This window comes from Colobus angolensis, unplaced genomic scaffold (assembly GCF_000951035.1).
Source record: "Colobus angolensis palliatus isolate OR3802 unplaced genomic scaffold, Cang.pa_1.0 Scaffold24, whole genome shotgun sequence".
NCBI lineage: Eukaryota > Metazoa > Chordata > Mammalia > Primates > Cercopithecidae > Colobus > Colobus angolensis.
The window spans coordinates 7,151,913-7,224,001 of NW_012115599.1; positions in this window are offsets into that span (position 1 = coordinate 7,151,913).

Below are 72,089 nucleotides of genomic sequence, written 5' to 3' on the forward strand. Positions count from 1 at the left end.
AAACTGACTTAAGATAACAAAACTCTTGGATTTGTTTAAACACATGTACATTTGATTTTTGTAGTGAAACTGTCTTGAGACATTCAAAATTCTATTAATGTATTATTGCCCTGTTCAATTAGCATATCAAAATACAATAAAAATCTCACTAAACATACTTATCAGAAATTGGAATTTTAACATGTCTTATATAACATAGTTATTTTATATATATATATTTTTTTTTTCTTTTTTTTAAGTACCCATATGTCCTGTTAAAAATAAAAACTAGTGTTTAGGAATAGCTATTACCTGATAAAACTACCTATTGACGTCTTTGCTAGACAAATGCAGCTCGTAAATAGACACATTTCAGTCCATCTGTAAGTACAGCATATTCCACATCACAATTATAACACAGGAATCTTAACTTTAAATGAGACAAAACAAACATAAAATTAGCACTAGTGGAAACCCCCTGCCACTCAATTTGTGTTGGGTTTAACACCTTCTTATTGTATATATTCTTCCACATAAACAGTTTTATATTAGCCCTGATATGGTGCCTTCCAACAATTCAATGTTGAGCTGTTTAAAAGCACTAATTAGCAGCTTTAATGCAGAAGGGAACAGGTGTATTAGAAAATTCCTATAAACCCAGAATACCCTTTGGGCCCTGCCATTGGTGTGTGAAATAACTCAATAAAAAATGTACTATATGGTTAATCACAAGACCTTTCCGGAATATAATCAATCACAGAGGAAATATAAACTGTACTTTTATACACAAAAGGAAAAAATGATAAATCTCATTTTAGCTGAGTATAGGAATAATCATAACAAGCAAATGCATTTATAAACCAAGCACATTTCATAATAATGATAAAACTATTACACTTATATATACATCCAATTGACATATATGCATTGCATTCAATTTTAGCACAACTGGCAACACATTTACTAAATTAACACTTCATTTATTTTTTTCTATCACCTCCAACAATACCAAAGAAATGTTTACATACATACTAGCTTTAACAGAAAATAAATGATCTTGAAGTATTTTACACTATTTGGAAAATATGGAAACACATTTAATTTTCAAAGTATTCTAGGAACACATTTTTCTATTATCCAGAATGTTCATGTAACCTAATTATTTCTTTTTAGGTAACATTTAATGTAGTCAGCTATTTATAACTTCAAAAAATGTTTTTCTTTTTTCCAACTTTCCATATACCTTGATCAAATAGTTCTAGTTAATATTTCTAGTACATGCAAATAATTATATTCTTGAGTGCTTTAAAATTAGACTAATTTCTACACCATTAAGGAGCAAAAATGTTTCTAGTTTTTGATGCATTATAAGTGGGAGATATTAATTTCCAGATGAAATTATGCATAAGCAGGGGAAAAGCTTTCTACTGAGATAATATTTAAACATAAAATGTTAAGCATCTCAGGATTTACAAATGATTAAAAGCAAATAAGAAAATGCAATCATATTGTATTTGGATTGTGGGACCCTCTCCCATCCATGCAATGTTTTAGTCCCCAAATCAAAAAGCATCTTTCTATTTTAAAATTGTTTATTTGCCAAGCTAAATGGTTTGAACAGTAGCAGAGACTCGACACCAAAGAAATGGCATACTTGAGTAAATATGTCTATGCTATGTCATATAAATGAATTATAAACAGTAGTAGTCTCTTTTGTTTTTTATCCTTAATACATTGCTATTTGCACAACCTGCCACTAAGCAATGTAATCGCTAAAGCAAGTTTTGAAAACTTGAAGGAAATTAACTCATGCCAAATTATAGATATTTACTAATATAGTAATAATCAAGCTTTATGATTTGGGGATCATAGCTTTTTAAAATTACCCTGAAAGGATGGAAGGATCCCACTGCAAGTAGAAATTTCCACACAATTAGTAATTTCAATGCTTTCCAGTTTTATTCCACTATTAGAAACAGATTTAGACAAGGACCTCACATACTTGTTACGAATATGTTTTAATATATTTTCTCCAAAGGAATAAAGCAGACTGACACTTGGGTTAGTTTCTACTTTCATGTCTTGCTTTAAATGGCATTTTATGTTACAGACTAATGAGTTTCATATAGTGCACTTAATGTACTTAATGTATAGTATTTCACTAAAAACACTGAGTATTTCATTCTGGGGAGCTGCCCTGATGCTTAATGAACATTTTTATGTATGCTTGTAGTACGTTTACAGTTATACCATCTTTTAGATGAAGGTTCTCCTCTTCCTCCCCTTCTTTCTCTTCCTCCCCTTCCTCCCCTCCCCCTCCTCCTCCCTACACATCTCCTCCTCTTCCTCTTCTTTCTCCTTTCTTCTTTCTTCTTCCTTCTTCTTCTTCTTGGCAGAGTTTCACTCTGTCTCCCAGACTGGAGTACAATAGTGCAATGGCATGATCATGGCTCACTGCAACCTCCATTTCCTGGGCTCAAGCAATTCTCATGCCTCAACCTCCTGAGTAGCTAGGACTACAGGCATGAGACACCATGCCTGGCTAATTTTTGTATTTTTAGTAGAGACAGTGTTTCACCCTGTTGTCCAGGCTGGTCTCAAACTCTTGGCCTTAAGTGATCCATCTGCCTCGGCCTCCCAAAGTGCTGGGATTACAGGTGTGAGTCACGGCCCCCGGCTCCCTTTTCTTCTTTCCAATATGGGGTTTCATGTCACTATTTGTGACAGGCGCCACTGTCTCTTCATAAATATATATCTATCTATCTGCTTTGCTGGAATTGGGTTAAGATGGTAAGGAATCAGGTAAGGGAAAAAGACAATATTTCTAGTTCTTCACAGGCCTGCTATGTTGAATGATATAACTATTTTGTTCATTTCCTCCAACAATACCTAGAACTGCTGTAACAAAGTATCACACACTAGGTGGTTTAAATCAGAAATGTATTGTCACAGTGCTGGAAGCCAGAAGTCCCAAATTCAGGTGTTAGTAGGAACTTACTCCCTCTGAAATCTGTAGGGGATACTCCCTCCTTGCCTTTCCTAGCTTCTGGTGGTGGACACCAATCCCTGGCATTCCTTGGCTTGCAGCTGTGTCACTGTAATGTCTGCCTCTGTAGCCACTTGGTGTTCTCCCCGTGCACCTTCATATTGTGTTCTGATAGCAACATTGGGCAGATTGAGCTAAGGGCCCCCTTTCTTCAGTATGATCTCGTCTTTACTAAATATATCTGCAATGACCTTATTTCCAAATATAATTATTCCAAAAAATAATTTTGAAGTACTGTGGGTTAGGACTTTGGCATATCTTTTGGGGCAGGGGGACCTACTTCAACCCATAGCAGCCATTAACTAATATCAGATATAAACCTTACTTAGCATGCCTGGGCCTAAATGGCTAGCAAGGATCTTCTTGGGATCTTCCCCTCTTCAGGGGTTCCACTGCCTGGAGATGGCTTCATGGAGAATCACCTTTCTCCTATAGGAACTAGTCAGGCAAAAGAAAAAGGAGTAAAGTGGAGAGGTTAGGACTGCTAACACGCATTCATGGACCACCTTGGTATATGTACAAACATATGGTCTTTAATGAACATCCTTTCGGAGAAATTAAGGTGTACAGTAAGGCAGAAAAAGTAAGGCAAGAACCCCCTCTCTCGTCACAGTTACAAACTCTTTATCTGAAAAGGTTCCATTGGAAAGCTATTCCCTCAGTCCCAGTCCGCTGAGAGTGTCCTGCTTTCCATTAATTCTATCCTGTGGAGACCACTAGTCTCCAGAGTTATTGTCATCCTCCAATTCACCAATGAAAAAACTGCTGTTTTTTTTTTTTTTTAAAAAAAAAAAAGGAAGAAAGGGCTCAAAAACAATGTAGGGGGAGTAGATTTGCATTACCTCCCACTTCAGCCTTTGTCTTCAACGTTCTTTCTGCAGAGTATTAAATGGTGTTTGGCATTTTTTTTTTTTTTTTTTTGGAGGGGAGGAGAAGTCAGTGAGATTTTTGAAAGGGCTCAGAACAGAGAGGTTACTTTTGAACAAATGACATGTAAGGCAAGATAAATTTGCATTTTGCAGACCTCACGAAAACCAAGTCCAGCTTTGTCTGGGATTTGCTGAGAAGTCACTGAAGGTAAGCATCAGCTCCCTATTGGTCATGATGGGGTAAAAACCAGAGAAACATGAGCTAAAAAGAGTTTATATGTAACTGTAGGTTGATCATCCCCAACTTTCCACAAAGGCCTTTCATTTCCATTTTGAATGAGTATACGGTAACCTAGACAAGCCAGCCCCTGTCACCAAGCACAACACTGGACTCTTGACATTTGCCTAATTATCTTTTCTCATCATCAGTCATTTCTTGAAGTCTCAGTTTCATTCAGATGCCAGGTATTTCCGAAATTAATCATGTCATTGAAAGCGGCATCTTTTCATGTAAATGGACTTTATTATCTGGATCAGAAAGCCCCCCCTTTGAGCACCAAAAGCCCATTTGTAGGGAAAGTGTCTGAAATCTGACATGCTGCCTTCCGAAGAAAGATTCTTAGTGTTGACCTCCCAGCGAGCACCAAGCATTCGTCACTGTGAGCTTGTGTGTGTGCGTGTGTGTGCAGCTAAGAGTCTTGGGCTGGCTGCATGCTAATTTGCCCCATTGTTTCAGGGTGACTGCCTTTTCAGTATTTAGGAACAAAGCCTTTTTGCATACAGCTTTATGTACAACTATTTTATGTTTACTTCAAGGGCCATCATCTTATCTTTATTGCAGGTATATTAGGGGATGCCAGAGCTGCTTTGTCTCCTTGTCAGGTTGCAGATTACAAACAGGGTTTAGCATGCTAACTAGTATACTCCTCTTTCATTTAAAGGCATTTTACAAACTTTTAAGGAGTAAATCAACATGTGGCCCTGCTCAGTCTCTTCAGATTCAAGGATGAGAGGCAGAAGATATTTCTGAGAGCTGGGTGAAGTGCCATCAAATTTAATTTTTGAGTGTACAACATTTAGTTTATAAAGAATGGGCAAATAAGGAAGAGAGAGCAAAAAACTCCTACTTGTGAAAATATCACCAAAACTTTAACAGGGCCTCTAAAAGAGTTGCATACTCAGGCTCACAACAATATATTGGCTGGGACATATATTTAATTAGCAAGTAGGGGCTTCCTGATGAAAAATCAACTTCTAGAACACACTTGCAGTGCAAAATCCCCCCTTCTCTGTGTATAATATCACATAGGGAAAGTTTGTTCTACATCTCAATCTCACTTTTCTTTTATTCTATGCTTTAACAACTGGGTGTTAGTGATAGGGGTATTTTCCCCCTTCCCCCTGGACAGAGTGAAGAAGAGTAATATTAATAACTTATAATCTTTTTTCCTAGGTGGAAAAGAAAATTAATGCTGTGACATAAACTGACAAAAACCAGCAAATTAAAAGTTAAGGCTGAAACTCCTTTGTGGTGGTTTTTTGTCTTTTGCTCACAGTAAATGAATTTAGTGGGAATAATTGGCTGGGGGAAAGATCTAATTGTACAGCTCATCAAGAAAAAAATACATATTTCTGAAAACTTTTCACCCTCTTCAATACCAACTGGCTTTACCTGACCCCTACTTTCTTTTATCCACTTCATTCTCCTAAACCTGAAAACTTTCTTAAACCAAAGGAAAAAAAAATCATCCTTTCATAGCCTTTGAAAACGCTAAGTAATACTTTTCTCAGTTTTCAAGACAAATTAACAGACTCAAAAAACTTTGAGGGTATTCTAAATCAGAATTGGGAGAGAGTACAGATGATTTGGAATTTGGAAATACATCTTTGGAGTGTTACATTAACATCCAAAGTCTTATAAGAAAAACACATATAAAAATCAACATTTGAGGGGCCGCATTTAGGAAAGATCTTAACCCCTCCATTCTTTGTAGTGTTTGAAGATTCGCCAAAAGGGAGAAAAGGGAGTATAAATTCAAGGAATGAAGCTCTAGGCTCTAGGCCAGCAACTCTGAACATTCATCTTCCCCCCTCGCTAAAAAGAATTATTTCTGGGGAAGAAGTTTCATGAGGGCTTGCACTTTTCAGGGCTTTCCTGAATGCCAAAATGATTGTGAACTTTACCTTCCTTTATGCATCTGCCTTTGGTCATATTAATCTTGGATTCCTTTCATCTTTGGGGTTTACTGTTACAAACATAAATGACTTATTCTGGTGTATTGCCATTCTTTGTGTCTTGATAAATCATTTCCACTATCTTTTTTTTTTTTTGGGAGATGGAGTCTTGCTCTGTCACCAGGCTGGAGTGCAATGGTGTGATCTCAGCTCACTGCAACATCTGCCTCCCAGGTTCAAGCAATTCTCCTGCCTCAGCCTCCTGAGTAGCTGGGACTACAGGTGAGCACCACCACGCTCAACTAATTTTTGTATTTTTAGTAGAGATGGGGTTTCACCATGTTGGTCAGGCTGGTCTCGATCTTTTGACCTGGTGATCCTCCCGCCTCAGTCTCCCAAAGTGCTGGGATTACAGGCGCGAGCCACCATGTCCAGCCTCCACTATCTTATTTTGCAACAATACCACCACCGCCAGGGCTACTCATAATTTCCATATCTTTGTGCACATCGCTTACCAGGAAGTTGTTAAATTCCATACAGAGCTATGAACCATGAAAAACTACATTATAAGCTTCGTGAAGGAAGGCTTATTAAATACAATGACACCTCTTATAAAATCAAAAGACAGGCCTGATACATGGTCAGAGAAAGGACATCGTTCTGATTCATGAATTTTCTAATATGAAAAGAAAGCACAGAACGGTTAAAATCTGAACTATATAACAAACTCTAGGACACAAAGTCCATGCTTGCTTGCATTATCTGTAGCATGGAACCCAGTAATACTAACAATGCTTAACCTGTCCAACTGAACAGTAACCACCAATGAAAAAGCATGTGAGATGTTCACAAAAGACCATTCTTTCCCACTAAACAACCACTGGCTTTAATCTATTTCTTAGGACAACACGAACCAAAAATTTTACTCTTTCTCTCCTGTCCATACAGATGCAAATACACAGCCACAGAAGGGTCATGTCTCAATCCCTAGCAAGTGCTGAGTTAAGTCCTTTTAAAAAATTGACTCTTATTTGTTAGGCTCAAACCAAACTTGGATGGGCTACATATGTTATGTTTTTTTGGAATTCTAACACCTTGGAAGTTTAGGATTGTACCTGTCTTGGATAAAGTAATGTAGAAAGGTCTATGGCAGAAGATGGCAAATAAGCTGAATGTAATTTTTTAATATTTATGTATGTATGTATGTATTTGAGATGGAGTCTTGCTCCATCGCCCAGGCTGGAGTGCAGTGGCCGGATCTCAGCTCACTGCAAGCTCCGCCTCCCAGGTTCACGCCACTCTCCTGCCGCAGCCTCCTGAGTAGCTGGGACTACAGGCGCCCGCCACCACGCCCGGCTAATTTTTGGTATTTGTAGTAGATACGGGGTTTCACCGTGTTAGTCAGGATGGTCTTGACCTCCTGACCTCGTGATCCACCCGCCTCAGCCTCCCAAAGTGCTGGGATTACAGGCGTGAGCCACCGTGCCCGGCTGCCGCAGGTAATTTTTAAGGATGTGTTGCCTGCTAGGAAATCAAGAATGCAGGGAGCAAAGCAGAGATCTGATCTGCTCTGAGATCAGTTAGATAAGTCATTAGGATTTCAAAATTGTTCTGATTTTAGGTCTTATTCCTGGAGTGAGGTGTTATTAGTTAAGGGTTTTGTTTTGTTTTGTTTTGTTTGCAGGAGGTGAGGGTATCTGCAGACACCAGCACCCTCTCTCTCTCTCTCTCTGCTACTTTGGAAAAGCAGAAATCATTCCTACAAAATGAAGTTAAGCCATTAGAAATTGGGAGTGTAGACCCCATTCACGGTACCTGGGGTTTGAGGAACTCTCTGTGCCATAGACCTTGTCCCTGAGAGAGCTCCAAAGGATGGAATTACAAAACTTCTCAGCTCAGTGTCATCCAGGAATTCATAGTTCAGAGCTAAAAACCAATTTCATCGCTTTTGGCTTCTATTTCTTACCCATGAATTTCTCCAACTCTTTATTAAAATTAAAAACCAAACTGAATTATTATTCTTTAGAAAGGCAACAATCTTCCTACGGTATTTGGCAATAAACTGGAAGAATCTCACTGAAGAATGTACAAGATGTCTTCAAGATTGAAGTGAATGGCATCTGTCTTGATGCTCTATCATCCTAAAACCAGTGATTCTGTAGTTTCATTATCCATCTTAATTTCAAATGAATGTCAACCTCAGACCCTGGGAGGAGGCATCAGTTACTTTGCTGCTTTTCTAAATTGGAGCAGTCAAAGCAATCTCAAAAACAATTTCAACAATTCATCCCGTCTTCTCCCCAAATCTATTCAAGTTTCAGCCCTGATTGCTGCATGAGTAAATGAAATAATTTGTCTACCTCTCAATAAATATTCCATACATTACAGTTAGGACACCTACATAATGACAATGGGCCTGTTCGTGAAATACCTCATATCAAGGGAAACCTGGAAATATGCATCATTTTATAGCTTAATATTCCATACTTTCTGTCATGCATTTCCTTAAGAACTGCAGAGGAATGCATGCAATTTAGTTATTAGCATATTCTAGCTCAATGGTAATGTGTCTTGCTTTACATAATATATATGCTGCTAAAATATGTAAATCCTTTCACTTTTGGTAAACTTGGTCTTGATTTTATATTTAATTGTATGGAATTTCAGAAATTATAGCTCTTCATTTTAAATAATTTTTTAGTTGCTAAATACTTCAGAGCTAATTCAAGATATTTAATTCATTGACTATTTAAGTGTCTAATATGTGCACAGTATTGTGCTAGAGAAATTAGACAAGTGCTGGCCTTGAGAAATATATGCATCAGAGGTAGAACTATAGAATAACACAACAGACACACACATGTACTCACGTCTTTTTAATAAGAACAATTTTTCATCATAATTGCAGCTTAGCACGGTGCTTCAGGGTATGGGCTCCAGAGGCAAACAACCTGCATTCCAGGCGCTGCTCTGCCACTTACTAACTGTAGGACATCGGGCAAAGTTATCTAACATCTCTGTGCCTCATTTGCTTGGAGTATATCATAAAGACAATAGTAGAACCCACATCAAGGAGGCTCCATAAGAATTATATTTGGAGAGAACAGTGTCTAGAACTCAGTGGGTACTGCATAAACATTAGCTAATATTGCTATTTTCCTGTCTGAAAATAGGAATAATAATAGTACCTTTTACTGAGACAGTCTCTCACTCTGTCACCCACACTATAGTACATTGGTGTGATCATAGCTCACTGCAGCTTTGACCTCCCAAGAAATCCTCTCATCTCAGCCTCCCGAGTAGCCTGGACTACAGGTACACACCTCAGTGGTTGACTAATTTTTTTTTTTTTAATTTTTAGTAGCGATGAGGTCTCACTATGTTGCCCAGGCTGGTCTCAAACTCCTGAGCTGAAGCGATCCTCCCACCTCTGCCTCACAAAGTGCTGCGATTATAGATGTGAGCCACCAAGCCTGGCCAATAGTACCTTCTGTATATGGTAGATGGGAACATTAAATGAGTTAAAGCATTTAAGTTTTTGGATGCTGTCATTATCACCAGCATTAGAAATATATCATCAAAATGTATATGGAAGCACAGAGAGGGTAGAGGAGTGGGGAAATTTAAATCTAAATCTAAAGCATTGGCAAAGTTATCAGAAAGGAAGTGAAATTCAAAATGATCTGGAAAGAATGAGTAAGATTTTGATAGGCAGAGAAGACAGAGGAGAGCTTTTCTGGAATAAAAGGCTTTTCTGGAAAGTCTGAGTAATGGTCCTGAAAGATAATAATGCATTTGGGCCTGGAGTTCAAGGGTTGGATGTGGAGGTATATGGTCATAGGTATAGGAGAGATAGTTGAAAATTAATCTGGGAAAGGGTGTAAACCAGTTTACAGGATGAATACAAACAACCCTGTTAAAAAGTGAGCAAAGGACACGAACAGACACTTTTCAAAAGAAGACATATATGCACCCAACAAGCATAATGAAAAAAGCTCAATATCACTGATCATTAGAAAAATACAAATCAAAGCCACGGTGAGATATCATCTCACACCAGTCAAAACGGCTGTTACGAAAAAGTCAAAAAATAACAGATGTTGATGAGATTATGGAGAAAAAGGAATGCTTATATGCTGTTGGTGGGAGTTCAGCCATTATGGAAAACACTGTGGCAATTCCTCAAAGACCTAAAAACTGAACTATCATTCAACCTAGCAATCCCATTACTGGGTATACACTGGAAGGAACACAAATAGTTCTACCATAAAGACACATGCATGCATATGTTCACTGCAGCACTATTCACAATAGCAAAGACATGGAATTAACCTAAATGTCCATCAGTGATAGACTGGATAGAGAAAATGTGACACATACACACCATGGAATGCTATGTGGCCATAAAAAAAGAGAGATATCATGTTCTTTGCAGGGACATGGACGGAACTGGAGGCCATTATCCTTAGCAAATTAATGCAAGAACAGAAACCAAATACCACATGTTCTCACTTATAAGTGGGAGCTAAGTGATGAGAACACATGGACACAGAGAAGGGAACAACACACACTGGGGTCTTTCAGAGCGTGGAGGCTGGGAGGAGGGAGAGGACCAGAAAAAATAACTACTGGGTACTAGACTTTATACCTGGATAGTGAAATAATTTGTATAATAAATCCCATGACACAAGTTTACCTATGTAACAAACCTGCACATGTACTTAAATCAAAGTACAAAGCCCCTGAACTTAAAATCAAAGTTCAATTTTTTAAAAATCTGGAAAAGTATGCTTACCCCATATTATTGAAGGCTAACAGTACCTTGCATTAATAAATACACACGTGGTCTTCATCCTGTAGACATGTTAAAGCCGGTGAAGTATTTTAAGCATAAGAATCACATGAATTAATCCATTGTACATCATTTCAGTAGCAACATGGAAGGTAAATCAGAGAGAAAAGAGTTTGGAAGTACAAGACAGCTAGAGCAGCAGCATAGGTAAAAGATTAATAAATAAATAAATGGCAGAGAAATAAGAAAGAGATTGAGAGGGAACCTACGGACCAACAAATCACAATGTTACAACCTTATTTGGAGTCTGACTGATAAAAAGTATTTTTTAAAATTTATGACATTTGTAAGACCATTGTAAATATGAACCCTGACTACATATTTAATGAATTAAAGAGTTATTGCTATTTTTAGGGGTTATAACAGTATTGCAGTAGTTTTCTAAAAAGTTTGTATCTTGTACTGAAACATACTGAAAGATGTGTGGATACAATTACATGATGCCTGAGATTTGTCTCAAAACTGGTTGGGGATATGAATAGAGCAAGATGGATTTTGAGGGTTCAGTAATGGGGACATAAGATTTGTTAGACTTTTTTCTTCTTCTATGTCTAAATTCTCCATAATAAAAAAGGTTTAAAAAGAGAGAGAAAGTATGACAACAATGGGAAAGGAAGAGAAAAAGTGGGTTTCAGAGACACGCATAGGTAGAAATCAGAGGAGCTGGCAGCCATTTGGAAGAAGAGATAGAGAGACAGGATTCAAATTTAATCCCAGACTCCTGGCTCCCATGACCAGACACACAATAATGATTACAACCAAGACAATAATAACGGGATATCACTTGTGAAAGGTTTTTTGCAGTTTACAAAATGCTCTTGGGTTTGCTTTTATTTAATCTTCAGAATAGCTTTATGAGATAACACTCTCATTTGGCAGATAAAGAAATTGAACCTTATGAATTTTAAAAGTGCAAACAGGGAAGCAGGTTTTAGAGAGCAAGACAGTGAATGGAGGCAGGGTCATACTGTGACTTCGACGAGCCCTAGAGGCACTTTTACCTTTATGGGCCCTTCTTCCCTGAAGAAATAGTAAGTTGTATTCTATGGCAGTGTTGGATATACTACTACACACACAAACATTTTCTTTTTAAAATCATTTCTTTAAAAATTCACTTTTTGTTCTGATATTAAAAGAAGTTAATACTTTTATGAGCCCCTGACAGTATTGTGGGCTCTTGACACTACATCTAATACATAAAATTGACCCTCAGTGGAGGGTGAAAGACCTTGCAAAGTTTCACGGGAAACTTAACACTTCTTAGAGTCATCTCCATAAATAGTGTATAATCTGACAACAAACAGGCAAACTTGAGGGTCTTTCTTTTTAAAGATATCGTTTCTTTTTTTATGCTATATTGCCCAGGCTGGTCTTGAACTCAGAACCTGGGCTCAAGCAATCCTTCCATCTCTGTCTCCTGAGTCATTGGATTACAGACATGAACCTACAGACACCTGGCTTGAAGATATTCTTGACTGTTTTAAAGAGATATAGGCCTTTATGATATCAAAAATCACCTAAGAATGTGCGTAAGTGCAATTGTATTAACTATAGAGTAATTGTTCTTATTTAACAGCTTACAAGTTTAATTTTTAGATGACAAGGTGACTTTTTTTGCACTTGAATGACAGCTTCTTCAGGAATCTCTTTGTATCAGTTCCTGTCCAACCACCCAGAAACACACTGGACATCATGTAAGGGAAGCTGAAAAGAACAAGAGGGAGGATGTCAAACTCAAGCTTGCTCTTTCTTCTCTGGCAAGCTAAGGTTGGAGTATTGACATTCCATCCAGAGTCTAATTTCTCCTAAAAATCACATTCAGAAAATTCTTAAAAACCATACATAGCTAACACTATCTGAAGATTTTCCCTTACTACTACTACTGCAGAAGGAAACAAAGAAAGAATAAAAGGGGGGAAATCATATTATATTTCAGTAATGTTTGACTTCTGTATCAGTTGTTTTCTTCAAAATAATCTGGTTTGTGAAATTAAATCATTGTATCATCAAATCAGTTACTCATCAAGGTAGCCTACAGATTTTATCTTATTTAGATGTTCAGAATATCATGTTGCTGGAACTCGATGAGTGCAAAGCTTCTTATTGCCGAAAAATTTTGTATTACCATAGATTCCCTTATCCTGAAGGGAACTATTTATTCCTTTTCCTTGTGATATTTCTCATGACTCTAAGCCACTCCCTGAGGCTTCACCAACCCTCAAGCACATATATACACACACATATACTTACACTTTCTCTCGCAAACTTCTTGTTTACTTTCATTCAAAAATAAACAGCTTCAAATATCAGATAATTCTGGCATATTTAGCCAGGATTAGGGGATTCCATGAACTGCTTCTGGCTTGACAGTTTAAAATCTTATATTCTGTTCCCTTATATAAGGTAAGGTTTGCTGTGTTGCTTTTATTTCTTTTTCTTTCATTGATCAAAAGGTTTCTCCAGTTATTATTTAGTGCGTACGGGGTGAGAACCACCCACCCCTTACTTTTACATGAGCTGCGTACCATATTGTGCAGCATGATGCCCCCAGTGTGTCGACCATGACCCCTGAGACAACCAAAGTCAAGCCACAAATCTTCCTGCCTAGAGTGGCAAGAATCCAGACCTTGTTATCCAGGAGCCACTGCTCAGGGAGTGAAAGAATGAGGGCAACCAGAACAGGCCTGGCTCACTCACACTAACCGTGACTTTCCAAGAATATGCTGACATTTCCATTAGGTCAGGATTGGCAAGATCCAAGTTGGAAAACCATGAACGTATGTAGTTCATAATTTGCAGGCTTTCATAGCTTTGCTTTACAACATATTAGAAATGAGAAATGAGGGACTATCAAGACTAACAGAATATATTAATGTACATGTGTGCATGCACACACACACATGCAGACATACACATACGCACACACACAGACACACAAATTCCCAAAACTATTGCCTATATTGGGAAGTGGAAATTTATAAAAGAGAGGCAGATATAAAAGAAGAAATTGTTTATTTGTTTGTTTGCCTTTATAAAACCCATTTGGGAGAAACATCCGAATAGATACATCAGTTATCGGGCTTGTCCCAGTTATACTGATGCTAGAGATGTCCTTTGTTAGAAATTAATGTGTGTAATAAAGTTTTACATTTTTCATATGTTTTGAAGTATATGAGCTATATTTCTTTTGACTGCATAATTACTTTTTGTACACAAGAAAAATGAGGTGCTTAGCCCTAAGTAAATAACCTCAAAACAAACCAAGAATAATAGTTACATTCTTTTCATCTTCTAGGCTATATACAATAAATATTACCAGAAACTTTTTAAGTTACATTATTGTGACTTAAGAAAAAAAAACTATACTGAATCAGAACTAAGTTCAGACAAAAATGTGTTCCCCTCTCATATGGATATTTTGTTGTATGTTTCTTGAGTGTATAGACTAATTACAGCTACTAGTTTTTTTCCTAGGTTGTATTAATTTCCAAAGTGTTTCTAGACTCAGAAGGTATCTTTTACTCATAATAAATCTTTGGGGGAAAATAACACAATAGATTTAAGGCACTTTAAGTCATTTCTGTTTCTGGAGAGGTGCTTTAATAACTGCTAAGTTTTTGCTGAGGAGAATGTATTCAACAAGACTTGTATGTTGCATTGATTACAATTGCTTTTCTTTGGATAAACGGTATCTTTAAGGCTAAAGCACTTGACTGCTTCTAAACAAAGAAAGAAAACCGGTTCTGTGGTTCACATCTCAAAGAACCAATATGGATCTTTAAAAATATTTATATGGAGGCTGTAAAATCTCAAATTGGGGTGCAAGGAGACAGTACCGCAAATGCTAACAGACTTATTAAAAGATCCATAACCCTCTTTAGTAGCTGGCTCCACAATAATTACCAGCTGGTCTGTTTTCCTTCTCCAGTAATACTTATTATGACCTTGATTTTTTTTTAAAAAAAAGTATTAAATTTGGTAAAGAAGCTCTAAGTGTTGCCAAGCTTGAATAAACCAGGAAAATATTGATATTTTAATTGCTCATAATGGACTCTATATAAATAACACAGCAATGTCATATTTTCCTACATCTTGAATAATACTGACTGTAACTCAAATTTTGTCTAAAAATGCTTAGAAAAATAAAACAATTTTTATATCTCTTTGATTCCTAGATCAAAATCTGAGTATAGGAATATGTGTGTGTGTGTGTACGCCCATAGAACAAAACAGTAGATGCCATATATCCATATATTACTGATCGTTACCTCTGTAAATTTGAATTCTCTTTGATTTCATTCTCCTCTATATTTACCTGTGATTTGATTTTTTTCTGCAATAAATGATTATAATTGCATAATATGGAAAGTTATTAACTTTTTGAAGATTTTTATATGTATCTAGTAAAATCTGAGAAATGAGTTAAAGGGGGCTTTTACACCTCTGTGAAATAAAACATACTACCTTTCACTGAGAACCTTTATCTGCTTGGAGGACAGTGGAAACAGATGGGTTGATCTGATACTTTTTACAAAAAAGTAAAGATAAAAACTCAGTAGCGGCCCTTGCCATATAGTAATCTGCCTGAAAGTAGTTGGAAAAAAGAGAACTAATATAAGTAATCAGAAAGGATTGATCTGAATAAATGAAAACTATATTGAGAGAAAAGAGGCTGGTGTGAGGAATGATGGAGGGGATATTTTATTAGCTCAAGAGGCTTGTTTATTTGTTCATTTATTTGTTTGTTTAAATAATTTGCCTGTAAAGATTTATAGCACAATACCAGCAGCAAACACTGTGGGAAGTGGAGAACCTAAAAGGAGATGGTTTCAAGTTGTCAAGCACAGTGAGTTTCCAGAAGGATCGTTCTCTGCACTCATTGACAACAAGCCTTAAAATTAGCCATCACTCCTAGAGAGAGTGTAATCCTATGACTGTGCCTTGAATATAATAACCTCAGAGAGAGAGAGATGGGGAAACAGAGAGATTGACTCAGTTTCTTCCCTTGTTAGTCAGTATCTACCACTGACACAGAAATTCTTCGTCATTCTGGTGGTTTATAGATGGTCAATAGGCCATGCTTTGTTCCTTGTATCTTTGCTAAGATACATCACTGGGAACAGGGTGCTTGGATCTTGGACTTTTAATCTTGCTAGAAGCTGTCACACAACTCTCCTGTCCACATCTCACATGCTCATTTTTAAATATTGGTATAAAAGTCCTCAGTGGATTCCTATTACCACTAGAATAAATCCCAAGCCCCCCACCTAGTCTCTACCTTCAAAGCCCTCACTGCTCCCCAACACAAACCTCTCTGCCTGCAGACCGCCTTCCCTCTGCATTCAGTGTCACCTTCTCAAGAGCCATAAGTACCTGACATGCATTTCTAGCTTTTCAATTTTGCTCATCTTACCAGAGGTACTTTTTCTAGATTCATCTGCTCCCTACCTTTAAAGATTCCATGGAAGACCTACAAAATCCCACACCACACTGAACAATTCCTTCCCAAAACCTTCATAGCCTAGTGCCTAAACTCCATCTATGAACTTCACTATGTCCAGGCTTTTAGTGCAGACTTCTTATCTCTCTTCCTAGATCTGGATCTGGTCTCTTGGGAGATGAGCATTGCCAGGACAGAGAGAGAGCCGAGAGTGTGGATGGTCTACAAGGACACATAATGTGAATTACTTGGGGGTTTTCCTGCTTCCCTCTCATCCTCATATCCTGCAACCATGTAAGGGAATAAGAACACTGTTCCAGAACTGTGACCTAAGTGTTGACATCTGGCTGACCTGTCCTTCCAGCCTGCAGCTCTGCAAGCCTGGAGCATTTCAAGAAAATTAAGCTCAGGCTCTCTGCAAAAATGTTCTGTTTCCTCTTTCATTTTTCTCACCTCCTGTTCCCACCCCCATGTCCCTCTACCCTCTTCCAATTGAGATTTGAACCAGTTTGCACAGAGGATTTTTCTTATGTCCTAAAGCAATTCAAAAGCAAATAAAATAAGCACTGTCATTCTCCCTCGTAATAAAGAAATTCTTATTTCTTTTAGTAAGAAAAAACAAGTTTTACACTTTAGGTTTGTTTAGCTGGATAGAATCCAAAGACAGAGCTCTAAGTCAGAGGACAGAGTTTTAAATGATGACTTGTCTGTTTATAGATGAGTGATTGGACTTGCTGCACTGGAGCTGTGGGATGGTGACTTGCAGGTTTGATATTTATTTACATCATTCACTGAATGTAACAGATTCTGAAATATAGCTTTTAAATATTTAGAAAATATTGTTTCTAAGTACCTGCAGCATCTTCACAGTGTATCAGGCTATTTATTTTGAAACACTATCTCTTTTTATTGAGAGGTAAGGTAGATAGCTGAGCAGAGATGCATGCAGAGTAGAATATAATTAATATTGTGGGGGAGAAGGAAAACGAAATGGCTATTAGATGGCGAACAATCAGTCCTCCCTCACAGAAAAGGCTTTTTTATGCAGATGAGGATGTTGCTCCTAGATATGCATTTGAACTTTCTACATTTAGTTACCTTGATTTTATCATGTTTTAGTGGAAAATGAATCTGTACAAGATCAGGAGGTCCTTCAGGGCAAAACAATAAAGGCTTGGTGATAGATTTCAAAAGTGGTCACAAACTCTTGCATTTCCCAGGTTCATTTTCTTAAAATCAGACTTTGCTGCTCCAGCCTTTTAAAGGCGAAATCTGTTTCTCCATCATTTGAATCTAGGCTGCCATTATGGCATGCTCCAGCCAATAGATTGCATCAGAAGTTCATTGTACCTATTTTGAACATACGCCTCAAAAGGCTTTCCACTTTCTGCTCTAACTCTGAAATCCTGAGCATGTGCAATGTGGAGCTTGGTCTGGCTTGCTACATGATGAGAGACACATGACTTAGTCACCCCCATTACCACAGGTGACAGTCAGCCAACTCTGGAAGCAGAGTCACCTAGCTGACTCAGACCTGACCACAGATGCATGAATGAGCCTAGCCAAGGTGAAAAGAACCACCCAGCTTAAATCCCAGCCAAAATTGCAGACCTACAGAATCATAAGCTGAGTAAATATTGTTTCTTTGAGCCACTAAGTTTTGGGCAGTCATTTCAGCAGCAAAGGCTTAACCGGCACAGGTTTACAATGGCTCTGGGCACGCAACCACCCAGAATAGCACTTATGGGTCATAACCAATGCCCATTGCCTCCATCATGGCCATTAAGTAATCTTGCATCTACATGAAACAAGCAAGTCATTTATTCAGCCAAAGTCTATTGAGCATCTAGTCTATTTCAGGTACTATTTGTTCAAGGTTGCTGGGGACACAATAATAAACAAGACAGATCTGCCCTCCTTGAGCTTATATTCTAGTGATGAATAAAGACAATAACAAACAAGCAGTTGAATATATAATGTAATGCAAGCAAGCAAAAGTGCTATAAAAATAAAAATAAAGCTGGTAAGGTGAGTAGAGAGTAATGGGGGAGGTTATATTTGATAGGGTAGTTGTAGAGGCCTTCCCAAAAAAAAGATATGAACAGAAAATAAAGTACAGAAATGAGCCATATAGAAATCTAGACAAAGAGTATTTACTGTTTTCTGGGGCATTTTAAATTAAAATTATACTCAAGTGACTCCCTCAATCCAGGATTCCCTTTGTACCTCTTTCAAAACATATCATAATCTGGTCTAGCACTCATACCTATGTCATGATCAAATTTCATATTTTAAATTTAGTGATGAGGTCGCAGATGTTGCTGAAAAAGATTGCTGGGGGGTTGAAAATTTTCTAATGTTGATTTGTTAATGGTAGGCAAAATCATATTTCCATAATTACATAAATGTATTCCTCTCATGAAACAGAAGTTATTTCTCCAGTAATCTTTCTTTCAGTTTTTAAAAAATATGTGTAATTAACTCTCTTATCCTTAGCAAACTAACACAGGAACAGAAAACCAAATACCGCATATTCTCATCTATAAGTGGGAGCTAAGTGATGAGAACACATGGACACATAGAGGGGAACAACACACACACTGGGGCCTTTTGGAGAGTGGAGTTTGGGAGGAGGGAGAGGATCAGGAAAAATAACTAATGGGTCCTAGGCTTAATGCCTGAGTGATGAAATAATCTGTACAACAAACTCCCATGACACAAGCTTACCTATGTAACAAACCTGCACTTGTACCCCCAAACTTAAAATAAAAGTTTAAAAATATATAAAATAAATATTTTAAAAACTCCCTTCATTTAACTCCTCAGAACTACCTCTAAGGTAAGGCAGGGGTTTTTGTTGTTGCTATTGCTGTTTTTGTTTTTTTGCTTATTTTAATAAAAGTATTATGTAAGTGAGATATTGTGTAATGATGCATGTTTGCACACGTATATTTATTGCAACACTATTCACAATAGCAAAGACTTGGAACCAGTCCAAATGCCCATCAATGATAGACTGGATAAAAGAAAAAAAATGTGGCACATATACACCATGGAATACTATGCAGCCATAAAAAAGAATGAGTTCATGTCTTTTGCAGGGACATAGATGAAGCTAGAAGCCATCATTCTCAGCAAACTAACACAGGAACAGAAAACCAAATACCACATGTTCTCACTCATGAGTCAGGGCTGAAAAATGAGAACACATGGAAACAAGAAGGGGAACATCACACACTGCGGCCTGTCGGGGGTGGGAGAGTAAGAGGAGGGAGAGCATTAGGACAAATACCTAATGCAGGCTGGGCTTAAAACCTAGATGATGGGTTGATGGGTGCAGCAAACCACTGTGGCACATCTATACCTATGTAACAAACCTGCACATTCTCCACATGTATCCCAGAACTCAAAGCAAAATAAATTTTTAAAAAGATGTATATTGTCCATGGTGAGGAATAAATCAGGCAAGACAGAGAGATAAAACTTTACAGCTCTTGGTCTGTATTCGATTATTAAACAGCAATATTGAACCGTTTATTTCCTTGCAGAATTCTAAAGACATCTAGCACAGAAAAAGCAAGTATGTTAACTTTCAATAGGGATGAATACCCCCATTTAAGAATAGATAAAAATCACCCTCCACAAGGGAACTAAATCTGGATAGGAATTCACAGAATGGTTTAATAGATGGTGAGGTTATCGCATAGAGCAATGTGGCAAAGACTGCTGACAGTTCACTGAAACCGATTTTTTTTTTTTTAATTTTCTAGGCACTGAGCTAGACTCTATTTTCCAGCCTACCTTTCATTTATGTGTGGTCATGTGACTAGGTTCTAGCCAACAGAATGTGAGAAAAGTGTTCAGTGCCATGGCAAGGTGTTGTCCATAAAGTGACTACAAGCAATCATCTGTTCTCTTTCCTTTCATTTGGCCAAATAGTGGTACCACGAGTAACCCTGTAAGTCTGCATTAAAAACAGCACAACCTCCATCAGTCTGGGTCCTCGAAAAGCTGCAGGGAGCAAAGCTTCTGTATGCCCATAAAATTAGAAAATAATACACTCATTTTGTAAGCTGTTCTATTTGGCAGGGGATAGAGGATGGAGGGCTATTGTTTCTGCAGCCTAATCCATGCAGTATCTACCATTCTGCCATGCCATCCACACCAGAAAAACAAACGTACAAAATTCTCCAGTGGTAATATTAAGGCAGGCAGCCGATGAATGAAAACAACTGCAAAAGAAATGTCAACAATGAGCTTTATCAACACATATGTCTTAAAAGACCTTGTTTGTAAATAGGGATTATTTCTTCTTCATATTTTTGAATCCTGACAGGTGTAAAAGTTGTTGACTGAATAGTACACTCTCAGAAATTATTGAACGAATAAGTGAGTGATTGAATGAGGTGGAGTGTCAGAAGACTTGGCAATGTCAGGAGACATAGGGTTTAGCAAATGTTCCACTCTGACATGGCTCTATGAAGTTAGATATGTTTCTCTATCTGAGTATTAGCTTCTTTCTTGTGAAATTATGTGGTTGGTCTAAATTTCTCCAAGCTAGGACATTCTGAGCCCTGTTTCTGAAGGTAATTGATCCTTCCAATAAATATATGAGCAAGACATAGAAGGTCTGAGGCTTCCATACTATGAGAATAGAGTCGTACAGGCCTAGGGAGCAATGTCTCTTTGGATTCAAGCCACAGTGTAAGCTGCCTCTTCTGCTTCTGTGGTGTTCCAGCTTAAGTACCTTCAAAAAATCATGAAAAGGACCATTACATCTAGAAGAGGCCCCAAAGAGTATGTGGTCTGAATTCCCTCCCATCACAGATGAAGAAAATTAGAGCCTCGAAGGTTAAGCCACACAGCCACTCCTCTCAGCCGAAGTTAGAACTTAGATTTTCTAACCTGCAATCCAGGTTCTCAGTCATACTGCATATTTCCCTATGCTTAGCCTGATCCAGGCTTAAAATTATCTATATCCAGCCCTTGTAATGAGAATCTGCTGTATTTTGTTTGTTCATTTGGTTGGTTTAAAAGATTATTTTGTGTTATCAAGACCTTATCATGTATTTTCTCTTTATCAACTCCACAGCAGTCCTCTAAATCAACTCCACTTCTTGCTTTCTCCTGTAATGTGCATGCTAAATATATGTTCCATAATACACTAATTTGGAAGCTTTTCTCTACCACACTTCATCAGCTTGGTACTACCAACCCAACTTCCAAATCCCAGGACACAAATTTGTTACAAATTCTGGTTTAGTGTGACTTTAGACAAAAAAGCAAGAAATCTGAAAGAAAAAACCAACGTGAGAGATAATAGTTATTGAGAATGTCATGTCTAAGAGGAATGATATCACGAAGACAGAGTGAAGGATGCTGAACAAACAGAAAACCCATTGATGGAATCAGAAACCCGAATACAGGCAGCTGATATGGAAGAAACATAGAAGAAAAGTACCTAATCCTTTAGCTTATTCATTCACTCTATGAACTCTTACTAAATGGTGGAGACATTGCATGCCAGGAAAAGTAAGGTGGATACCCTTGAGGAGCCCACTGCTTACTGGTAGACTAATTAAGGTCACTACCAAACTGGATGTAATCCACTATCCACATACCCAGGCACACACACCCAAACTCAGCTCCCCTTGGAAATCTGGAAGCCATAAGTAGAGTGACCATTCTCTCTGTTTTGCCCTGGACAACTCACGGTATCCCTGTTTTCGTGGAGTAATTATTAATAGCAGCTTCTTTCATCTCAAAATTGTCCTGATTTGGACAATAAATTATGTGATTGTCTTACTTCCACGTGCAGTGGCAAAGGAAATTACCATAGGTTTTGGGAGACAAGAAGAGGCTATGGCCTGACTGTACTATGGAAGATAGGGAAAAGTTATTCAGAGGAAGAAGCATATAAACTGAAAGGGAGCTCACCTATACTGAAAGAAGACAAGAACTGCAAACCGATCACAGTGCTTCTCCAGTTTGCCCTGAGTAGATCCTGAGGCTTAAGTGGAATCTCCTTTTTTAAATAACCTTTATTTTTTTAGAGCAGTTTTAGGTTCACAGTAAAATTTAGCAGTAAGTACAGCAAGTTCCAATGTACCGCATTCCCCCACATATGCACAGCCTCACCCACCATCAGCAACCCCCACCAGAGTGGTACATTTGCTACAATTGAGGACCCTACACTGACACATCATAATCATCCAAAGACTAGAGTTTACACTAGGGTTCACCTTGGTGTACTTTATGCGGGGTTGGACAAATGTATAATGACATTACCGTGTAGTATTATACAGAGTATTTTTACTGCCCCAAAAGTCCTCTGTCTCTACCTATTCGTCCACGTGGAAGGCTGGAATGGGATGAAGCTATTTCACTTTCCCCAGGTAGGTTAGGCTCTGACAATAATACCTGCATAGATGAGGCTCTGGTAAAATAACTTCTGCTGAGGGAAGGCCTCCTTAAGAACAGAATGCTATGGTATATTTCAAGATGGTCGCTTTTACAGGAAGCCCAAGGGGATTACTTTTCTCTGATCCTCGCTGTGAGAACCTGCCTGATAGAGCTTTTAGAGATACAACTCACAAAAGTGTGAGGACTCCCTCAATAACTGGATCCACCTGAAATGTTTACCTCTTGAACTTGTCCACACTGAGCCTCCAGCAATTTGTCAATTATAGTTCAAGTTTTCCCACCCCAGTACTTGTTTCCATCCGGGTTCCTGCTCCTGTAAGGTGTATTTGCCTGTCGGTCCAATTATGGGGACAAGGAAGGATCTGAGAAGAGTTGTTGATTTTTTTGTTTGTACAGCTTTTTACTTATTATTAGGATGGAGTGAAAACTCCTAAGCTCCTTATGTTCTGGACCAGGGAAATTTCTTTTTAACAAAATAGCCATTATGGTCAAGAGAGAGAAAGTATAGATGAGTAGCTAGAGTTTGGTACCTGGGTTCAAAACCCAGTGTCCTCTCTTGCTTGTTACTGACGAGGGGTTAATTTGCTCCACCTGTTCGAGTCCAATTTCATCTCCTGTAAAAAATGAGATTCAATTGTAGTTTTGAGGCCTTACACACATATGCATATTCTAGTCCAAGATCTGATGAGTCATAAGTCTTCAATAATTGTTCATTCCTTTCTACTCCTTCCCCTTATCAGTTGCCACAATAAATCACTTAAGCTACGTGAGGCTATTCCTTCATCTTTCAGATGGGGATAATGATGCCTAACCTTATATAACCTCACAGGATGTTTGATAATCAAAGAGTCAATGCATGTATGGCACCTAAAAAAAAACGGATAAGCTATTCAACAAAGGCAAGCCCTGAATATTAACACCTCATAATTATTATTGTTATCATTGCAAATATTCAAGGCTGCACCTGGCTCACCTGTCTTTATGAAGTTTAACATTAAGTCATAAAAGTCTTACAGGACAATGCAGCCTGAGCTATTTTTCAAACCAAACTGGTCATTTACCTTGTTTAAACATTTTTTTCTTTGATAATCAAAGCTTTTGTCTCCAAGAATCTATAAGACATGTCAAAAGAGTTTTCAATTACCATTCCTGAATTTCATGAGCCTGCGCTACAGAGGCCTACAAACAAAAAAGCTATGGTTCTCCTCACCCTCCCATCCCCAAAGTGGAATCTTTTAGTCTTATGTTCAAAAATGCCAATACTTTGCCCACTCTCTACCGCCTACCAATTCAGATGATGTTATATCATTGAGCAGATAAGTCATCAACTCTTCAAGACTATGGACATCACAGTGAATATTCTATGCCTTGTAAAGCTAGAAGGCAGGAAAGGACCTCAGAAGTTACCCAGTGTTTTTCTTTATCACTTTCATTGCATGGGTATTTCCCACAACGCTTCCCATTTTCCAGAATATCTCACTCAATATTTTGACCCTGCCAGGCTTAAGTGACCAACCAGCTATTTCCAATATTGTAAGATTTTTTAAATGTCCTCCTCATCTTGGCTGGGCAGGGTGGCTCACGCCTGTAATCCCAGCACTTTGGGAGGCCGAGGCGGGCGGATCACGAGGTCAGGAAATCAAGACCATCCTGACTACCACGGTGAAAACCCCATCTCTACTACAAAACACAAAAAATTAGCCTTGTGTGGTGGTGGGCGCCTGTAGTCCAGCTACGCAGGAGGCTGCGGCAGGAAAATGGCGTGAACCTAGGAGGCGGAGCTTGCAGTGAGCTGAGATTGCGCCACTGCAATCCAGCCTGGGCGACAGAGCCAGACTCGGTCTCAAAAAAAAAAAGAAAAAAAAAAATCATCCTTGTCTCACTACTCGATAACTTCATACTCTGTTCTCCTGGAACTCATTCCCTTAGGCCCCACCCAGCTATGTGTTTGTCTTTGCCCGGAAGGTGAAGCCTAAAGAAGACACAACACAGCCACCTAATGTGTTCCCTTTCCCTGCATCCTTTTCTGCTACTTCAAATGAAAGGGTTCTTCCTGCACTGTCAATTGATACTAAGCATCTTGCACAATTACTTGTCACTACATTACAGCCATGAGTCTGTCTTTCTCACAAAAATACTCCTATTGCTTGAACTTGTAGAGTCAGCAGTTTTCTTTATGGCATTGTTCATTACCGTCCTTGAACTAATCCTATGCACTGTAATCCCTCCCCAGCCTGAGGTTTCCCTTCCTCTTCATATAGTTTGCTTTTCACTGTAGCTGCTGAGCAGCATAAATCAATACAATGCGCACCATAAACACCACAAGTGCTAACCCTGCCAATTGGCTCTCTTTAATTGATTTCAGCTAAAACCCTGTAAACCTATTTGAAATGAAAAGGCAGACAAATCAAAGGCAAGATGAATGACCTGGAAGGCCTTGCTGAGCCAGGGGTTGCAAGCTCCAACATGGCATTTTTCATCTCTGTCGTGGGTTTTTTTTTTTTTTTTTCCGTTTCACTCTAGATCCTTTTTACTTCCCAGGTATTATGCTTCAGCAGCCTCCACATTCATAATTAGGGAAAGGAAAGTGTAAATACTCCAGAGGACAAATGGTGCATTTTAGCGATTGTGCTAATGGAGAAAGCAACTTGAACAGAATAAATATCCCCCACAATTAGTGTGATATTGACAATTTGTCATGATTATCTTCTTTACAAGTAAACTTAAGTCCTGATGAATTGCCCCTCAGATGTCACACACAAATGGCAGATTTGCTGCACATTTTTATTTATCACCATGCTGAGCTTTAAAAACCTATGCCTTTGTCTTGTTTCAAAATATGTATATACTTTTTGATTTGCATTGCTGCAGGGAGAGCCTGTGGTTCAGATATTGAGGTTTGTTTATCCACAGTGACAACAGTGCCTCAGGACTGCAGGGGAGGCTAACTGAGGTGATTGGAGGAGGCCATTTCACCTGAGGGGTCTCGGTCAAAGGTCTCTGAGAATGGCCTCTCCACTAGACTGGTCCTGAGTTGGCCACACTCCCCTTTCTTCCCTTTGCCTTAGGTGGATGCTCTAGTCAAGCAAATTAGTTGCTAGTTCATGATCAGAGCCTCTGAGCCTGGGACCCTTTTCTAGAAGGTTCCAAATCTTGTCAAGCATGCAATGGTATTTGAAAAGGAGAGACTGTGTTCAACCAACAATAATTAAAAATGTATGCTAAAGTAGTGACAGAAAAATCCCCTGGGTGGAAACATACCAAGATTGACACTCGTAAAAGGGCTTGTCAAAGAGTAAGACATCTGTGTATACGCACGCACACACATGCAAACACACAACACTGGAGGAAAGGTTTTCATTGGATATGGACCCAGATGTGCAGGCTGTCTCACAGGCAGAGTCATCTCTTAGGCAATTGCCACATCTAAATTAGCATTTCAATAACACAACCATTTCATCACACTCTTGAAACCACTTTTATCTTCCATTCTATTTCAATAGGTGCTACAGCCAAATTTTAGGAGAGGCTGCATGCTAAGGCAGCCCCAAACACGATTCATCTTACAGCCAATTCAGTGAATACAAATGCAGTCATCTGGCATGTTCATTCAGATCTTTCTTTAGTGTCATTATATGATTCTCGTTAGCAGCCCCCCAAAAGCTACCAGCTCAGTTTTCAAAGATCAGTGTGAGGCTGAATTTCTAGCGACACCTTCAGAATGAAGCTGATGGCAAAAAGTCTATCCAGCCCAGGAATTAGATACTAGAAGACACCTACCAGGGTATTTTCAAATCTAACCAGCCAATAGGTCATCCCTCTGATCCTGGACTCAGAATAGGACACACAGAACATCTCCTCGTAACCTGTGCAAGTCAAGGTAAAGTAATGTTGTGGCAGTAAGTCCAGTGCTTCTGGTTTTGATTGATGTCATGGATCTTATCTCTCCCTGAGTTTTTGCATCCTGTGATGGTGCCCGTCCCTCCCTCCTTAACTTGCTCCTCAGGTAACACAGGAACAACTTCATTTACTGTAGGCTCTGATTTTTCCCATTTTGAAATGACTCCCCAAAACTGTTTTCAACCGAATGGATCACAAAATGTCCCATAATACTGGTATGTTATTTGTTAGAAAGTTTTTCCCAATCTATGAAGTTGCTGCTATCTAGATGTGAATGGGGACAGGTGGAGAAGCACTTGGGTCTATGATACCTGGCAATAAACAACAGAAGAGCCGGGCGCGGTGGCTCAGGCCTGTAATCCCAGCACTTTGGGAGGCTGCGACGGGCAGATCACAAGGTCAGGATATCAAGACCATCCTTGCTAACACGGTGAAACCCCATATCTACTAAAAATATAAAAAATTAGCCGGGCGTGGTGGCGGGCGCCTGTAGTCCCAGCTACTCAGGAGGCTGAGGCAGGAGAATGACGTGAGCCTGGGAGGCGGAGGTTGCAGTGAGCCAAGATTGTGTCACTGCACTCCAGCCTGGGTGACAGAGCAAGACTCCATCTCAAATAAAATAAAATAAATAAATAAATAAACAACCGAAGAATTAGAAAAATGCTTTCTTTTATAGCCTGTTTTACAAATTTACCAAGAATTTTTAAAAATCGCCTCCTCAACCCTGCTTTTCAATCAGTTGAGCCAGGGATTTCCCACAGGTGAGCTCAGCTGGATGTTCAGAGGACTATCAATTTTGTTTAGTTTGTTCATAAACACACAGAAACAGTTAGGTTTCCAAGCACAGAATTTCCTGTCTAACTTTCTCTTCCCCTAATATCCCTACTTCCACTAAATCCAAAAAACATGATTAGGCTTTGGCAAATGCATGTGATGTTGACAATCCCTATCTAATTGTAGGCTCATTTGAAGGAGGTGTTGAAAGAGAAATTCTTCTGATTTACTATTTCACTTTTTCTTTGTCTTTTTCTTTTTTCTTTCCATGGCTTATTTCATGTTTAAACTTTAAAGTGAAGACAAATCTCTACAGGAAAAGCAAAATATCTCCTAAATACAAGAGTATAGATTGCTTAACCTTTTCATAAAAATAATTTTCATTTAGCTAAATAGCTTAAACATTAATGGCCCTTGAAAAAGACTAAGTACAAGACTGCAAAAAGTGAAATGGCTGTGCCAATTTCTAGCCATAATTAAAGTTTCACCATACCAGAGTCACCATGACGTTAAATTAGTGTAACTTGTGTTGGAATGAGCTGGGGGTATGTGCTCTGAATGTGGGTCTTATTGAGAATGTCATAGTGCTGCTTTTCTTGCTAACAGATCCCATTCATGTTCACTCTTTTTATGTCTCTCCTGAATCAAAATGAGTCTGTAATAATACAGTCAGAGAACATTTCAAAGAGCCTGAAAAACCATTAATGATGGACAGTAATATAGTTTGGATGTGTGTCTCCACTCAGTTTCTCATATTGAAATGTAATCTCCAGTGTTGGAGTTGGAGCGTGGTGGGAGATGACTGCATTATCCAGAGTGGATTTCTCATGAATGGTTTAGCACCATCCCCCTTGATACTGTCAAATCAACAGAGAGTGAGTTCTACTGAGATCTGGTCATTTAAAAGTGTGTAGCACCTCCCACTGCACTCTCTCGTTCCTGCTTTTGCTATGTGATGTGCCTGCTTTCGCTTCAACCTCTCCCACGAATATAAGCTTACTAAGGCCTTCCCAGAAGCAGATGTTGCTATGCCTGCAGAACCGTGAGCCAATTAGACCTTTTTCGTTTATAAATTACCCAGTCTTGGTTATTGCTTTATAGCAATAGGAGAACAGACTAGTACATACAGCTTCCAAAAGACCACTGGAAACACCTTTTTATTTCCAAAGGTAAATGCATTCTAGCCAAGAAGCCCCTTCAGAGTTCTAGCAAGTTCTCTTTCTCCTTCTTTAACCACATGATATATTTGGGGAAAATTCATCCACCCTTCTTTCTGATTTCACCATTCTGTTCCCATCTACTCCATAAGGTCTGGATGTTGTCAAAGAGAAAGTGCCTAACCACCTTCTCTCTCCAGTCTGAGTAGTAATTCTGATCCAAAATTTCCCACCACAGTTCAGAACAACCAGCACCATCTATGTACTTTTGGGGTTTGTGTCTTTACAATTCAAATGAGTTTGGAAAGTTTTCCCACATCTCCAAACACTACTTTGCTTGTCATGGAGAGGCAAATGAAAGGGAAGACTTGATGTGGCAGTCTTATTCCAGACATCTGCCCGTTCTTGTCTCTTTTTTGAATGTCAACCAAAAATATATTTTCCATAAAAAGAGTGCAGTGAAAGTAAGATCAGCTAAAATTCTGGACGGCATTCCCCAGTGGCTTCCAAAATAAGTGCATCAACATTCTCATTTAGCACCACCTGCAAGGAAAGTCTATGATCAGCATTGAGGCTCAATAATATAAAAATAAAGATTACTACTTGGGAAATAGGTTTCAGGATCAGGTCTACAGAGGATAGCTATAAACAACAGAAAAATTCCTCTTGCAGATAGAGTCTTCAGAATGCCTTACAAACATGCTATATTTGGAATTCACGTATTAGCTTCCTTCCCTTTTGAGTCACACTCATTCTTCTAAATCAAACAGCTTTCAAATGTAAGCTCAACATCATAAATTATGGAAATCTATTCTTTAACCATTCTTCCCAAACAAGGTTTCTTGAGAGAATTAAGTCCCACAGAAAATGATTTCAGTCACTATTTTCTCAATTCTCCCAAGGGAAGTACTTAGCCAGTGCTGTTCTAGATGCAGAGGAGATAGGTTAATTTATTACATACAATGGATGTCTTCAGGCATGAGGACTTAATCCTCTAGAAAATTTTGAGAAGGGCTGCTAGATGTTTCAAAGAGCACAGAAATGCCATCACAAATTAATGTGAGTAGTACTGCAAGGCCCACCTTGTCCCCAAATATTACTAGCCTGACCACCACTACAATAAGAAGTAAAAAGAAGATTACACAAAGAATAACTTTCATATGCTGAGTGCTGACAACTGAGGAAACAATAGAGATGCTAATTAGGAAAGACCGAATTTGAACCCAGAGGCTGTCTAATTCTAAACTGCTAGGACATAGAAAAAAGAATTGATTTTCCCAAGAAAGATGGCAAGGAATGGTAGAGCTAGGGAGCTGATAGAACTGAGGGTCTCAACCTACCTGCTGGAACAAGCAGGAATGGGGAGCAGGTCAAGATGGAAGTCAGCTTTGTTAACAACAACAACCGAAAAGGTCAAGGCACAGAAGAAGAAAAAAAAAGTGCCAGGAAGAGGATTGCAATCCTAAAGCCAGGAATCGATTCAGACCAGGCACTGGGGTGCCCTGAGGAGTCTACCATGTATTGGAACCCTAGGGCAAAAGGCCAAGTGAAAATTTAAGAAGTGTTTAAAAATGGTAAGTAGATCCAATTTCCTCTTTCAAGGAAAGTACGGTCTTGTACCACATAATGATGTTTCCCTCAACAGTGGACTGCATGTACAATGGTGTTCCCATAAAGTTATAACACAGGTGCCCTATACAGGGGTACAATTTTTAAAATCTTTTATACCATATTTTTACTGTACCTCTTCTGTGTTTAAGTATGCACAAATACTTACCACTATGTTACAATTGCCTACAGTACAGTACAGTACATGTACAGTACAGTTTAGTACAGTAACATGCTGTACAGGTTTGCAGCCTAGAAGCAATAGGCTAGACCATATAACCTAGGTGTGTAGTGGACGATACCATCTAGGTTTGTGTAAGTATAATGGATGATGTTTACACGATGACAAAATCACCTGATGAAACGTTTCTCAGAATGTATCCTCATCATTAGCCAATGCATGACTGTGTAAGGATGTGAACAAATGAAAGAAATCAAAGTATGCCATCCCAAAAATACTATTCTTGCATATTGATTATTTTGAGCTGAAGGCCATTGAGAAAAAGCTGCAGGAAGGGCTCTTTGACTTCCCTTTTTCTCTAAAAGCAAGGCATAAATTTTCCATGAGAAAGTTGCTCTCTCTGTGCCAGGAAGAAGAGAACATTCTTATCACTGGAGAGAGGGAATCAAAGCGGAGATGAATTTCTACAAATCTTCAGAGATAATCTTCCATTACTCCTCTTCTGTGTTTCCCAGTAACTTTTTCATAACTTACCATCTCTAGCCCAAACTCCTTTTTCTTCTGCATTGTCACATCTCCACAAAAACTTTATCATTCTTTGCTAAAATGGTATATCAGCTCTCAGGCCTATTCATGTTTTGGGGTCTTCATTTCTTATATGTGAACCCTCTGTGTACATGTAGAAATATTAACATCAAATACAATCTGTAAGCCTTTCCCTGTTAATCTGTCTTTTGTCTGTTTAATTTTCAGGTCCAAACACAGATCTTAATGCGATAGAGGAAATGTCTTTTCTCCCCTACACAAACTTCTTCTCTCATTTTCCTTCACTGCCAATCCCAGCCTGCTTTTGATTCCCAAGGTATAGTGTCACCAATATGACTTTTCAGTCCTAGTGTACAGAGTATAAAGAAAAAAGAGGAGTATGTCAGTCAAAAAAAAGATGGAAGCAGCACAGTGTTGACTTAGAACTGACTGTCTGGATTTGAAAGCAGTGTTCAAGATAAAAGTTCATGGCTACGAACCCAGGGATTTCTCTTCACATCTGGCGTAATTTCTTGTCTTATTTTTTTTTTTTTTTTGCCCCTAGATAGGATTCTATTTCTAAAAATAAATTATAGAAATTAATTAATTTCTAAAGAGAATAAAGCAGTTGTATCCTCTTAAAGTCAAAATCAAAAGCTCTGGATAAAGACAACCATGTGAAATATCTCTTTCCCAATTTGTAAAATTATTTTGATGATAGGTTCAATTGTTTTGATGCTGAGAGGCTCTTTAAAATTCTTTTCAACGTTGAACTTAGTGGCGTCAGATATCACAGATATGGTAGTTTTCTTCCTGTACAGTATTGTATTGAATGTAAGACTCCACAGATTGTAAAGCATACCATTATTTTCTCTACTACTAACAAAAAAAGAGCCACTATTTAAACTATAACCAACCCCTAACTGTAAGAGACAACTGGTTTTAGAGATTTTAAAATGTGGGGAGGGAAGGAAGGGAGTGTATGTTTCAGAGACAATTAAAAAATGGCAACTCCTTGTCCTTTATTGCCCCTAGCTCCACAGTCCATATACCTCTGAGGGAGTTTGAGGGCTACTACATTAAATACACCTGCCTACTGCTTACAAGGACAGCCCTGCTGAGGTACTTGACACTGTCACTGCTTTTTCCTTCTTTGAATTAACCTCTCAGCCCACTGAGAAGTGAGGACTGTGGTCTGTAGGTCTTGGGCATTTACTAGAGAGCCCAGCACAGGGCCAGGCACAGAGAAAGCACTCAGTCATAAGCTTCTTCAGTTTACAAAGCACTTTTACTTCTACACTAAGGCAGCCACATGCCCTGCACTACCTGACTCATGCCACACTCATGAGATAAGTAGGACAGGGGTTACTATCCACATTTTACAGAAGAATAGAGATGCAGCCAGATTAAGTCACTTCACTCACCCAAGGTTACACCATGAGCAAATGGTGTTGCTGTTAGGAAAGCTCACAATTTTGAACTCCCAGAGCAATACTGTTTCTTTTCTGTTATCTGTCTTAGCAACCAGAATAAAGTTCCAAGTCTAAAGTTCCATGTGGTGATTTCCATCTATCTGGAGACCAGGGATTACTATAAGCACCTGAGATCAGTCCCCCAGATGTAGCTCCTATGTGGATGTCCAAGGGCATCTCAGAGCCACTTCTTCTGAGATGCCTGTTCCCAGCTCCCTGCCAACCTAGCCTTCCTCCAGGGTGGAGCTTCCTTATCTCTTAAGGTAAGAAGCAAAGGGAGTCACAGCCATGGGTTTAGGATTTAGATTCCTGGCTTCAGCATTTTCTGACACATACACACGTATATATATAAATGTGTATATATATGTATAAATGTATATGTATTTATTTATATATAAATACATACATACATTTATTATATAAACACATTTATATATAACTATATGTATAAATGTATATATGTATAAATATATGTATATATATGTATATATATTTGTTAAAGTTTTAAGAAAAACGAATCTCAAATCCTTGAATACCTGGTTTCTCCTTGTGGACTTAAAGAAGCAATGGCAACATCATAGAAAAGGTATGATTTTATGACCCCAATATGCTACTCTCTCTGAAAGAGAAAAAAAATTAAAACACATTTTCACTGCTCTTTTCTTGCTATGAAAAGGGAAGCTTCATTAGCAGAAATCAAAACATTTAACTTATAAAGAGGGAAGAGGAAAATTTCCAGGAGATAACTCTCTCTTGATTCAGATTCCTTTCACCCTCTCCCACTTTTTTGCAGAAAATGAAGAAAAGAATTCAGTTTTTTATACAAAGGGTATTAGGAAGGATTGTGACCATGATGGGTGCCTCACTGTGAGGACACACTCTCTATCCCATTAAATAATAAAATATGCTAGAGAGTCTCACAACTCCTCAGACCCGGGGGACATTAAGCCAGGCTCATCAAGCACCATCCATGTGGAAACATATGAATATATTTTTACCTGGCACATACATATTTCCTCTGCAGCTGCCCTAGAATCCTTGCTTCCTTGTGAACTGACACTCCCTGCTTCCCAAAACAGACAAGAGAGAAGGAGGATGGGGGAAAGAGAAGGAGGATCTAATACCCACAAGAAAACCCTCAGCATTAAAAGGTATGTATTATTCTGAATAATGTAGCTCCTAACTCTACATTTTTTAGAATTTTTAGGTGGTTTGCTTTTAGTTGCTGCAAGCTACGTTTGGGGTAACTTTCTGTTCTATTAATTGAAAGTAATCAGATATTTTATCTGTATTATAATTTCATTTTTCTTTCATTTTGACACAAAACTACCAAAACCTCATGTTTATGCAGGGCCTTTTGAGGCTTATATGTCGAAGCCAAGTAAAAATACAAATCACAAATTTCATTGTGACACCCACTAATTGTCAGATTTTTGTGGAACACTCTAATGAAATCCCATAGGAAAAGATCACCAAGCAGTGGAAAAAGAAAAATCAGCCATTTAAACAATTCTGCTAAGAGCTTAAAAGAGACACAGAAGAACATCCTGAAAGTTTTTGTGATTTGGTTTTTGGTCTTTTTAGGCAAGAGTAAGAAAAATCAGGAAGAGAGAAATGTTGGGATGGATAATAATATTCTAAGCATCTGAAAGGTAGCATCTATAAAAACTTTATGAGATGCGCTAAATTTATTCCAGACAAAAATCTTCATCGACTGACTGCCTATTAGGTTGTCTTTATTGTCTTTCTTTCTTTATAGAGCTGTCACAGGGAGATTCCTCATGCTCAACCAATCATGGAAGATTTCTTAAAAACCCCAGAGAAGAAAGAGATTGGTACATCAACCTAATCTATGCAGATGAAAACCCCTCCGCCAGTTCTACTGACAACAGCTGCAAAAAAAAAAAAAAAAAAAAAAGTGTCTTTTATGAGATGCTCTTTGACAGAACAAATGACAAATTCCCCTAAACGTAAAACACATTTCTCCAAAAGAAAAGCACTAAACTCAAACCACAAACCCCTCACAAAGTTTAACAAAGAAAAAAGTTCTCTTGATTGACTGAAGCAAACTATCTTTCTCCCAGATGCAAATGTGAAAAGAGACACCAACGTCATATTCTTCATGATTTACATGTGCCAAAATTAAAAAGGTGAACTCACAAGTTTCGTATTCATACCCCAGTAACACTCACAGAAGTCACAGGGCCAGGTCTCTGTCCAAGCCGTGGTCCCTTCAGACCTGATCGAAGATACTAGTCTTACATTATTCCCTACTTTTGACATAGTATTTCAAGACTGGCCAGGGATAAGACAAGATGTGACGGGAGAGCTGGTTCAAAGAACTTCCCGGACTTGGTTTCCCTTCTGCCTTATTCAAAGGCAAGAAAGCATTTCCATGTTACCTAAATTCTCCAAAGTGAGCACTATAGCATTTTTTTTTGCAAAATTACACAGGCCCTGGGGCTTCATCTTCCCTTCCCTGCAGATGAGCTTTCTGTCTGGTTATAAAGTAAACTGAGCCCTCCAGAAGTGGATGGCCTCACTTTCCAGCCCCTCCCCACCTCCTTTCTGAGACCCATTCTTCCTTCCACCGGACTTCACCTCTAGAGAAGAGCTCTCTCTTCCTGTTAGGGACTGATGTTTGCACTTGAGGTTCAGCTTCTGCAGGGACCTGACTCCAGCAACAGCATCATATCTCACGTGTGCAATGGACTTTGCCTTCTCTACTGATACTATTTTGTTCTACCTATAAACAGGTAGATCTCCTGCGCAGTAAGAACTTCAACCATTATCTTGAGGTTGTACTTCTTACCATATCTATGATCCTGTTCACCAATTCCCTTTACACCTTCTTGGAAATCAGTCTGTGTCCCACAATCTGGCTTCCATTCCTCCTCTACAAACTGGTTCTTGACTGGGTCAGTAGTGACCTTGACTTGCTACATCCACAGAACTCTTTACCTTCTTCCTTTCATCAGTTTTCTCTATGGGGTTTGACAGTGTACTCTTTCCTCCTTTTGGACTTCTCTCCTTCTCTGAATTCTGTGAGGCCTTCTGTCCGATTTCTCCCTCCATTTCCCTGGCTACTTGCTGGGTTTGTCACATTCTGCATGCTCACACATCTTCTCACTTTCGAAGTCATTTTCTGGCTCCCTCACCAATGCCAAGCCTCCAAAGGATCAATAGGATGGCAATCCCTGTCTGTAATTTTACCATTGTGTACCAGTCCCCAACATATCTTTGTTTATGCCTGAAATAACTTTCGCAGAGAAGATAAACTCCATTTCACCTGAAAGCTTAAAATTCAGATAATTCTTGGCGAACTAAAATACCAGAAATCTTTTTTTTTTCTAAGAGATCATTTTGATGGAAGAAGGGGAAGAAGAAAAGCAAGTCAAACATTCTCTCTCTCGCAATTTTTTATGTATCATGAGCGAAGTCGTAACAATTGTCCTCTCTGTATCAGCCGTCGGAGAGATGAAAGTGCCCTAAAAATTTTAAAGGCTGTGGTAATATTATTACTAACTGGAATAAATCCAACTGGTAATGCTGGGTAAGCTTCTATACCTCTATTTTCTTGCACTCTTTTCGAAGGCATAGTGCAACCATTTTGACTAGAATACCTGTCGTAATTTTCCCTATCATCTATCTTTGAAGATCTGCTGAGTCATCCTCATCTGATCCCGAATTAACTAGAAAACTGACTCACAGAAGAGGTGAAAAAGAGTGCAAGAAGGCATAAAAGAGGCAGGAAAATGGAAACTCCTAGAGTAAATATGGGCTTTTCAAAATCCATTTTAGATCCAGCAGGACTACTGGGGCAGGAAACATCTTTTATTCTTTTTCTAGCAGAGAATGTTTCTTGTGTTAACAAGAAAAGATATATATATATATGTTTGCCTAGTGTTGGTCGCTGTTCTGTCTAGGATCGAACAGCCAATACTAAACTCACATGTTTGCAGTGGAACCTTGTACACCTTCTCAGAATGTGGGATGGGAAGGAAGGCGCTGGGATATAAATTAAGAGGTTGGCTGTCATCAGGTGAGCTTCTTGTTCAAGAATCTAAAGTAACTATTTTACACCAATAAAGTTCAATAAATATGTCTGGTTCATTCACACACAGAGCCTTGGAAGTTGAGTGTATCTGTGCAACTTCCTCTGGCCAGTAAAACATGAGCAAAAGGAAAATATGGCATTTTCAGGCAGAAGTCATAAAGGTGTTTTTACAATTCATTATATTCTCTTATTTGTCTTCAGCCGTGGCAGAGGAAATGCCCATTGGCATGGGTTCTGGGGTGGGATAATGTTAAGAAACACCCCCAGCCAACCCGTAAAGAATATGAAACATGAGCAAACCAGATATTTGTAACACATGTCTGGGTCTATACTGAATTACCATCACTCTCATCATGTCTGGCATCCTAAATCCTACCTAACTAGGCCCTTCCCTAGCTCTTGTATCCTTCCCTCTCAGCATGTTCCAACATAAAACAGTTTCATGAAGAGAGGTGTGGTGGCTGAGTTGCAAACTGAGCAGTTTAAAACAATGCCATTTATTATTTCAATTTCCATGGGTCCGGAATCCAGACGTGCCCTAGCTGGGTCCTGTGCTCAGGAACTCCAATGGCTATAACCAAGGAGGCATCCAAGGCTGGGATTTTATCTGAGGATTGGAGTCCTTAGCTCCTAGAGGCTACCTTTCCCCCTGGGCAGTTCACAAAATGACTGTATAGTTTCTTCCAGGTCAGCAGGATAGTCTCTCTTATCTAAAGGCTCACCTCCTTAGGTCAAATGCACCCAGAAAAACCTCCCTTTTTATTAACTCCATGTCAGCTAATTAGGAACCCTAACTACATCTGCAAAACTCAGTTCACCTTTGCATATAATATAACATAATCTCATGAGTGACATCCCATCATATCACAAGTCCTGGTCACCCCACTCAAGGCTGTCACTGGGGGTCATCTTGGAATCCTGCCATCATAGAAGGCCATTCTGCCTTTTCACATCCATAGGCTTGCTCCAGCTCCTCTCGAGGCTGAACTGACACAATACCCCCTTAACTGCAAATCCTTTCCAGTCTCCTATGATAGTCCATGTTTTTTTCCATTCTTTATCCCAGAAACAGACTCTTTCTCCCCAAAGTCTGCCCTAAGACTGCCACCCACATGCAGAGAACACTGAGATCTCTCTACTTCTCTCTTCTCTCATAGTCCTAATCACTATATAACCTATACACAACAGGAGGTCAAGTCTTACGGCCTCAACCATAAAACACATGTATCAAGGTGATAAAGATTAAAAGTGAAGTACCAAAATTCAGTACCTATGAAACACCAACGTGAAGTGCAAGATGCAAATCTGCAAAGGAAATAACTAATGACAGGCTTCCAAAGTTAACAACCTTCTTTCCCCGCACAAGGAGAATACAAAATAATTAGGAGAGCTGGAATTATGAAAAAAAATATTTTGGTAATAGCTATTCAGCAGCCTAAAATCTCCCCTCTTGGCAATGCGGGGAGGATGTTACCTATTCACCCAAGCCTAATGAAAGGGCTGCGAGGAACAAACTGGAACTCTCATACTGTCTACAGCAGAGAGCACACAGATCCAGTCTCCTATGATAGTCCACGTTTTTTTCCATTCTTTATCCCAGAAACAGACTTTTCCTCCCCAAAGTCTGCCCTAAGACTGCCACCCATATGCAGAGAACACTGAGATCTCTCTACTTCTCTCTTCTCTCATAGTCCTAATCACTATACAACCTATACACAACAGGAGGAAGTTCAGCAGCCTGTGAGTGAATCGCACTTCCCTCCAATGACTGGTTAAATGTGGGAAATCCTGTGGGCCAGATGTCACTTGTCCCCAGGAGAATCAGACTGGGGTCATTTTTAAAAAGAATTATGTCTTACAGAGGAGACGAGGGCCCCAGCAGTAACAGGCTGGCAGAGGAAGTGGAGCTAAAGGTAGGTGCAAGAAAGGGTAAGTCAAGAAATACACAGCCCTGGTGTCAAGAGAAGGGTAGGTAGTGTCCAGCAAGCAATCTCTGCACTGCTATGAACTGTTTCCCCAGAAGAAAGTCATCTTTAATCATCTGTTATGGTTTCCAGCCCAGAGAAAGCAAAGCCACCTTACAACAGTACCAGTCATGAAAGAACGGTCCTGTTTCTCTGACTTTTCTCTCTAACCTCAGAAGGGCCTGCCATGAGTCCTTAGAGCAGGGAAGAGGTGAGCAAGAAAGGGAGAAAGGGTCACTTGGAGAAGCTGGAGAACAGAGGTAAAGACTTACCTCTGTAAGAGGATAGAAACATTGCTTTGCACTGATCCTAATGACTTTCTTCCCCTCAAAGGGGCCATTGGACTTTCATCACCTGAAAGTAAATAAAAAAGCAGCAGGACTCTGAGTTTTCATCCAGTTCAGTTATCATTGAACAGGTTTAAAGGAAGAGGTGGGGATAAAAATAAAGTTGTTTGAAGGGTTCTACTCCATGTGTCCTGTTCATTCTTGCCATAGGTTCTTATTTCCTGTCTCTTCATGTAGCTGTGAGCTCTTTGAGGAGGGGGCTACCACTAGATACCAAGTAAGTCTCCAAGAAGTACTTTTGATTTTAGAATTCAAAGTCATGGATTAATATCTGTCTTGTCAGCTGCATTGAGAACCAAGATGTGATCTTTCTTGTCTTTTCTGAGAAAAAGAACAGCATATTTCAGCTACAGTACACACGCACACACACACACACACACACACACACACACACACACACCCCTACCTCCTCTACCTCCTCAGGTCTTTTTGAAATGAAGCAGCACAATTCCTAGTACCACATGTATGGAATCATGTTGTTTCTTAAGCAGACAACCTCTTGATCTCAGATTAAAGGCTGCATGATACCTCTCTGGTTATTCAACTTGGAAACAGAGTCTAAACAAGAATTTCTGGGGAGGGACATTAAAGGGGAATTCAAAGTGGGGAGCAGAGATTTTCTGCAATTGTGCTAACTGTGACTCAAACTGTGAAAGAGCAATCTAATGGAGAAATTGCAGCTTTTTCAGACATTTAGGGAGTGAACAAAGAAAAGAAAGTGGGTGTCTTAAATACCCACTAGGTGTGTTACAGTGGGTGTGTCAGCTATAAAGAAAAAAAGCCCCACATCTCTACTGATTTGATTGAAGAAATAAATAATAAGCTCCTTCAGCACTCTCAAACAAATAATTTAGGGGCAAAAGGCAATATGTGTTTCAAAAATATCACAAAGGAAACACACAGAGCTAAGTGTGTGTGTGTGTGTGTGTGTATTCACACAGATACAAATTCACTTTTATGACCCACTCCCCCATTCCACTCCACCTCTGAAAAACAGAAAAAATCAACTAGTAAAATTAGACATTGTTTCTAAAATGTCAATTTCTTGGAGCAAGACTTGAAAAACATGAATTTCCAATTACAAATACAGCCAACTTCTCTGATCTACTTCTGTCTATTGTGTACATTCGTTTGGGGTTTGTTGTCAGTAAATCCCAACCACTTCAGCTCAGTAGATTTCTGTATTATACCATAAGAAATAAACTCAAGTGATTATTTCATTTAATGACACTCTACAAGGACATTTCCTGGTGTGGAAGCAGCAGAGGTGTCCTCTCCTGGGATGCCCTTTCCTGAGACCCGCCTGAAGTTGAAGTTCTTCTTGTGACTGCAACAGCAGCACTCACTGTTGATGAACCAAGCCTTGCACTTCAATCACATCCCACTGCACTGAGAAATCAAAGCTGAAGAAAAACTGGAAAGTGATCCTGGATACATTGGAAAACTATTAGGTCGGTGCAAAAGGAATTGCAGTTCTGACATTGAAAGTAATGCCAACAACCTCAATTACTTTCACTTTTGCACTAACCTAATAATTGGGGAACAAGGGCCAATAGCAGATTTATTTCTTTTGTGAATTATCAGCAAAGCCCCTGGAGGTACAGCTGATAAAGTAATGCAGATCAGAGTGTTATAGAAGAGGAATGAGTCTGGGATACAAAAGATATGGAAGGTTCTATTATGAACATTCATACTTCTGTTAACAAGGCCTTAAACGTGCCTTCCTTGTACTGAAGCCTCAGAGGAGCCTATGTCTTAACTTGAACAGCCCCTGTTGAATCATAATCTTCTAAAAGCTGTTGAATTGCTCCTTCTGGGAAAAGAAATTCCAAAGTGGACATTTCCCAGGAATAGGGATTTAGAGGTTAAAAAATAATAATAATTAAATAAATGTTTTAAAAGTCTTGATCCAGGAGGAAACTCTGTCTAAATAATTTGTCATTTACTGAAGCATAATTAAAACATTAGCCACAGATTGAGGATAGGAAGTCAAGAAACTAATAATGCCAGATCCATGTGTGCATGTGTTAGTTCACTGAGCAACTGTGTCGTGGTACATGCTGTCCCTAGGTCATGTGTTGAATTTGTAGGGTGGGAATGGAAATACATAAAGGAGCAGCACACAAAGAGGACATTGTCAGAAGAGACTTACATGTATTACCTCATTTAACCTCCCCCCACCACTATAAGGTAGGGTTTTTTCATTATCCGCATTTCACACATGAGGAAACCAAGACTCAGCAAGGATAAAGAACTCACTTAAGCTCAAGCAGATATTCATCGGTGGGGCCAAAAACGGTGTATTTTACCTCAACTCCAAGGTCCATACTTTCAATCACAACAGCATTCTGAATTTATGAGACCTCAGGTTGCAGTGTAACTGGAGTGGTAGCCTTGAAAGTGAAGGGGTCACAGGACTAGATAAAAAATTGGTATGAAAAAAGGAGAGTGAAACCATAACATATGACGTAAGCATCATGCCTGCCATTGGGCAGGCAGATTCCCCTGCTAGAACGCTCTTCCTCTTTTCTTCCTCCTAACTCTTGCCTTCACCTTGCAAGTGGGCGCTCCGTTGTCTTCATCTCCCTGCCACGCCCTCCTGTGGGTGTCTGTCATCTTGTACGTACTGTATATTTGTTACACTGTGTTGTATTACAAAGTGTGCTTTACATATGCCTTTGTCACTTGATCAAGAACATCTCAAGGGCAGAACCAACATATAAATTAATCTCAATTGCCCCTGCTCTTAGCACAATGCTAGTGCATAAAAGGCATCTTTAAAATAAACAAATTAATGAATGACTATACAAATATGGAAAGTGAATATCGTTTTCCTCTTTTAATGAGAAAACTAATTTGGGCCAGGAAAGTAACATGAGGAGAAAGGACCAAAAATGGCACTTGAGGTCAAACTATGGAGGTCATTCATTAAGTCCGAGTTAAGGTCCATGGGTTTTATATGTTATGGGCAATGGGGAGACTATGTAGGCTTTAGGTCCAGGAAATGCCATGCTTTTGGGGGTTTAGTGGGTTTAGACAGACCTTGGCCACAGCATGGTTGGGAAGCAGAAAACCAGTAGGGAGCTCATTGATAAAGGAGAGAGAGAGTAGGTGTCCCTAGCACTAAACTTTAATCAACTTTACCCTTTTCTTCCAATTTACAAATAATGAGCATGGGCTTGGGCATAACTCAACCCTATGTTCAAATACTGGACATATCCACTTAAATAAGATAGATAGATAGATAGATAAATAGATAGATAGATAGCTTTCTATGAGCCAGACACTCTTATTTGTTACATATATTGAACTTTACAGCAACTTTATAAAAGAGACCCTGTCTCTTTTAACAACTTTATTAAAAAGCTGTGTTTTTAACCCTGTCTCTTTATAACAAAAACTTTATAAAAGAGACCTTGTTGTTATTCTTATTCTACAGAGACCTTAAATGACTGGCCTATGATCCCTAGCTCAGATGGAGGGTTCCAGGGATAAAGTCCAGCCTCTACTATTTACCAGCAGATGCCATTTACCTAGGACGTATTCAAATTTGGGGGACATATCCAAACCATAGCACCTACTTTCAAAATACATGTACAATCTGTCCATTCCTTGCATCTTCATTACCTCCACCCTGGTCTAAGGCACCATCCATGCCCACCTGGACAAAAACAACTGCCTCTGGACCAGTATCTCAATTTCTTGCCCTGCACAATCTGTTCTTTACATAGCGGCCAAGGTAATCTTGTAGAAATTGTAATGAGTCACATCACCGCTTGCTGAAAACATTGCAGTTGCATCTCTTACTTTTCTCTATCCTGACCTGTAGCACTTGGTCTTCTTACTCCCTAGAATATTCTTCTTTACGTAACTGGGTCCAGTCTCAGCTACTGTTACCTCCTTCAAGATATCTTCCATGATCACAGTGTCAAAAGAAGTCTCTCTGCCAGGTACTTACTATCATATCACACAGCTTTATTAAAAACATTCATCTCTCCCTGAAAGTGTTCTCTGTATTTGTCTGCTTACTTTTATATGTCTGGATCTCACAACTAGAATTAAATTCCTTAGGAGCAGTGGCCTTTCTTTTTTGTCATCTTCTTTTTTTTTTTTCTTTACCTCTTTACACCCAATTAATAGAACACTATTTGGCATATAGTAGGTGAATTTGTTGAATGAACAAAACCCCGACTCTGTTCCTTATTTTGTGTTTAATGTTGAGTAAATGATTTGACTCCCTAAGGTCTACCCTATGGGATGGTCATGGGATTGACATTATATAAAGCATGTGAAGTACGTAACACGGTACATTACACATGTCAAAAGTTCAATCTTTTCTGTCCCTCTTTCAAATACACAGAATGCATATCCATGTGTTACCCCATTTTCTATAATTATTCATTCCACTGCTTGTTTCTGTTGCTGATAAGCATCCTTCTGCTCTACCAACACTTCCCCTATGTGATGCTCCATTATGTTTCTTTTTTTATTGTCTGAAACAGCACTGGGAAAAGAGGTGTTCCTGGAGTGGGTCACGTGATCACAAAAGCAGATTTCACTAGTCAAAAGTGTCCAATAAAAATGGGAAGTTGCTTCCTAAATGTCTCTGGAAGTCTGTGGTTTAGTTCACAATATCTTAACAGATTAAGTTAATGCAAATAGCAGATGTATTTTGTAGCAACAAGACAAATGTTCAGCAGAATTAAAGTTATTCGTGTGTAGTCACACTGGGAATATTTGCATGATATTTTGCTAATTGCTCCAAAATCTGACTTGTAGAAAATAAACAAATGGGAAAAAAAATAAACCAGCAGAAATTATCCCTAGGCCTCTCTGGTTTCTCTTTCAAGCTCCCAATGTCTTTCTTTAACCACTCAACTTGTTCTGAAAGGTTGACAGCACTTCCCAATCTCCCAAGCACTTTGTTGAACACAATACTTTTGTGGAGATGCTTATGGTTTTCCCCTAATAATGGGATGTCTTTCAAAAGCACTTGACATATTTTCTCATCCTGAGTCCTTTTGTCAAGTTTTCTTCAACTATTTCTGGTGACTTTTTGTCGACATCAACTAGGTATATTATTTTCTTAGCACTGCAATAACAAAGTACCACAAGTTGGGTGGCTTACAACAACAGAAATTTATTGTCTCAAAGTTCTGGAGTCTAGAAGTCTGAAACCAAGGCGGCAGCAAGGCTGGTTCCTTCTGCTTTGAGTGATAGCCTGTTCAATGCATCTGTCCTCACTTCTGTGGATGGCGGGCAATCCTTGTGTATTAGCCCACTCTCACACTGTTAAAAAGAACTACTTGAGACTGGGTAATTTATAAAGAAAAGAGGTTTAATTGACTCACAGTTCCCCAGGCTGTACAGGAAGCATGGCTGGGAGACCTCAGGAAACTTACAATCATGATGGACAGGCAAAGGGGAAGCAAGCACATCTTCACATGGCAGCCAGAGAGACCAAGAGTGAAGAGGGAAGTGCAACACACTTTAAAACAACCAGAACATGTGAGAACTTACTCACTATCATGAGAACAGCAAGAGGAAAATCTGCCCCCATGACCTAATCGTCTCCCCCCAGGTCCCTCCCCCAACAGTGGGGATTACAATTCAACATGAGATCTGGGTGGGAACGCAAAGTCAAACCATATCACCACGGTACTCCTTGACTTGTAGATATCCAACCTCTTTCTCTATCTGCACGGGACATTTTCCCTGTTTCTCTGGGTCTTCATATGACTGTTGTTTTGTTTTAATATGAATGCCAGTTATATTGGGAATAGGACCTATCTTACTCCAATGTGACTTCATCTTATTAAATCTGCATGTGAACTAATTAAATCAGAATGTGACTTCCAAACAAGGTCACATTCTGAGATACTGAGGGTTAAAGCCTTCAACACATTATTTTGGGGGGAAAACAATTCAACTCATAACACTAGAGGTATCCAAACTTTTATGAACATACACACCAAAACTTAAAATATATTGTGCACTCACCTCATTATGTCTGTGTGGTTATGTGACATATATATACACACACATATATTACATGTTTTATATATATGTAATACACTAACTTACCAATATGTCACATCCATTATAAAGCAAACACAAAACTGGAAATTAAAAATAAGAAAAATGAGATTGAAGTGAAAATACTCAGTTCCCTCCACGCTAGTGGATCATCTTGTCCTCTCTTTCTTCAGTGAACGCTGTGCTTCTTGAATAACTGTGAAGGGGGTGCATGCAATGGTGTGAGGCAGAAAAAAATCACTAAAAAGAGGAAAGGAAAATGACTGAAACGGAAAGATCTGGTTTTGACAAAATTGAAGAGTTTGGAGTTAAATGTACATACAAAGTTTAAGATCATCATCATTAAAATAACCCGCCATTTAATTTGAAGTGAGAATGTTGTTCTTAAAGAATCAGCATCAGTGCATTCCACCCATTCTATTACAATTCAGAAAGAGTAAGTAGGAAAATCTCATTCCCAGTGGCAGCAGTCCTTGCTTTTCCTCTGTTTCCCTTGTTTTCCTCCAGGAAAATGGATTATTCACCAGCATTGTTTAATCATCACAAAAGATAGGAATCCCAATGTAAAACCAAAAGTCCTGGGAGAACTTAGTTGTGCCTAGCCCAGAGAACTTGAGAACACGACATCTTCTCTCAAGGCCCCAGCTTCCACATCTCGGAAATGGCTAGGAATACTTGCCTTATCTTACCCAGGGTTCCAATGGACCAAACATGGCTCTAGACCAGAAAACACTTTGAAGAGCAAAATGTGCCGCACAAAGACCACACTGTAGCTCCCTTCAGGCAAGCCAGTTAATTTGCTGACTGAGGAACTTACTAATCAGGATCTTAGGGCAGATCACACAACCACATCAAACCTCCTCAGTTTCTCTATCTGTAAATTGGGGATAATGAAACCCATTCCGACAATTTCAGAAGACTTTTGTAAGAATAAAATAGGAACATGTACAAATAAATACAAATAATCGATAAAAGCGCACTTTGCTGCAACACAATAAGATTTTATTATTAGTGAACTGAGAATGTAAATGAAGCTTTCTAATTTATTAATATACTACAAGAAGGCAAAAATCACTCTTCAGCCTTGAGAGACCAAAGAGGAACTTTATTAGTGTGTCACTCCAGATCTAATTCAGAAACATTAACAAGAAACAAACTACAAGAGCAGTACAGCTCAGTGTCTGGAAGTATTAATACTTTCAGCTCTGAGGGATAAACCCATATCTAAACTAAAACATCCAAGTAAAACCTACAGTCCTAAATGTTCATGTTGTCACTACCTAGCAAAATTTTAGAGAAAACTAGAGGAAAGCCTATCTTGTCATTATTGCTCATTATCTGAGTTCATGGTCTTGCTCCCCGTTCTCTATACCTCTCACTCATCTCATTTGATCTTTTTTCTTCTGAGGTTTATGTTTTGTTTTATGAATTTAGGATGAAGAGGGGTTGAAACAGACCCGGCCCCTCCCCAGCCATCACTGTGAAAACAGGGGCTTCCTGTGTTAAATATCTAGACAAGGTCAGGCCTCAGTCTGGAGGACTGTTCCTTCTGAGAGACCTGCTCACCCGGCTTCCCCAGCTCAACGCATACCTTTCTCTTGATCTCAAGCACCTCTTTGATTCCCCTTCTCTTCACCTCACATCCATCTCCAAACTCTCTCCAAAGCAGCTCCTCTGGAATCATCTTGCCTATCCTCTATTCTCCCAATCCCCAGAATCCCATTTCAACAGCCTCTCTCCCAATGTTTCAACATTTTTGGAAATTTCCATTTTTCCCATCCACCATTCTGTAATCAAAGAAACATCTGGCGAGTTTTCTTTAGCCAATACAGGTACAGTCATGCATCACTAAACAATGGGATGAGTTCTAAGAAATGCACTGCTTGGCAATTTCATCTTTGTGTGAACATCAGAGTGACTTACCCACACCTAGATGGTATAGCCTGCTACACACCTAGACTATGTGGCATAGCCTATTGCTCCTAGGCTACAAACCTGTAGATCATGGTACTATACTAAATACTGTATGGAAATTGTAATACAATGATAAGTATTTGTGTATTTAAACATAGTAAAGGTACAGTAAAAATACAGTACCAAAGATTAAACACCTGAATATGACACTTACCATGAATGGAGCTTGCAGGACTGGAAGTTGCTCTGGGTGAGTCTGTGAGTGACTAGTGAGTGAATGTGAAAGCCCAAGACATTACTGTGTACTACTGTAGAGTTTATAAACACTATACACTTAAAATTCACTAAATTCATAAAAATTGCTTTTCTTTCTTCAAAATTAAGTTAATCTTAACTTATTGTAACTTTTTTGCCTTATAAACTTAAATTTTAACTATTTTGACTCTTTTTAAAAAGCACTTAGTTTAAAACACAAACACCATGCACAGCTGTACAAAATATTTTTTTCATATCCTTTTCTGTATGTTTTTTCTAGTTTCAAAATATTTTATTTTATTTTTTACTTTAAAATTTTCTTAGTTGAAAGCTAGAACATAAACATACAAATTAGCCTAGGCCTACACAAGGTCAGGATCATCAATATCACTGTCTTCCACCTCCACATCTTGTTCCGTTGGAAGGTCTTCAGGAGCAATAACATGCATGGAGCATTTTCTCCTATAACAGTGCCTTTCTCTAGAATACCTCCTGAAGGAAATTCCTGAGTCTGTCTTACAGTTAATTTAGATTTTTTTTAATCAGGAGAAGGACTTGACTCCAAAATAACAATAAAAAGTATAAATACCATATAACAGTGATAGAATTGTTGATTATTATTATTATGTACTATATATAATTGTATGTGCTATGTTTCTTGTTCTCCCTAAACAGTTTAATAAATGCTTTATGAATGCTCATTTAAAATGAAGAAAATTCTTTCAGAGCCTTTTCTTAACATTAATTTATTCTTTTACATTTTGTTTTCATAGAATGCCAAGCTTACAGAAAACTCACAAGAATAATACAAGGAATTCCTATATGTTCCTTATCTAGATTTATGAATCCATTTTATTTATTTTTTTATTTTCTTGTTTTCTTTTATTTTTATTGCTACATAATCGATGTACAACGTTTTAGAGTACATGTGATGATTTAATATATTCATATAATTTGTAAATATCAAATTAGTGTATTTGACATATCTGTCACTTTCAAATTTTATTTTTTATTTATTCTAGAAACATTTTAATTATTCTTGTCTAGCTATTTTGAAATGTACAATAGATTATTGTAAACTACAGTCACCCTACTGATCTATCTAATATTAACTCTTATTTCTTCAGTCAAACTACATATTTGTACTCATAATCAATTTCTCTTCAAGTCCCCTCTCTACCACCCTTCCTGGCTTCTGGTAACCATCAATCTACTTTTTATCTTCATGAGATCCACTTTTTTAGCTCTCACATATGAGTGAGAACATGTGATATTTGTCTTTCCATGCCTGGCTTATTTCACTTAATATAATGACCTCCAGTTCCATCCATGTTGCCACAAATGACAAGATTTTATTCTTTTTTACGGCTGAATAATATTTCATTCTATATATGTATGTATCACATTTTCTTTATCCATTCATCCATTGATAGGCACTTAGGATGATTTTATATTTTGGCTATTGTGAAAAGTGTTGCAATAAACACAGGAGTACAGATAATCTTTCTGATATATTGATTTCCTTTCTTTTGGACATATACTCAATAGTGGAATTGTTGAGTCATATGGTAACTCTATTTTCAGTTTTTTGAGGAACCTCGCTACTGTTGTCCATAGTGGCTGTAGTAATTCACAACCCCATCAACAGTGTACAAGGTTCTCCCTTTCTCCATATCATCTCCAGCATCTGTTATTAGCTATCTTTTTGATAAAAGCCATGTTAACTGGCTTGAGATGATATCTCATTGCAGTTTTGATTTGTATTTCTCTTATCATTAACGGTGCTGAACATTTTTTCTTTTTTTAATTTTCTTTTTTTACTTTAAGTTCCACATACATGTGCAGAACGTGCAGGTTTGTTACATAGGTATGTGTATGCCATGGTGGTTTGCCGCATCTATCAACCCATCACCTAGGTTTTAAGCCCTGTATACATGAGCTTTTGTCCTGATGCTCTCCCTCCCCTCACCCCGACCCCCAATAGACTCCAGTGTGTGTTGTTGCCCTCCCTTTGTCAATGTGTTCTCATTGTTCAACTCCCACTTGTGAGTGAGAACATGTGGTATTTGGTTTTCTGTTCCTGTGTTTTTTTGCTGAGGATGATGGCTTCCAGCTTCATCCATGTCCCTGCAAAGGACATGGTCTCATTCCTTTTCATGGCTGCACAATATTTCATGGTGTATATGTACAACATTTTCTTTATCCAGTCTATCGTTGATGGAAATTTGGGTTGTTTCCATGTTTTTGCTATTGCGAATAGTGCGGTAATAAACATATGTGTGCATGTATCTTGGTAATAGAATGATTTATATTCCTTTGTGTTTATACCCAGTAATGGGATTGCTGACTCAAATGGTATTTCTGATTCTAGTTTCTTGAGGAATTGCCACGCTGTCTTCCACAATGGCTGAATTAATTTACATTCCCACCAACAGTATAAAAGCATTCCTATTTCTCCATAGCCTCGCCAGAATATTTTTTCCTTGACTTTTTAATAATTGCCATTCTGACTGGAGTGAGATGGTATCTCATTGTGGTTTTCATTTGCATTTCTATAATGATCAGTGATGTTGAGCTTTTTTAAATATGTTTGTTGGCCACATCAATGTCTTCATTTGAGAAGTGTTTGTTCACATCCTTTTCTCACTTTTTGATGGGGTTGTTTGTTTTTTTCTTTTAAATTTGTTTATGGTCCTTGTAAATTCTGGATATTAGACCTTTGTCAGATAGGTAGACTGCACAAATCTTCTCCCATTCTGAAGGTTGCCTGTTCACTCTGATGATAGTTTCTTCTGCTGTGCAGAAGTTCTTCAATTAGATCTCATTTATCAATTTTAGCTTTTGTTGCAATTGCCTTTGGCAATTTCATCATAAAGTCTTTGCCCATGCCTATACCCTGAATAGTATTGCCTAGGTTTTCTTCTAGGGTTTTTATGGTTTTAGATTTTACATTTAAGTCTTTAATCGATCTCAAGTTAATTTTTGTATAAGGTGTAAGGAAGGGGTCCAGTTTCAGTTTGCTGCATATGACTAGTTTTCCCAGCATCATTTATTCAATAGGGAACCCTTCCCCATTGCTTGTTTGTCAGGTTTGTTGATGCTCAAATAGTTGTAAATGTGTGGTCTTATTTATGAGGTCTATATTCTGTTCCATTGGTCTGTATGTCTGTTTTGGTACCAGTACCATACTGTTTTGGTTATTGTAGCATTGTAGTATAGTTTGAAGTCAGGTAGCATACTTCCAGTTTTGTTCTTTTTGCTTAGGATTGTCTGAGCTATACGGGCTCTTTTCTGGTTTCATATGAATTTTAAAGTAGTTTTTCTAATTCTGTGAAGAATGTCAATGTTCATTTGGTGGTAATAGCATTGAATCTATAAATTACTTTCAGCAGTATGGCCATTTTCACGATACTGATTCTTCCTATCCATGAGGATGGAATGTTTTTCCATTTGTTTGTGTCCTCTCTCATGTCTTTGAGCAGTGGTTTGTACTTTGATGTTGAGAATTTTTGCCGTCTATACTTTTATGTGAGTGGCAGCACAGTGGGATTTTTTACAACAGCATCACCAAGAACACATGAGTAATGCACTGCACTGTGACATTAACACAGCTACAACATCACTAGGCAATAGAAATTTTTTCGGCCACATTATAATCTTATAGGACCACCATTGTATATACAGTCCATCCCTGACTGAAACATTGTTATTTGGTGCATGACTGTACAGGTTACAGCTACCCCCCTCCAATCTAATCCTTTACTCTCCCGGTTCTTTATTTATCATGCCTAGCTTCAATTTGCATCTGAATCAAGCTACTGCTGCCTGTTCCTATCTTAGCTTAATATTCACTCTGCTGTTTATACGTCCCTCCACACACTCATCTATGAGAAACTGCTCTCCATCTTAGAAGGCAGCTTAGAGGCTGGCAAATACAGTGACTACTCAGTTTTATTTCAGAGTAAGGAAGGGTCCAGGGCCTTGAATATAATAGTTGAGACTGAAATCCTAACCTTTTGATTAAAAGCTCTATGTTTGAGGGCAAGCTATATCCTTCTCTGAGGTTCTGTTTGCTCATCAGTAGAATGAGGACAACAATATCCACCTTGTGGGGTTTTTGCAAAGATTAAATCCAGTGAGATAACATGCAAATCTCCAGCCACAATGACAACATTCAGTCAGTTATTCCCACCCTACCACTGGAGATAGCACTGAATGCTGATCTATAGGCAGCGAGCTTTTCTGATGACAAAGATGGCATTAGCAAGACTTTAGGTTAGAGGTTCACAACACTGGCTGCACAATTAATTCACCAGGAAAGATTTAAATAGTCCAGTGCCCAAGCTACATCCCACATAGTTAAGTCAGCCTCTCTCTCTCACATGGGACCCAAAGGAGAGAAGCTGAGAGGCCCTCAGCTTGCTGATCTGGAGGAGGAGGAAGGAAAAACCTGGCTCCAGAAGTGTTTATTTTAATACAATTGCACTCTCAAAAAATACAAATTCCTTGTCCAAACACATTCCTTTCCCTGCAGGTGGTAAATGTCTAAATGACCTGTTTTCAGTCACCATATTTTATTGAATAAAGCTATCCATGGCCAACAGTGGACCTCAAGACAGTTCTTCTTTGTAAGACCTCATTGAAAGCAAGCAGAAGTGTGAGTAGACACATTGCCCAATGCCAGCTCACCCACCTCCCAAAAAATACACACACCTGGAAATCTAGAATGCAGTATGTGTTAATGTTTTATTTTTCCTATAACCTGGATACTGAAAAATCTCCCAAAATAAAAGCTTCTACTAACCCAAATAGGCAAGGCCCAACATGGTATTTCAGAAGTAAAATCATGAAACCAAACACAGCACAACTTACTTTTACTCTCCAAACAAAACAAAACAAGCCCAAAATAGTACTCTTGTATGAAGCATAAATTGTATTTGCTAGAAGTAATAGTGATCTCTTTAGAAATATCCCCTAGGACTCACGTCAGTCTATTTTCTTAAGTGCTGGGTTTTTAAAGCTCTCTTCCATACCCCCCCCCCTTAGACATATGGAATGGAACAGTCTAAATTCTGAGCACTTAGGATACAAGCTTGGTTGAAGATGTACCCCTAAAATGAGTCTCTTTTTCAGTCACTATTGCTATCAAATTCCCTGGAGAAAGAAATTATTCACAAATCCACTGGTCTTAATTTAGAATTTCCCATGTTGTTGTACTTCCTGGTAAATTAATTATTTCTCAATATATTTATTTCTGACCCTCTGTCTCTACAGGATAAATATATTTCTCTGACCTTAATTCAACTATGTAACTTGCTTTGCCTGTGGGGTGTTAGCAGGTGTGATATAAACAATGGCTTAAAATGTGCCTGCCTCTGTGCCTGTAGTATCAACATGAGAAGAGCTTACACCCAGAATGAAAGAACACATATGGAGTAGACATGAACCCAACATGGAATAAGAACTTGGACTTAGCCAGACCTGCAATTTAAAGCAGAGCCAACGAGCCAAGTCCAGCCTAGATCAGCCAACTTTTATACAACCCACAATTGTGTGGGTGAGAATAAATGACTTTTATTTCAAGTCACTGTGTGTTTGGTATGGTTTGTTTTTCAGCAATGGCTGACTGGTACACACTGCAAGACTTGGTATTCAATAAAAGAAAATAATAAACAAAACAAATAAAAAATAAAGTAAAACTTGTTTTGAGATCTACATCTTACGGCCAATTAAAAGTATATTTTTGAAGACAGTTACTAAGGCAAAAGATTCATTTTATGCCACAAAATAATCATGCTGTTGCAACTATCATTGAATGTCTGTTGATGGTACATGAAAGTAAAGCAAATAATTATTTCTTTGAATAACTGTTTCAGATGGTGCAAAATTCATATCTATGGAGCTGAATGGAAAAGCTGGCTACAGGTTCACTGTGGTATAAATATCAATTTTGATTCTGGTTGTAAAATAGTAATCATTATAGCAATCATTCACTGAGCACTCACTACATATACTTTACTGATACCAGCTCAAAACTCTACACTAAGATAGTTGTGACTATATATGTCCCTTTTAGAGATGAGAACACTGAGGCTTAGAATGTTGAAGCAATTTGCCCAGAGGTACCCAGCTAGAAAGCAACAAAGCTGGGATCTGTTCCACATGTGTCTGGCTCAAGAACTGAACTCTCACTACTGCCCCTCAGAGTTAAATGTGTAAGAGGAATGATGCAAAAAGAATAAGGTCATTAACAAGGTTCTTCCCCAATGAAGGATAAGTTATAACATAAATCTCTATGACAAAATGTGGCGCTTCTGGTTCTTCTCGTCTAGCGACCCACTTGAGTTACTGTCTCAGATGTAAATATTCAATGCAATTGAACAACTATTGTCTTGGCCCTAATAGGTACTAGGCCTTATGCTCAGGTTCAGAATTACAGTTGAGTATAGGATGCAGTTCCTTCTTTTCAGGATCTTTCAGTCTAGTAAATAATTGATGTTTAAAAGATCCTAACCAAAAATCCCAGTGTGAGCTCTATCATGTTCTAAATGCAGGGTGAACAGATGTTCTGACTAATGATTGCTGGGGTGGGAAGAGGGTGAGGGTTGAGGAGTTAGTTACATTTACTCACTGAGAATGCTCATTCCTTTCTGAAGGCAGCCAGCAGCCAAAAAACAAGAAAAATTCTAAATTAAAGGGGAGATCAAGCTGTGCAAGACTGCTGATCAGAGTGAGAGTTGAAAGATAACGGCTGCACAAAACACAGAGCTCCAGTCCGAGGTGCATGAACTAGAGGAATAGCACACCCAGGCCTGGTGGCTTCCATCAGAGTGTTGTCAGCCAATAAGCAATAAATTAAAGCGGGAGAAAGGACCATGGTTTTCTTGAGTTTTATTAAACTTTCTTGGATATAAGAGGATTTAAAGTTTATTAAATCTAGATATTTTGCTTAAGTGAAATAACAGAATTTTAATAGTGTTGTTATGATGCTACTATCCAGACAGGTCACATTTTTTGAATGCCCCAAGATTTTAGAGATCAAATCATAGCAGATCCAAACATAGGACTCTCTTTCACCAAATAAGTTGACATTTTCCAGTCCCTCTTTTTTTCTATCCAGCCAAAAGGCAGGCTTCATCTGAGCTGCCCTCTACTCCACACCACTTAAGGAAGTAGAAAAAAGGGGTTTGCCAAAGCCATTTCACAAGTGGGACACTAAATGTCAAAAGTGTTTTATCAAGGAGAGAAAGCAACCAGTGATACATAATTTTCCTTCACCAATTAAAAATAAACTGTTTCAATCCTAATTGTTTCATACACAATTACTATCAGGGTATATTGATGTAATCTTGCAAAGAAATACCAGTCATAGTTATCAAATTCCATATATAATCAAATACTGTATCTTTTCAGGAGAAAGTCAAATGTGTACTAAAATTCATTTTGTGCATAATTTTAATTCTACTATTTCAAATGTGGCATCACCAGCAATATTGCTTGTTACCTTTTGCAAGTTATTTAACTAATGTGCACTTCAGCTTTCTTAACTAAAATAGGAATAGGAACCCTACTGAAAAAATTACTGTAAGGGTCAGAGATATGACACATAAGGTACTTTGCAAGATATAGAGGAGAAAATCAGTAAGTGATAGCTATTATCTTTGTTATTATTGACACTGCTATTTAAAATTCTGTTATTGCTTCTATATCTTAATTATTTTTGTCAAATGCTTTGATAAGATAAGTCTCCTTCTAAACATAAAAGTTAGAGCAAAATGACTCTAATTATATATCGCCTTGCTGTGGGTCATACCTCCTTTCAATTTCAAATGGGGCTGCCCTTACCTCTGATGCTATGTGTAAAGGTAACTGGATTTTACAACCTTAACACCTTCTACCTCCCAGGCTTTGGGGGGCCGTGCCAGAGCCAAGGCACTTAGTATCTGACTTGCTCAGATTTTGGATTTACTGCTCATATAAACTTCATGCCAACTTCAAACTCTAATGAAGAGATAGAATTTAAACAAGGCTTCTGCCAATGATAGGACCCAGAGAAACCTTAGCAGCCAGCCATTCCCCTGGGTTATAGAGCAGTTTTCAATTTTTTTGTGACTGGAGATCTAGTTTCTGTCCCAGTGGTTTACAATTAACTAGGAAGGGGACATGAATGTGCTCATTAACATTCAAGCCACTAGTACCCATGGGTCCAACCCAGCATTGGGGTTGGGGCATACTCCTACCCTGGACCAGGTCATTGCCATCTTCACATCTTAGCACAAATTAACTTCTTTGATTGGCTATTAGCTGAGCCTAGAAAACCTCAGCCAAAAGGAATGTCAGCATAGTTTAAAAAAATATAATCCAACTCCATTATTTGCTCATGATGGATTATGTTAAAAATACATTTAAAAAAATCAAACTTCCATTTGTCTTCTTTGGGAACCAACAATGGCTTTCAGCCTTTCCACCTAAGAAAGACCTTAGTGAGTCAAGGTGTTCGAAGTCTGTTGTTTCCAACCTGACACCCATGCCCTCCTTTCTTTTGGAAACAGCATCTAGATTCTTTCTGGGACCATGTGCAGTCTCACTGGGACCATCATTCAGGATGTCCTGCTCTCCAACAATGGATTCATCCGTTCTCCTATTAATGGACATTTCAGTGTTTCTAGTCTTTTTTTTTTTTTTTTTTTTGCTATTGTGAACAGAATTGCTATAAATAATCTTCTTAGATAGCCAAAGTGGTTTTCTGTTGCTTACAACTATGAAGTACTAACTGATAGGAATACAGAAAACCCTCACTTGTCACATATCTTTATTGATATAGTTCAATATTCCTTATTACATACAGATTAATACAAAATTATAGAATTTTTTAGAAATTCTATGGACACGCTAGCGCCCTATTCTGCTATCATAAGGAGAAGAAATTGTACTCATTTTAGCTTTCGGTCGTCTATCATCTACCAGTTTTGAACCTAATTACAAGACTTCAATCAACTGACTTCTCTTTCTCTTCTAATGAAAGCTGAATAGATAGTTACCTTGCTAATTAAAAAAAAAAAAAAGTCAGGGGTGACATAAATTGCTAATAAATATTTGCCAAGATGCTTAAACTCATTAGCAATCATGGAGATGCAGATTAGGACCACAATGTGATACCATTTATATACTAGATTAGCATAAGTTAAGACATGATATCAAAGATTGGAAGGTATGGATTTATAGGAATTTTTATTCATATACATTGATGGTAAGAAAGCAAACTGGCACAACTACTTTTGAAGAAAATGTGACATTACAGTGTAAAATTGAATGTTCATACACAGTACAACCCAGAGTAATACTCCAGAAAAACTTCTGCCCATGTACCCCAGGAGACATGAATAAGAACAATCATAGAAGTTCTGTTCACAGCAGCAGAAAACCAGGAAACAACTCCTCAAATGCCCACTAACAGGAGAATGGATGAACAAACTGTAGTATGGTCCCACAATGGAAAATTATAGAGCAGGAAAAATAACTGGACTAGAAGCCCACAAACAACATGGGTGAATCTTAGAAACAGAATATTGAGTAAGAACAGCGAGTCTCAGTAGACAACAAAAGGTATACCATATTTAAAAAGCTGAAAAAATGTAAAACAAAGCAATACATGATGTGGAGGTGTGAGTGTATGTGTATATGTAAATGGTTTTAATAAAGCAAGAAATCTTAAACACAAATTCGTCCTCAGGCTGGGAGGCAGGATGTGGAATATGAGAGGATTATAGAAGCAATTGCAGTAATGTTTGCAGTTCTAAAATGGGGTGGTGACTTCACAGCTGTTTATTGTATTATTCTGCTTCATTACTTACATGAATGTTACATATATTCTCACACCAAAGACTGTAATAAAGGAAAATTATCCAGAAATAATAGATTCATCCAAGGCCATGAAAAGAAGAAATTCTTGTGTGAATCTCACAAGGAATACTGCAGATATTTGGGGTATTTTCTGAATTTCCACTTACCCAATAATGTCTCTTGCTCTGATTCTTTTTTTGTTTATTTGTTTTGTTTTTATTATCTAACTCATTGTATGTCTTTCATGGGCCTCTTCTTATTGGAGCAGTCTGCAGCATTCTAACCATTTACTAGTCCTATAAACTAAGATAAGTATAGTGAGATGGTAGCCGATCTCTTATGATTTTGCTAGTCACACATGTTTAACGTGTGCATTTTCTTTGTAATGGAAGAGGCCATTTCTATCAGAACCACGGGGTTAATATATTTCCTTCCTTTCCAATCTCCTAGTCCCTTACACTAACCAACCCCTCTGGGAAAAAAGCTTTTATCTTATCAGAGACCTATACTTTGGGGATAATGCAGCAATATTTTATTATTGCTGCTAATATGTGCATGTGGCTATAGATGGAACAATAGGCAAAGAACATCACTTTGTTCTACGCAGGCACAAACCTACACTGACCAGTTAAGTGGCTTCTTTTCTCCAGCAGCTGCCTTCTCAGAGGTCTGGAAGTGCCTAGTCCTGACAGAAAGCTGTTGGAAGAGATTGCTGCCCACTAAACAGAAGAGAAAAGAAAGATAGCTCTGCAACTAAAACAAGTACATGCTTTTCAAGAGTGTGGGAAGAGCCTTAGTCTCTCTAAGTTTAAAAAGGTGACAAATTGTTAACAATCATAATGCCTGGGTTTAAAACTGAGCCCAGAAATGGATGGTCTGACATACACAAAAATGTGTTTTTCTTTCTAAATCTTCATCTCAGCTACTCCTCCACTCATATCAACTGTACCTCTTGTAATAAAAACTTGGAGTGAGTGCTAATCCGTATTTATATTATCCTGTTATGCTGTGTTATGTTATGCTGAAAGCAACCCAATTTGCTAATAGCTTGTTACTCTCTAGCTGCATTTCCCCCAGGCCTAATACCATTCAATTCCTTCTTAGGGTTGCTTTCTCCAAGGAATGCTGGACTGCCTTTAACACATTCAATTTCTAACGTATTCCTTCAAATGTGTTTTTCCTTGGGAATAAAATAAATAGAGAACAACTACAACAACACAAAGTAAGCAGACAATATAGAGTATATATTGTATCCCAGAGGCATACAAATATAAAACCATTGACTAAACTGCCATGCCCACGTGTTCATATGAGTCTCTTTGAAAACTAACTGATTGTTTCTTGATAGAGCCTACTCTAATCATGAAGAGTTAAATAAATAAATAAATGAGCCATCTTAGAGATACTGAATCAATCAGGAAGGGCCAGGTTACACTGCAGTGACAAATGAAACTACATATCCCAGTGTCTTAAAAAACAAAGGTTTGTTTTTTGCTCTAACTACATATCCTGCACAAGTGGGCTGAGAGCTCTTCTGCACACCACTACACTCTGGAACCCAGATTTGCAGAGCCCATACTATTCGAAATGCTGCTGACTGTTATGGCTGCAAAAAGAGGAAGTGGTAGAGGGAATTTGCACGTGGGCTCTTAACACTTCCAAAGAGAAGTGATACAAAAGTTCCTTTCACGTTTCAGTAGTCAAAGCGATGGCAACTTTGAACATAAAGAAAGCAAGAAAATATATTACCAACTGCCTAGAAGTAGAAAAAGACAAATATCTGATGGACAACAGACACTGAGAGAGATCTTTTTAGGAGTTCCAAGACATGCGATCCTCCCAGGATGGAGGGTGGGCATGACTTTTCAAAGTTTGACTTTTAATGCTTACTAAAAAGCACTTACTCAATGCCAATTTTTCAAAATGTGAAGCCTATGGGGGTACTCACTCAATGAGAACTCAGCTCTGGAGTTGATATCCTGAACGGATGGTGACCACTTCCAGACTCCTAAGTAAGACTCTCAAAGCAATTGAATGATGTGAACCCAATGATAGAGGTAATTTTAGAATTCTAGCTCTAAGACTTTTCATTTATAATATTCAGACCAAAGTGAGCATTTTCAAGAGAAATTTTATCTTCTGAATTAACACATAACAAAATATCTCAAGCTATGGGTACAGAGAAAAATTATTCATTATTTTTAAGGGGCCAAGAAAAGAAAATGTTGTAACTGGGAACTTTAAAAGATGAATGTGAAAAGCCAAAATGCTATAAATGTACTCTATATGCCAGAAACGCCTGAACTTTCCATTTTTACTAAATTACATCCAGTGTAAGTACTTTTGGCCTTTTCCTTGCTTCCTCAAATTATGATATTCCAATCAAACTGTTTCAATATAAACTAAATCTTGATTCAATACTATTATCTCAACCCGAAGCTCATTTTGAAGCAATAAAACCTTTAACGAGATATATGTACAATGGGCATGAGTAGTGATACAGCTAAAAAGCTGCTTTCCCAGAAAAGGAAGATACATTTAACATATTATTCTAGCATCATATTCACATTCCACTTGCCAGGGAACTAGGGCCAATAGTCTATCTGAGCTCTCAAGGCATGGGTAGCTCTGCCATGCATGTCCTCTTCTTCCTTCTTTCTTTTACACAACACTGGAATTTCCAGGAAGAAAGTGAAAATACTAGCTACCATGAAACATTATCATAGCCTTCCCTTGGCATTGAAAGTAGGCAGAAGGAAGAGAGAAATAGGCTCCAGACAGTGAAAACTGTCTCCCACATTATTACTGGGCAAGTGTCCTTGCTGTAGGGCAGGGAACAGAAAACATATTCTATAAAGAGTCAGGTAGTTTATTTTCTGCTTTTGTAGGCCATAAGGTCTTTTTTGCAACTACTTGATTCTGCCACTGTAGCATGGAAGACACCATAAACTATATGTAAACAAATAGTCATGGTTATGTTTCAATAAGACATTGTTTAATAAAACCTGGAAACTGATCATATTTGTTCCATGGGCTATAGTTTGCTGATCTCTACTCTAGAGAAGAAGTACAGCCTAGTGCTCAAATCCTCAAGTGGCCATCAGTCTAACTCACTTCTCATGTTCTTTTGTGTACACACTACTTACTACCTCGTTTTTTGTTTTTTGTTTCTTTTTTCTTTTTTTTTTTTTTGAGACGGAGTCTCGCTCTGTCGCCCAGGCTGGAGTGCAGTGGCCGGATCTCAGCTCACTGCAAGCTCCGCCTCCCGGGTTCACGCCATTCTCCTGCCTCAGCCTCCTGAGTAGCTGGGACTACAGGCGCCCGCCACCTCGCCCGGCTAGTTTTTTGTGTTTTTTTTTTTTAGTAGAGACGGGGTTTCACTGTGTTAGCCAGTATGGTCTCGATCTCCTGACCTCGTGATCCACCCGTCTCGGCCTCCCAAAGTGCTGGGATTACAGGCTTGAGCCACCGCGCCCGGCCGTTTTTTTTTTTCTTTAATCAACTCTCTACCTTGTCTCTCTCTTCAAATATCTCTCTCCTTTTACAACCATGATTGCCATTGAGTTCCGTAAGTGAAATTCCAGGAAGAGTTTATTTTCCCTTTAGTGTCTAGAAATGGATGCATATTTACCTGAAAATCCCATCAATCAGCATCACTTATTAGTTAATTACGTGTGGAAAGCTCTGTGGTAGGTCCTGAGGTCAGTAAAAAACAAAGTAGCAATCATCTTTTGCTTCAAGCAGGTCACACTTGCATTGGAAGTGTCAGAGAAGAAGTAATTTTGTATTTTTTGGCAGAAACAAGAATATATGTATAATCATTGGTGAAAGAATAATAATGGCACATAGGTGTCCAGAGTTAGAAAGGTAACCCAGGATGCTTAGAACTCAGAGCATCAGGAAAGCCCAAAGGCTGGAAGGTTACCAGAGAGCCTGGAGAGTGAGGGGATTTGCATGGAGAATGAAGTAAATCCATCAAACATGTTAAATGCATGAATTCATACAGACATTTGCCCAGTAAAAGTATTCGTGTTAGAAAAATAAGAGAAAGCTGAATTAAACAGATTTCTTTCCTGTGGGATTTCTCAAAGCTATTAAAATGTGTTATAAATCTTTAAAAGAGAAGATATACCAAATTTCATCAATTCTAAGACTCATGTTTGTTTTCTACATTTTAACATCTGTGAAATTGGGCTGCATCTTAGAATCAATAGCATGACATAGTTTAATTAGCAGTGCTTTTTCTTCCTTAGCAGTCCATAAAAAAAATGGTGCATCTTATAATCAAAGTTTCTTAGATCCTATGAAATAAAATACCATGCTTGCCCTTCCATTTATTTGGCTACCTTTTTTTTTTTTTTCCCACAGCACACATATTATGGCTCTCAAAACTGTATCTGAATAACAACAGTTCAGGAAATGTCATATTTGAATAAATGTACAGGTCACACATTTACTTTCAAAATCTCCCAGAACTCCTCTAACATGTTGACTTTTCATTTCTCCACCTGGAAAAACACACTCCTATTTGCCTTGTTGGTTGTGTTGATGTTCTTTAGTTGGTGTGTGTAACCTACACATTTGTATTGACTTGTTTGCATATTTGTTTGTTTGGAAAGAGAAGTCCATAATAAGCCAGGCTAATTCTATACCAGTTAAGAGGAAATAGGTCTCCTTGTAATTTATTTGGTCTTAAAACCTCTTTGGACAAATTTTATCCCTCAGATCTAGGGAATAATTGACCCAGCATATAATGTTTACTATCTGAATTTGACCTCCAACATAGAAATACCCTCTATAGGCCCGGCGCGGTGGCTCACGCCTGTAATCCCAGCACTTGGGAGGCCGAGGTGGGCGAATCATGAGGTCAGGAGTTCAAGACCAGACTGGCCAACATGGTGAAATCCCATCTCTACTAAAAATACAAAAATTCGCTGGGAATGGTGGTACGTTCCTGTAATCCCAGCTACTCAGGAGGCTGAGGCAGGGGAATGGCTTGAACCGGGACCCGGGAGGCAGAGGTTGCAGTGAGCCGAGATCATGCCACTGCACTCCAGCCTGTGCTACAGAGCGAGACTCCATCTCAAAAACAAACAAACAAACAAACAAACACCACCCTCTACAACCTAAAGCCAAGGACATACAGTAAGAAACATTTCTGGTTATTTGTCTAAGACAACTCTTACTGTCTCCTATCCTGTTGTGGGCAGTGACTATATTCTACACTTTATTTTTAACTCACTCCAGGCCTAAGCAACCTTTTAAAGGTGGTCAGTTTTTACTGGCTGACTGGTACAATTCATTTGCTATTGAGATTTCCCTTAAAAGGGTGCACTGAAAATGTTGGCTGGAGTTACTTTCTTCCCTCTTTTGGAAGTTTCTACTAATGTTAGGACACTCTAGGATCTAAGAGACATGGCAAATGAATTTTTTAATGGTGCCCTGGTCGTTTGGTCCAAAATATGTCACCTATCACAAGGCCAGCTTGATGATACTGGAGAAAATGGAGAGGATTTAAGTTCAAATTTTGTGAATTCATAAGGAAGAAGGAGAAAGACATTTTCAAATAGGGATCTAATGGATACAGAAATAGGGCAATAAGATCAAAGCAGTAGCTTCTGATACCCGGGCCCGTGTATTAGTCCATTCTCACATTGCTATTAGGAAATGCCTGAGACTGGGTAATTTATAAAGAAAAGAGTTGTAATTGACTCACAGTTCCACATGGCTGGGGAGGCCTCAGGAAACTTACAGTCATGGCAGAAGGCACCTTTTCACAGAGTGGCAGGAGAGAGAATGAGTGCCAAGCAAAGAAGGAAGCCCCTTATAAAACCATCATATCTCCTGAGAATTCACTCACTGTCGAGAACAGGATTGTGGGAACTGCCCCATGATTCAATTATCTCCACCTGGTCCCTCAAACAACATGTGGGGATTATGGGAACTACAATTCAAGATGAGATTTGGGTTGAGACACAAGGCCAAACCATATCAGCCAATAATTATAAAAGCATACAGATAGAGCATAAAGGAAACATCTCCACCACCTCTCCCACCAAAACAGGCTCCCTAACGGCTGGCAGTGAGGCAGGCAATAGTGCCAGCCACAAGGCCACTGTGGAGACAACTGAAGCTTTTCTTTAGAAAAGTCACACCTAGGAAAACATTGCAGAAGGGATTTTTTTCCCCAAACCGTGAAACTAAGTCAGAAACTCCTACCTAGCATGAAGTATGGATTACTGCCACCAGTGTCTGCTCTTGGCTGTGGATAAAGAAGGAGATTCCCTTAATTCCATGTCAGCTCTGGAGATAGGAGAAAGAAACAATGAAGAGCAGTCTTCCTCTCTGCTCATCAGCAGTTATAATTCTATACCTTGGCCCCAGAGCAGAGATGCAAGGAGCACCAGGGAAATCTTTTCTTTTTGCTCCTCTTTCTCTCTTTCCCTTTTTGGCCTGTCCTCTCTCCTTTCTGATATCCTCCAAACTAAAAGAAGGGAATAGGAAATGGTATGAAGGATTTGAGAGAAATGGCCAGAGTTGGTGGAAAGACAATTTATTCCAGTTATTTTTTCTACTTCAGTGCTGTTTCCAAGAAAAACCTTAAAGTTAAATTTGGGGAGAAAATGCAAACATACAGTGAAGAAAATGTGAAACAGGCAAAGTATACTGAGCTAAGAGTCTCAAGTTTGATTTTCAATTCCAATTTTCCGTCAGAACCAGAAGTTGGTTGATATAAAAAGTGTAAGTATGCCCTGGGCAACAACTTTCCTTTTTATCATGAGCACCCTTCTCCCTCCACATGGCCTCACAGAAATCATCTTCAGAGTGCTGAGGACACTGGGAACATTCCCAAGAGTTGGCCAGCAGATGGAGAGCCTCAGTGTGCCCTGTAGCAGTGAGGCATCCACACCTGTACAGCCCTGGAAGCCAACCCAGGGTCACTGAAGTAGGCAATCCCATGGTTCCAAGTGCCTGGACCTGAAGCATGTCTAGAAGAGAACTGGGCTCTATGTGGGCACATGCATTTGGCCCAGCAGACTCTTGCTTCATAGGGAGGACACAACAAGGAGAGTTGGAGGGGGCCCTCTAACGCCTGGGACCAGGCCAGAGCCTGTCCTTCTCTCAATTTAGGGAGATGACTCAACTCTCTGATCCCCTACCTCCTAAACACATGTTCTCTAGAAAGTCTCCTAGGCATCATAGGCAGAGGTGAGCGTGCTCTCTCTCTCTCTTTCTCTCTCTCTCTCTTTCTCTCTTCACATTTCCCTTCAAGATGAGCATCACTTTAGCAGTTTGCTCATAATTTCCTTGAATTTAGGAGCAATGCCCTATCCCTTTTTGTATCCTTTACATTCTCTAATACAGTCCCAAACATATTAGCAGGCATAAAAATGCATGTTAATGCAGGTTGATTTTGGAATGCTTTTCAAAAATTATTGGACATATTTCTGCCTATCATTTGTAAAAATTGCATTGTATACCTGTATATATATTAGATTATAGACCAAAGTGAATACTTTTAATCCCGATTACTGAGTTGGTCAATATGCATACTCTTTCCTCTCTTGAATCAGCTCCCTGCTGGACCCATGCCCAATACCCCTTGTTAGTCTTGTTCCCTATTTTCTCCTATCAAGATTCACAGAGTTACCTGGTACTTTAAGAGCATTTGAAATTGAGTGATTTCAATTTTGCAGTGGTCTCAAATGCATGAGTTTATGTACCAATAAGAAGAGTTCATGGTTTCTATATTTTCTGATTTCACAGCATAGTATATTGGTTTCAATGAATAATTTTGTTTTTACCAAATTGATCTTTTACTTAAAAGCTTCTTCATAGATAAAACTCCAGAGAACTGTTTGTGGGAACAGAAATGTGCCAGAAAACACAACCATATAAATGAGGGGGGAAAAAATCATCATGCTGATAAAAGAAACACATATTTCTAGGTTGAATATCTGACTGGAAGGCAGAAATAAAGTAAAATTCTTCAAGGCAAATCCCTGCATTGTGGACACTAGGAAGCCAATTCCCAATCACCAATGTTTTATGGTTTTTTTCTTTTTTTCTAATAGGTAGAGAATCTCAAGGCATTGAGGCAATTTTCCCTTTACAAAGTAGAATTAACTATCCATCCTCCTCCTCCCTCCCCCTATTAACCATCTCCCCAATGGCTACACACAAGAATCATTTATATTTACATTAAAAATGATTTGGCCTATGTGCATTGCATTGTTTGACAGGAAAGATGGATGTTTGCTTATAATTAAGTTTCGGCATAAATAACATCATTCAAGAGGATAAACATTCCCTGTTCCCTCTCTGCTGGTTTTCTCATATGTTACTCTGAGTTATACGAAGACTCAGGTGATTTTTCTAGCTGTCTCATCAATGGGTAGTTTTGTAGCCACTCAGTTACCTTGGAAAATCTGAAGGAAATTTTTCCTATCTAATTCACCAGATATCTCTTGGTTCTTTGCTTTCAGGTAAGAAGGAAGGGAGATAAAACCTCGTCACTCAAAGTAAGGTCTGTGGACCAGTAGCACAGCCAGTATCTGGAAGTGTATTAGAAATGCAGGATTTTGTGGTCCCACAGACTTGTGGGATCAAAATCATCATTTTAAGAAGATCTCTAGGTGTTTTTTTGTTTTTTTTGTTTTTTTCCCTGCATGTGACAGTTTAAGAAACCCTGATGTTAAGAGCCACCATGTGAACAATGGTTAACTTTGTGGATAAGATGTAGTGTTAAGTTGTTATCTGCCTTATATATCAGACTTGGAGAGTTAGGTTTTCAAACCTTAATATATTCCTTTCCCTTACTATAGCAGGAGAACTATAAAATCCTATTTTGTCTTAAACAATTCTCTTATTACTCCATGTGTGTAATCTAACCTTCTCAGCCAAGCTATAGGGCAACAATCATATCAAAATAAATGATTCCACCTTTATCGGGTACAGAACGCATTTAAGCCACTGTTTCTGACATTAAGGAGGTTGTGTTAGAGAGACATATAGGTAATTTCCTTGCCAACAGTATTTGTTTGGCTTTTGTTTATTTGTTTCACTTGTTTCTTGTCTCTCATTGTCACTGGACTGTTACCTTCTATGGGGCATAGATCATGCTGTTCTATTTCACCTGTAGCTCCCACCACAGGGCCTAGCACACAGTAGATGTTCAATAAATATTTGTTTAATAAATAAATTGCTTTATAAAACATTTTTGTAATTTTTGTTTAATAAATAAATGACTAAACAAAATAAATTTGTTTAATAAATAAATGACTTTACAATATTTTTGAAAATAAGATGCATATTCAAATATCTAAAAGCCTGACATAAGTAATTAGTGCCTTATAACCACATTGTTTAGACTTTTCTCCACTTCTGTAAAACTGATCTGCCTAAGAAAGAACTAAACCAATCCTTTGGAAACTCTTACAAAAAATGGAAGGAGTGAGAATAATTCTTAACTCATTCTATGAGGTCAGTATTACCCTGATACCAAAACCAGGCAAATCAATTACTAAAAAGAAAGAACACTACAGACAAATAGGCCTTGAGTGAGAACAATTCTTAACTCATTCTATGAGGTCAGTATTACCCTGATACCAAAACCAGGCAAATCAATTACTAAAAAAGAAAGAAAAGTACAGACCAATAGGCCTTATGAATACAGACACAAAAACTCTCCACACAATGTGAGCAGACCAAATCCAACAATGTGTAAAAAGGATTATATAGCATAAACAAGTGGGATTTATTCCAAGAAGACAGGTCAGTTCAATGTGTAAAAATCGATCAATGTAATATTCTATATTAATAAAGTTATGGAAAAAAACTTTACCTTAAGAATGCAGAAAAGCATTTGCCAAGATCCAACAATATCCTTTTGTGATAAAACACACACACATACATATATCACACTAAAGCCTTTCAACAAGTAGCTTTGGGACAACTGGATATCCACATTGAAAAGAAGTTGGGCCCCTTCCTTATATCATATACTTCAAAATGGAGGGATTAAAGACCTAAGAATAGAAGAAACTTCCTCACCTTGATAAACGGCACCTACAAAAACATAACGCTAACATTATAATTTCTTCTAAGAACAGGAACAATACAAGGCTATCTGTTGTCACTACTTCTATTCATTGTTGTACTGGAGATTCAATCCAGAGCAATTAGGCAAAACAAAAAAATAAAAGGTATCCAGGTTGGAAAAGAAGACATAAGACTATCTCTATTTGCAAATGACCTTATCTTGCTTATTGAAAAGCCTGAAGAATCTACAAAACAGCTATCAGAACTAGTAAACAAGTTCAGTGAGGTTGCAGAGTATAAGATCAATACACAAAAATCAGCTGTATATCTATACACTAGTAACAAACAGTCTGAAAATGGAATTAAGAAAGTAATTCACATACAGTAACATCACAAAATAAATAATTTAACAAATATTTAACAAATAAAAGGGCAAGACTACATACTAAAAACTACAACCATGCTGGAAGAAATTAAACGAGACTTTAAGAAAAAGATATTCTGTGTTCATGGATTAGAAGACTTAATACAGTTGACCCCTAAACAATATGGGTTTGAACTGCATACATCCACTTAAACACAGATATTTTTCAATAAAACATATGTGTCACACTGAGTGTGTCTGCCTCACCGGCCTCCCCACTTCTACCCTCTCTACCTCTTCCACCTCTGCTGCCCCTGAGACGGCAAGATCAACCCCTCTTCCTCCTTTTCTTCCTCAACCTACTCAACGTGAAAATGATCTTTATGGTGATCCACTTCCACTTAATGAATAGTAAATAGATTTTCTTCTCCTTAAACAATTGTCTTAATAACATTTTCTTTTCTCTAGCTTACTTCATTTTAAAAATACAGTATATAATACATATAACATATGACATATGAGTTAATAGAGTGCTTATGTTATCCATAAGGCCTCCAGTCAACAGTAGACTATTAGTAGTTAAGTTGGGAGAGGGTCAAAAGTTATACATGGATTTTCTACTGTGTTGGGGGTTGGTGATCCTAACCCTCACCTTGTTCGGGGTCAACTATATCGTTAAGATGGCAATATAGGCCGGGCGCTGTGGCTCATGCCTGTAATCCCAGCACTTCGGGAGGCCGAGGTGGGGGGATCACGAGGTCAAGAGATGGAGACCATCCTGGCTAACATGGTAAAATCCCGTCTCCGCTGAAAATACAAAAATTTAGCCAGGTATGGTGGTGGGCACCTATAGTCCCAGCTACTCAGGAGGCTGTGGCAGGATAACTGCTTGAACCCAGGAGGCAGAGATTGCAGTGAGCCGAGATTGCACCACTGCACTCCAGCCTGGGCGACAGAGTGAGACTTCAAAAAAAAAAAAAAGAAGAAGAAATTTAGAAGCTATGGCAAATTTCATACAGAAACTGCAAGAGACACAGAATAGCCAAAACAATCTTGAAAAAATAACAAAGTGAGAGGACTCACACTGTTATAAAACTTGATATAAAGCTATGGAAATCAAGATTGTATGGTACCACTAGACATACAGATGAAAGGAATAGAATTGAGAGTCTAGAAATAAGCCCATATGTTTATGGTCAATTGATTGTTGACAAGGGTACCAAGACAATTCAATAGGGGGAAAAAAAGCCTTTCAACAGCTGACTTTGGGACAACTGGGTATCCACATGCAAAAGAATGAAGTTGGGTCCCTACCTCATACCATATACCTCAAAATGGATGTACCAAAGACCTAGATATAAGAGCTAAAATTATATAACTCTTAGAAGAAAACATAGGTGTAACTCTTTATAACCTAGGATTAGACAATGGTTTCTCAGACATGACACCAAACACACAAGCAATAACAAGAAATAATAGGCAAATTAGACTTCATTGAAATTTAAAACTTTTGTGCATCAAAGGACATTATCAATAAAGTGAAAAAAATAAATAATCCACAGAATGGGAGAAAATATTTGTGAATTGTATAACTGACAAGGAACTTAGATCTAGAAAATATAAAGAACATGTGCAACTAAACAGTAAAAGTATAAATAACTCAATTAGCAATAGGCAAAAGATTTGAATAGATAATCCTCCAAAGAAGATATGGAAATGGAAATAAATAGATGTTTAATATCACCACCCACTGGGGAAATGCAAATCAAAATCACAATGAGATATCACTTCATGCCCACTAAGATGGCTATAATAAAAAATCCAGAAAATAATGAGTGTTAGTGAGGATGTAAAGTACTGAAATCCCCATACATGGCTGGTGGGAGTGTAATATGCTACCTACACTTTGGAAAACAGTTTGTTAGTGCCCCAGAAAGTTAAGTGTAACAGTTACTACATAACTCAGCAATTCCACTCCCAGGCAGATACCCAAGAGAATAGAAAACACCTCCAAAAAAGCATGAATGTTCACAGCACTTTTCCTAACAGCCAAAAAGTCAAAACAACCAAAACACCCATCAATCAGTGAATGAAGAAAATATGATATATACATACAGTGGAACATGATTCAGTCATAAAAATGAATGAAATGCTGATACACGCCACAACATGGATAAACCTTGAAAACACTGTGTTAAGTGAAGGAAGCCAGGCATAAAAGGTCACATAGTGTATTGTTCCACTTACTATATATGAAATATCCAGAATAAGCAATTCATAGAGACAGAAAGTACCTTAGTGATTTCCAGGAACTTGCAGAGAGAAAACTATGTGTGGCTGCTAATAATTACTGAGTTTCTTTTTGGGGTAATAAAAATAGTCTGAAATTAAGTAGAGCTAATGGTTGCACAACTTTGGGAAACTACTAGAAACCACTGAATTGTACAATTTTGAAGTGTAAATTTTATGATATAGAAATTACATCTAAATTTAAATAAAAGCTCACAGTTTAAAAAACCCCCCCTTCACAACTGTTCCTCTCCTACTTTATAAAAGAATGGCATCTCTCAACCATCATATTTTTTTACAGTGCACTTCCCAGGATGCACTGCCAAACAAGCAATGCTTCAAAATATTGGTGTCTCGATAAAGTTAATGACTCTAATAAATCCTTTGATAAGAAAGTAGGTTTCCAATTTTTCATTATCAATAAAGTTGCAGGAAAAACTAATCATGTTGCCAATATTCCAATAAAAATAATTTTTGATTATATACCACAATATGATTTTTAACACAACTCAAAATGATTTCAAGAAACTGAGTAACACTGCTATTTAAAAATTTCTTCTTCTTACCCATTTATATGAGCAAATTTTCTCAAAATTTTCATCTTTAACAATGAAAAGAAAAAAACAAAATTGATGCTGAAGGCTTTCTCATTCTGGTAATATTTTTCCACAACATATGAACTGAAAGCTGTATCCCTTTCACTAACAGATGTGTTTCCAATAAATTTTACTCTTTATGTTTAATAATAGTTTCTTAAACTTTGAAATATATTATTGTTTTTGATCAATTGAGTGCAATAGGTATATGTAATATTAACTCAATGTAGAATAAATATTTTAATGCTTCAAGGCTTATGGTTACAGGAAATTTAAAAATTAATAAAATAAATTTATATGCATATTTTTGTGACAGAAAATCATGATTGAATAATCAATAAAAGACTTTACATCATAACAATATTAAAATTCTATGGGAGAAATGAAACATAAATATAACTTCTAAGAGAATAGTAGCAATGTAAAATTCTAATTGTTAAAGTAATGCTTGTTCCTATATTTTTAAATAAAATTTGGATTGTATTAGGGATATAAAAAGGTAAAGCAAAAACATTTATTAAAACTTTTTATTATGAAAAAGTTTAAGCATAAAAATGCTCTTAGCCTGAGACAGGTTTGGGCTAAGACTATATGTGTTTAGAAATTATCATAAGGGCTCAATGCAGGTAGTTTATTTTAGGAAGAAATTCTAAGAAACAGGAGAAGGACACCAGGAAGACTGTGACAGGAAAGGGGTAAATACCCATCTAATAATATATTATCAAGCTGATCACACTGTGGGAACTGGGGGTGCAATTATTCTAGGGATTGTCTAAGGGGCTGTGTGAGATATCCTTCAGAATTGTCCAGCAGCTCCTTCTCCCCACAAGTCAGCACCAAGGGGTGCTAATTTCCTCATACTTTCAAAATATATTTCTGCATCATAATGATGGTAGGTTTCTGCAGATGTCCCATGAGGCAGGAGAGATACTTGGAGTAGCTGAGGCTAGATATTGATCCAGGCGTGACTACAGCTTTGACTGAGTGGACCCAAAGCCTGTATAGTAGGCATAGAAGTCATCCAATGTATAAACTAAAGGAAAACAAGTGATATAATGAACACCAGCATGCCCAGCATCCAGCAACTACAGTTATTTTGCTTCATCTATACCTCCACCTATATCCTTAATGCATACTCTGTTTTGAAATAAATACCAATGATCATGCTATTTCAATTATATATATAGATATAATTCAATTATATATATATACATATATAGATATAATTACATTTTTTTTCAATAGGACTGTCTAAAAGACAAGGACTCTTTCCAAATATAATCCCAATCACGGCAGCGTTAGGAGATTTTATTTTCCATGGCCTCTAGAAGTAATATATTATATTATTTGTAATAATTTTTAAATTTTTCTCTTCTAGAATTTCTGAGACTAACAATCCAAACTAATCAAAAGCTAGTCCCTTAAAATGGAATCTCTACTTCTGACCTGAGTTTGACTTGGCCTGTTAGTTCCAGAGAAGAAAGAAGGCACAAAAATAAACAATTCAAACAACAAAAGCAAAAAACAATGACAATAGACACTTGAAAGGGAAGAAAATAGATACTCGAAAGGGAAGAAATAGAAAAAAACAAAGCACCATAGACCGCATTCCCATTTTTTCCCCCAAAAAGCACTTGAATGTTTCTCATGATTATTTTCAGCCAAATCCCAATATTTAGGAATTGTTGTTGAATTTTTTTTTTTTTTTTTTTTGTTACCCACTTGAGATGCCTTTTAGCCTTCCAGTTCTGATTCAAGGGAACATCTCTGCATATGTACTCAAAATAAAATATAATCAAATTAATTTTAATGAATTGTGATACATTCTGAGATTTTTCTGATGTTTTGTTGACATATATTTGACTTTTGCTTTCTCTATCAAGCCTCAAGCTTCCCCTGGAGATGTCCAACTACCTATTAGGGATGAGAATATGTATTTAATACAAGTTTAGAACCCACTAATACTCCATAGGGATAGGATT